General features: G+C 37.5%; 2 protein-coding genes across 2 annotated transcripts; one reads left to right on the top strand and one right to left on the bottom strand.

The window, feature by feature from the left end:
* The first annotated feature begins 5561 nt into the window (after positions 1–5561).
* On the top strand, positions 5562–8669 carry LOC149257974 (uncharacterized). Its single transcript, XM_089394061.1, has 6 exons — positions 5562–5811; positions 6251–6322; positions 7182–7240; positions 7977–8112; positions 8324–8469; positions 8622–8669. Exons 1-6 carry the CDS (start codon positions 5562–5564, stop codon positions 8667–8669), a joined length of 711 nt encoding a protein of 236 aa, XP_089250187.1.
* Positions 8670–14128: 5459 nt separating this feature from the next.
* Positions 14129–44223, bottom strand: LOC149257975 (uncharacterized). The gene is given in 10 exon segments (XM_089394123.1): positions 14129–14176; positions 14328–14473; positions 14685–14820; positions 14940–15002; positions 15241–15334; positions 39767–41307; positions 41521–41705; positions 41979–42123; positions 42226–42705; positions 42805–44223. Coding segments are annotated over 10 exon segments (4257 nt in total).
* Positions 44224–72089: the final 27866 nt, after the last annotated feature.

Consider the following 72089-nt stretch of genomic DNA (forward strand, 5'->3'; position numbering starts at 1 on the left):
TGGAAGAATGACGAAGAAGTGTGGGCACTTATTCGAAAGCTACAACAAGATTCCAGTACGTCTGATACATTTAGCTGGCAAAATGATTCGTTATGGTACAAAGATCGCTTATACCTCTGTAAGAATTCCCAGCTAAAACAAAAGATTCTTATGGAATTGCACACTTCTCCCTTAGGAGGGCACTCAGGATTTTTAAAAACTTACCACAGGGTTAAGAAGGAATTTTTTTGGGATGGCCTTAAATCAGATATTCAAAAGTTTGTGGCGGAATGTTTGGTTTGCCAACAAAATAAAGTTGAAACAATTAAGACACCGGGTCTATTACAACCTTTATCCATTCCAAGCCAACGTTGGGAGGAGGTTTCAATGGATTTTATCACAGGTTTACCCAAGTCTGAGGGAAAGAGTGTCATCATGGTGGTAGTTGACAGACTTACCAAGTATGCACACTTTTGTGCATTATCACATCCATTTAAAGCCAGTACAGTTTCTACTGCATTTATGGAAACAATTCAAAAGCTACATGGAACCCAAAGATTATTGTAAGTGACAGAGATCCCATTTTCACTGAAAATTTTTGGACAGAATTATTTTCTTGTCTTGGTACTCAGTTAGCTCATAGCTCATCTTATCATCCTCAATCTGATGGGCAAACTGAGATAGTAAACAAATGTTTGGAAGGATATCTTCGTTGCTTTGTATCTGATAAACAGACACAATGGGTCAAATGGTTGCCTCTGGCTGAATGGTGGTATAACACTTCCTTCCATACAACAACAAAAATGACCCCATTTATGGCACTTTATGGGTATCAACCACCATCCATCACATCATATTTAAGAGAAAATTCTAAGGTTCAGGCAGTGGAACATCACATCAAACATCAACAACAAGTCCTCCAACTCTTAAAGGATAACCTCGTGTTGGCACAAAATAGAATGAAACAACAGGTAGATCAACATTGCAGTGAAAGAAGTTTTGATGTAGGTGATTGGGTATTCCTACGGCTACAACCATATAAGCAAATGTCCCTAAAGCAAGCTAAGAATGATAATAAATTATCACCAAAGTATTATGGTTTGTACAAGGTGTTGCAAAAGATTGGTGCTATGGCATACAAATTGGAGTTTCCTGTAGCTTCTCGATTGCACCCAGTTTTCCATGTTTCATGTTTAAAGAAGGTTATAGGTGACAACCTCCCAGTGCAAACAATATTGCCAGAACTTGATGAGTAAGGAAAAATTATATTGGAACCGGAAGCAGTCACAGAAACAAGAACTCGATAGCTACGAAATCGATCAATTTCAGAGTATCTTATCAAGTTGAAGAACTTATCCACTGAAGATTCCACATGGGAGGATGAGAATTTTATGCAGAAGTATCCAGAACTACTCAAGCGTATAGGACAAAACTTTTTTGAAGGAGAGGGGCATGTTGGGTCCCTATAATACTATTTATTACCCAATTACTATTGTAGTTATACCCCTTATTTATATTGTTGTGCCCCTATTACCCCCATGTTGTTATTTTTGTGCCCCATAGAATCCCTCTATTGTTATTTTTGTGGCTTTATATTATTATTGTTAGGTCGGCTGGATTATATTGTGACTCCTTAGACTCCTATATATAGAAAGGAGGTTTTGTCATTTGTATCATCAAAGAATTGTTCATTTATGTAATGTAAAGGAGGTTGCCCCCTCGAAGAGGCTGAATTCTAAGGCATTGATCTATCTTTTCTATCTTTTCTTGAGCTGGTTCCATAACACCATCTTATTAATAAAATTATCCTTTGTTTTGTTACATTTGTTTTGGTTTAATTTGTGATAAAAATATTAATTGACATAATTTAATAGTTGAAACAAATATTGATTTACCCCCTTCTCATTATTTCCAACATGTTCATGACAATTGCAGTTGCTTCTTCAAAATATATGGATATTCAAACCCTCAATGAACTTTATTTATGTTGTCTGTGGACCAAATGAGCTCAACCACATGAAATATTCAATTGCTAACCTCATTGAGATTTTTGGCTCTAATACCAATATGATAGAAGGACAAAGGAGAAAACCAAAAATCAACACCCTTAAATGTGAACTACTACTCAATTAATTTCTTCTATTGCTTAAAGGTACATGATTATAAAGACTCAAAACCACTAAGAATAGCTATACTAATCTTTGGTTCATACACACATGACACACTCATGACATGCAGATCACTATGAACTAACTGACACATAGTCGACAACCAAATTAAATTTCTAAAAATAGCTTGAACTAATAACTAGCTGGACCTAACTTATCTTAACTCATACATGTGTGCATGCAGGAGTAATTATCTCCAACACAAAGTAATTTATGGAAGACAAAACAGATCATATTATACATCCTTAACAATAAGGAGAATGGGACCTAATTTGGTGACTCACAAGGAGGACATGGAAGTAGATAAAGCCTTCTCTAGGTGGAAAGAATGCCATGCTTAGATGACATTGGAACTAGTAAGAGAAAAAAATGCTCCAAGTAAGCTTGCACCCTCAATAGTTATTTACCACAAGTGATTAAGACAAACTATGTCAAGAGGTTTGTGGTGGGCCATGAAAGTAAAAGAAAAAATTTTGTTAAATGATAAATAATTTATTTTTCCATTAAAAAACGCCTAAAAATAATAATAGATTTTTTTTTTTTAAATCATTATTTAGATTTTATTAAAAATTTGTTAAAATTATTTATTTTTAATTAAATTTTATTTCCTATATCACCATTTTCAAAATTGATATCTTCTCTTTATTTTATTTTTTTGCATACCAATGTAAAACATTGTTCCTTATCTTATTTTTAAAGTAACCGTGTAAAACATATCACATGAAAGCATACTTTTTAAAATAATGTTAAATAAATTAACAATTCAAGATTTGATAATATATATGGTAATCACCATTACTGACTATTTGGAATGATTAAGTATTCAATTTCGAATTGTATTATACCTGAAACGTTGTATATTTTTTTATTTTAAAAAACCATGTAAAACTAAACTAGACTTTTTCATTCTAAGAAACCATGTAAAACACCTTCCCGGAAGGTAGAATTTTTATATTTTTGAAAAAAAAAAGTAACACCTTCCCGGAAGGTAGAATTTTTATATTTTTGAAAAAAAATCTAAAACAGATTACCTGAAACATGAAAGTCCCGAGGAACGTGGAAGGAAACACTCAACTAACCATATTATATTTTTATTTATATAAACGTTTTAGTTGTAAAGAAGGTTATTTTCTTTAAACAATTATTTTTTTTAAACAAATATTTATAAGGCACTGATTATACTAAATACAAATTTATTGTTAGAGAATTTAATTCAAGAATCTAATTCAATTATTTTTTAGGTGTCAAAACTGTCCCTCCAAGTGTTCTAGTTTAGTTTCACTCAGTCTAGTTTAAGTCTAGTTTAAGTTGAGTTTCACTCCAATCATTTATTACTAATATTTTCAATGTAATCTTATTAAATTGAAGTAGAGTTTCACTCCAATCATTTATTACTGATATTTACAATGTAGTATTTTTTAACTGATTCATAATACTGAGAAAAGCAATCCTCTGCTCCATGTTTTGTTCTCTGTTTTCTTTAATTTTTGTCATGGTACGTGAGACTTCTTCAAAGCAAGAGAAGAGAAGATAAGCTAGCTTGCACAAATTAGACATAATTTTTTTCTATATATAACTATATAAAAAGTTGATATAGACATAAATTAGTTAACGTAGATCTTCAAATAGTTTATTTAAATCTCTTATTAAAATATTGTTGAAAAATAAAATGTTTAAACATCTGATTCACACATTTTTTTATTTCTAATTACTTTACATCATATTCATTTTTTTTAATTATACCAGACATTATTTTTATATTTAGAACATACTTTTTAATTTAGGGATGGACAAATTTACGCATTCCCTGGGTTGTAGAATGAGTCTCTTGGCTCAATGAATATTTGCTTATTGTTTATTTAAATCTCTTATTAAAATATTTTTGAAAAGTATAAGTCAAATTTACACATCTCCTCATACTAGGTTGTAAAATGAGCTTATTGGTTCAATGAATATTTTTTTAGTTTATTTACATCTCTTATTAAAATATTTTTTAGAAGTATAAGGGTTAAACATCTAATTCACACATTTTTTTACTTCTAATTACTTTAGAGCATATTCATTTGCTTTTAATTATTAGGTGACATTTTTTTTCTATTTAGAAAACATTTTTAAATTTTTATTTTTATTTTAAAAAGGCATGGATAGATGGACAAACTTACACATCTCCTCGTACTAGGCTGTAAAATGAGCCTCTGCTAAACAAAAAATATTTTCTTACATCATTGATTATTAAGACAATTACACATTACTTGAATTTTTTATATTTTTAGACTCTAACTTACCAGAACTCTGACACAATCATATACGGCAGAAGGGGTTCAATGGATCATACATTACTTAGTTTTTTTATAGGAGTTGTCTACGGAGGCCGTGGAATTGCCCCGAGGACCAAAAGTGGCTGGAATCCCAGCAAAAAAAATCAAAAAGTCTTGTAGAGGCACTATTTGAATAGTGTTTTTGATGGTGGAAATAGATTCAACACCATACACCTAAATTTTAAAGTTTAACAACTAATAAATTTACAAAAAACTTTACCAAATTTTCTCTAAATATAACTACGGCCTTTCTTATATTCTTAAAAGTCTAACCAGCCAGAACTATGGCATAGTAATATGCGGCAGAAGCCGTTCGGTGGATCATGCATTACTTGAGCTTTATATATTCTTTCAACTCGAACCAACCACAACTCTGACACACTCATATGCGGCGGAAGGTGTTCGTACTGTGCAGTGGATTGACTTACAACACTGGGTGAGTATTTTTATAGTTTCTGGACTTCAATTTTTAAATTATAAAAATTTGGAGTAGTCTAACGAGGCGGAGGAATTGTCTGGTTTCAGCTGCCGCCAGGAAAAACCTCCGGCTCCGGCCACCGGACAAGTCCTCCACCCTCCGCCACCGATCTTCGCCCAGCGTCGCCATCGCGAACTCCGCACCTTCCGCATTAACTGCGTCTGACAGGAGGACCGATTTCCATCGTTGTGTGCTGCCCGTGAGTTAATTCCCATTTCAATTCGAATTTTCCGCGCGCTGCTCCTGACCAATTCGGCCTGGCACTCCGCAGCTCCCTCCCCTGCAGTTCACCAGGTCACCAAAACACTTCGAAACCTCTGTTCATTATCACTGTGCGATTATAACAGACCTTAACTCTTGAAAAAACAAAGTAAGTGGGCATGAGCAGCCCTTGTTAAAGGTAGTTGGTGTCAGTCCCTTAGACGGTATACTAACGGTCCTGGCTTTTCCCCGTCCTGCTAGATAATTTTGCTTTAACACAATGTTACAGTTGTTTAACAAAAGTTCCTAACATCTGGTCGGAACCGATTCACGTTTTCCCGTTTTTTTCTTATCAATGTGTCGCAGCTTTCCTATCATTCACTGTGTTTGTATTTGCAGAAGTGGTCTTGAGAAAGTATGGGATGTGTAATATCTACATCAAGAGATGAAGGGGGCACAAAGAAGAAACTGGGGCAAGGTGGAGAAATGTTTGTTTTTGTACCAGGTCTGCACATTCCTAAAAGTACTAAGTTTGGCAAATCACTTCAAGGTTACCTCTCAGCAAAAATGGTTGAGCACCTTTCAGCACTTCGGACACGAATAGTTGCCATGGCAGCAGCAGAGGGTCCTGCTACAATAAATAAAAGAAAGACAGCAACGCAACATGGTAACATTTCTTCATGATTTTATTACTGAGAAGCTTATTTTATATTGTCAAAGAATCTCAGTGAAAAGATGTACAAACTTTTGCAAAACACAATTATTGTTCATGTAACATTAGGTTATTTTGAATGATAGAATGCGGGATATAGTGTTCATCAAAGAGACAATGAAAAGACCAATAAAGTGGCATACATATCAATTACTTCAGTTACAATTTATGAAAACAGTTTATGTAAGGAGTTTTATAAATGATACAACATGCATGGTTCAGAGACATAAAAGGCTGCAATCTGTGTGCATGTATTATTCTAAGAAAAAATTGTGCTCTAAGAGACAATAAATTTTGTAGTACTCTAGTGCGGACAAGTTTACTTCGATGGGAATCTACAGCTTAGTTATATTATGGTAGATTAATCCTCGAAACTCTTCAATATTTTTTTCAGGTGGTTCGACACTGGCTGACCTGCTGCAGGCCCTTGATGATTATCTACCTGTTTTGCTGGGATTGACAAAAGGTAATTTTAAGAGGACCTTATTTTTCTAGATATTGACAATGTAATTGTGAGTGAATGATTTGATGACCAATACTCAGCATGGAAGATATTTAGATTGGAGGAGGAATTGATTAAATAAAAAAATGTAGGCCTTTGTGCATTGGATTAGAGATTATGGAAGACATTGGCATTCTGAGAATGAAGATCTATTTGAAAACTCGGCAGAACTTGATTAGCATTCTATTGCTTTATTTTTTATGCAGGAAGTCAACTACAAGATTTAGTGGAATTTGTTTGGATCAATCAGGAGGATGATGAACAGGGGCTTGTTCCATGGAAGAATGTTACTTCCAGTAGCATTGATGTTTCAGGTGTTTGGTCTTGTTTATTGAGGATTGAGATAGTTTCCATTTCACAGTTCATGGATATTTTTCTTTTCAGGAAACAGCAATATCAAGTGCTTGGTATGAGAGACTCTGGTGTGGACAAGTTTACTCCGATGGGAATCTACATCTTAGTTTTATTATGGTAGATTAATCCTCGAAACTCTTCAATATTTTTTTCAGGTGGTTCGACACTGGCTGACCTCCTGCAGGCCCTTGATGATTATCTACCTGTTTTTCTACGATTGACAAAAGGTAATTTTAAGATGACCTTATTTTTCTAGATATTGACAATGTAATTGTGAGTGAACGATTTCATGACCAATACTCAGCATGGACGATATTTAGGTTGCAGGAGGAATTGATTAAATAAAAAAATGTAGGCCTTTGTCCATAGGATTAGAGATTATGGAAGACATTGGCATTGTGAGAATGAAGATCTATTTGAAAACTGGGCAAAACTTGATTAGTATTCTATTGCTTTATTTTTTATGTAGGAAGTCAACTACAAGATTTAGTGGAATTTGTTTGGATCAATCAGGAGGATGATGAACAGGTGCTTGTTCCATGGAAGAATGTTACTTCCAGTAGCATTGATGTTTCATGTGTTTGGTCTTGTTTATTGAGGATTGAGATAGTTTTCATTTCACAGTTCATGGATATTTTTCTTTTCACGAAACAACAATATCAAGTGCTTGGTATGAGAGACTCTGATGCGGACAAGTTTGCTCCGATGGGAATCTACAGCTTAGTTATATTATGGTAGATTAATCCTCGAAACTCTTCAATATTTTTTTCAGGTGGTTCGACACTGGCTGACCTGCTGCAGGCCCTTGATGATTGTTTACCTATTTTGCTGGGATTGACAAAAGGTAATTTTAACAGGACCGTATTTTTCTAGATATTGACAATGTAATTGTGAGTGGACGATTTCATGACCAATACTCAGCATGGACGATATTTAGATTGGAGGAGGAATTGATTAAATAAAAAAATGTAGGCCTTTGTGCATAGGATTAGAGATTATGGAAGACATTGACATTGTGAGAATGAAGATCTATTTGAAAACTGGGCAGAACTTGATTAGTATTCTATTGCTTTATTTTTTATGTAGGAAGTCAACTACAAGATTTAGTGGAATTTGTTTGGATCAATCAGGAGGATGATGAATAGGTGCTTGTTCCATGGAAGAATGTTACTTCCAGTAGCATTGATGTTTCAGGTGTTTGGTCTTGTTTATTAAGGATTGAGATAGTTTTCATTTCACAGTTCATGGATATTTTTCTTTTCAGGAAACAGCGATGTCAAGTGCTTGGTATGAGGTGTTATCTGTTCTACATATGATGTCTATGTTGTCTTTATCACAAGCAAATTCTTTGCTGATCCCAAAATCTTCTGTTGTTGGATACCAGCCAAAGGTGACAGAAGGTTGGTTTGCCACATCTCAACTATAACTAAAATGATTTTTTCAGTACCTCATATATTTCTTTTCATGTAGAATGATTTTGCTTTACCAGGCAACTTTGTGCTTGTCTGTATTTATTCATGCATTTTAATTCCCTTTAGCTATTTAATTTCTTCAATATTTGCTGTTTTCATTAGCATTTCTGATCTGGAATTTGTTTATTCCAACTACAAGAGAACAAGAAAGCAGCAATCAACATATTTCTTAAGGCAGCGAGATATTTAGACTGTGTAGCTCGATCTGTCTTGCCTCAAATGCGAGAGGAAGTCAAGTATGCCATTTGCTTGTTCAATGTCTCATATCCTCTGTTTCTTGAATCTGTTAGCAGTTTCATAATCATGTTGACTTATTAAGATTGTATTGATTTCTTCTTATAAGTGAACCATGTTAGCTGTTTCCACAGAGAACAAATATGTTTTGATTACAATGTGCTTGTTTGTGTTTTTTTACATGAAATATGCCTATTTTACAGGGTTCTGACACATTTTCTCTCAGGTCCGAGTTAATAGAAGATAGCTAGACGCTGGATTTAGGGCTATTTTGAATGATGTTTTGGCGTGACTTCTGGGTATGAATCTCTCCTTCAGTAGGCCGCTTTCTTTCTATGGTGTCACAGGTAGGCCACAGGCTTGTTTTTCTTAGAATCACAAGCCCGAGAGGTATTTCAATGCTACATAATAGGCCACAGGCCTATATCTCTTGCTCAGGAAGGAAGATATCTAGCCAAAAGGGTAATCACCAACCTATATTGACAGCGAAGAAGAGTAGAGAGGATTAGAGGCCCAATCACAGTGATTGTGGAAATCTGAAAGAGGAGGAAAGAAGGCGTAGCAGGTTAACAGTAAACCCTAACCAGTGATCAGTATTGCAGTAGCTCCTGAAGCATGTTTTGTCAGAACTGAAGATTGATTGGACCATCTTCCTGTCTAAGGACATTGTTATTAGATCGTCAAATGGAAAGTCAATGTTATTGTACTCTATCTCTCTCTGCTAAATTTTTGATATTAATAATAAGAAGAATTGATAAAGGGTTTTCCCCATCTTGGGGTTTTCCCTGGCTTGAGCCAATTCCTGTGTTCTCTTGTCTTGGCTTGTCTTCTGCACTTATGTTCAATGTTCTTTCTTCAGATACTGTGATTACTAATGGAATTAGAATTTCTAATGGGCTTATAATCTAATGAAGTATTTGATCTAAGCAAAGAACATGTTATCTCCAAAATTTAACATGGTTTCAGAGCACAGGTGAGGACAAGCCCAAGCTAGAGTAAAAGAGAATGACAATACTGTGGAAGAGAGGATAGAAGACTTGATTCTTTCTGCAACAATCTTGGACAAAACCAATCTGGTGGAATATGATCGAAAGAGTGGATACTTCCAAGTTACTAATCTAGGACGCATATCTAATGGTACAATGGCTGCTTATAATGAACATCTGACGCTGACAATGGGTGACATTGAGCTATGACTTGGACTATCATTGAAACGGTTTTATCATTAATCATGCTTGTGGTGTTAATATTTATATTGCTTAAATCATGATGGAAGAATTTGTGTTACCCATAATGCTTATGGTTTTTGTTCACCATTAGTTTCACTTTCTCACATATAGTTTGAGAATGAACAACAAAATTAGTGTTGCCCTTGATTCTTCTTGCTTTGCTCTCTCTTAATTGTTTTCATTCCTTATTATGAGAAGAATGGTTGAAATATAAATAGAAGCTATATATGATGCACTTTCTCAATCTAGTCATGAAACTTTTGGCATCTTGTAAAACATAAGATCTGATAACTATCACATCATATCAAAATTGTTAACAATATGGACAGCATTAGAAAAATTGATTTTCAGGTTTCTAAAGATCGCAGAAAGGATTTGATTACTTTCAACAATACCTGAATTTTTTATTTTGAATGGAAAATCTAATTTGACAATAACAAAGTCAGAATTATATTTTTGAAGTTCTTTAATAAACCTTTTGCCATCTTGGTTAAACATTTACGATCTTCGAAACTACATGGCTTGGACATTTTTCGGAAAGGACCAGTTGTATCATTGAATGTAATCGGGTGCACTCTTTGGTGTTTGTGATGTGAGAGCTTATTTTATCACACAAACAAAGTGATGCTTATGAAGATGCCTCTAAGATCCTTATTGAAATTTTGAAAATTTAAGTTCTTTAAGCTCAGACATAATTTACAGCAATGTCAAAACACCAAAACTACCCTATATTTATCCACATTTTATAAAATAATGCAAAGGATCTAAACGAATTTCTATTCTCGACAGGAATAATAGTGTTATTAAGAATAAATTCCTTATAAACATATTAAAGAAACCTTTCATCACTGATCAACAACCAACGAACAAATCACATAGCATATCAATATCTCTCAAGAATTAAAGATCCGAGAAGGTGTTTGGAAGGATTAGACAACACCATAATGTATTAATGATAATCACAAAACCATGAACCAGTTACTTTTCTCAAAATACATTTGTCCATGTACATGGAATATATAACATTTGTCCATAAATTTGTCTCCCATGCAAAAAACCGTAATCATTGCATGTTGGGGAAAAATAAAACATTAACAGGTTCTTCTTTAGTGAAAGAACCATGCTATGATAGACCCCAGAAAAATGATAACAACAACCCATTCGCACAATGCGGATCTATATTGATGGTGATCAATGATTTCTGTTGCATTGGATGGTGATGCTATCTCATATTTGACATCTACATATGTGCTTAAAAATGCTCTGGACATTATATCAGTGGACATCTTTTCAATATCTGCAGAGTGATTGATGGTAAAACGTTGAAAATGAAAACTCCAATTTATTGCTTCCTTATGAAGAGGTTGTAGATTTTCCTTCCGAACCCGATAGATTCCTTTCATCTGATTACATATCAACTCTGAGTTGGTGAAAACTTCAATATCATTGACACCATGTTGTTTTGCCTCTTTTAGCCCTTCAACAAGGGCAATGTAATATGCCTCATTGTTTGTCATCATTCCAGGCACTTCTCTCTTTCCATGAAATAAATGATTTGTTGCCATATTGTAAAGGATGAATTTAATAACTTCTCGACCTGGATTTGGAAAGCAAGACACTTCAATGCATAAACGCCACTTTTGCACCATTTTTTACACTTCAAAAACCTGAAAAATAAAATAACAATAAATTCATGTTAAACAAGTATACAATTGTCTATTTCCTAATACTCAACATGTTTTTCGGTCATATATAATTCAAAAAAGCAGATAATTTGTGTTCATTAACACTGCAACACTTTCAATACTAGCAACTATTCTGCAAAAAGCGCATCTAGCAATCACCACTTTATTGGAATTGCTTGCAAACTCTAAAAATATTTATCCTTACCAACTGTCCATACACCAAAAACCACATAACCCTAGACTAACAAAGCATTGTCTAAGCAAAGCATGATTCATGTATATGCCTTATGTGTGACAGAAAAGCCATTTGTCATATAACATCACAAGAAACTTATTCAGCCACTCTACATGAATGGTTCCTTCACACTACACTTGTTAAGGGTTGAACTTCATCAACAACATTTGGAACAACTTTTCTATTACAATTGGGGGATAGGGGATCCTCATAATCTTGTCCATCTTAATACCTAAAGAAGCATGCATTTTCTTTATAAATTCAAAATTTCCTACTCTTCCTTCTCAGGCATGCCGGGAGGGGCAATTTACTTACGGTCTTTAGGCATTGAGCAAAATTGACAAAGCATCATACAAAACGCATATCTTAGATGAACAGAGACCATATAACTATAACTCGTAGATGCCCAATAGAAGTTATGCCAATACAATGAGGCCTTACAGAAAAGCGCTAATTATGATTAGACCATTCCAGTAGAGAGAGTTCATCATGTAGAAGTCCTCGAATGAGAGATTAGGAGCAGTTCTAAAACCATCTCTTCATTAATGATTTCTACAAGACTTCAACATTGCTTTAGGATATCCTCAAGGATATCAAGCTGCTTCAATAATGATGTCAAAACTCCAAGGGTGCTTTATGTCTGTTGCAGTGCAGACTTCTAGTTGGATCTACAAGGGGTGCAAGATAAAAGACATCATTGTGCTTCCAAGGTCTGCAAAACAATGCTACTCCTCTGCTTTCAACTAGGACTGTGCTTCCAAGATTTATTTATTTTTTCAAGAGTTAAGGTCTATTATAATCGCACAGTGATAATGAACAGAGGTCTGGAAGATTGAAATGATACGGATAATAATAGAGAGGTCTGCAAGTCTGCTAGGATTGAAGGGAGCTTCTATGATCCACCTACTGAAACTTGTCTCCATGGTTTTAGTTTCAAGCTTTCACACAGGATCCAAGGGCGAGACAGTGACAGTGATTTCATCCATAACAGAGGTCACAAGGATGCAATTTGTAGTCACAGGATTGCAGGAATGTTACTACAAATGCGAGAATTCTCCAGGATCGAATGTAGTATTCTTTCATAGGTCTCAAATCGCTACAGGAATATACTTCAGGTAAGAGAAATAATAGATCCAAAACTAATATGCACAGGTCCTGTAATAATTCCACAGATCCACATCCTCATAATTTGGAAGTGTTGCAGACAATCCCTCCAATCAAATAATTTCCTAAATATTCTCGATTTGCCTGCTAAATCAGCCTTGGACATGCAGACCTCACCAATAGAAAATAAAATGCTGCATCATGTGATATCTGGATCTATATAAAAAAATATATATATATTTCACCCTATTCTCATAACAGTGACATAGTAACTACCTCTGGCCAATGAAGGAGGGGGGGTGTGTGTTACAGTATGGTACCATGTCAGATGTGAGAAGAAGTCCTTCAAGCTTAAGCTGTGAAATGTATGCTTGAAGCAAAAAATTGATCTTTGCACTGGGCTCTTCCAAACTCTCCTTAACTAGAATTGGTACTCAATCAAACGGCTTTGCAAGTTCCATCCTTTCGTCTTTTCTTACTGATACATACTTAAACTCTTCAATTAAAGAAAATAATCGGCATAGCTCAATGTCACCCATTGTCATCTTCAGATGTTCATTATAAGCAGCCACTGTACCATTAGATATGCGTCCTAGATTAGTAACTTGGAAGTATCCACTCTTTCGATCATATTCCACCAAATTGGTTTTTTCCAAGATTGTTGCAGAAAGAATCAAGTCTTCTATCCTCTCTTCCACAGTATTGTCATTCTCTTTTACTCTAGCTTGGGCTTGTCCTCACCTGTGCTCTGAAACCATGTTAAATTTTGGAGATAACATGTTCTTTGCTTAGATCAAATACTTCATTAGATTATAAGCCCATTAGCAATTCTAATTCCATTAGTAATCACAGTATCTGAAGAAAGAACATTGAACATAAGTGCAGAAGACAAGCCAAGACAAGAGAACATAGGAATTGGCTCAAGCCAGGGAAAACCCAAGATGGGGAAAACCCTTTATCAATTCTTCTTATTATTAATATCAAAAATTTAGCAGAGAGAGAGATAGAGTACAATAACATTGACTTTCTAGTTGACGATCTAATAACAATGTCCTTAGACAGGAAGATGGTCCAATCAATCTTCAGTTCTGACAAAACATGCTTCAGGAGCTGCTGCAATATTGATCACTGGTTAGGGTTTACTCTTAACCTGCTACGCCTTCTTTCCTCCTCTTTCAGATTTCCACAATCACTGTGATTGGGCCTCTAATCCTCTCTGCTCTTCTTCGCTGTCAATATAGGTTGGTGATTACCCTTTTGGCTAGATATCTTCCTTCCTAGATATAAGCCTGTGGCCTATTATGTAGCACTGAAATACCTCTCGGCCTTGTGATTCTAAGAAAAACAAGCCTATGGCCTACCTGTGACACCATAGAAAGAAAGTGGCCTACTGAAGGAGAGATTCATACCCAGAAGTCACGCCAAAACATCATTCAAAATAGCCCTAAAGCCTGCGTCTAGCTGTCTTCTATTAACTCGGACCTGAGAGAAAATGTGTCAGAACCCTGTAAAACAGGCATATTTCACGTACAAAAACACAAACAAGCACATTGTAATCAAAACATATTTCTTCTTTGTCGAAACAGCTAACATGGTTCTCTTATAAGAAGAAATCAATACAATCTTAATAAGTCAACATGATTATGAAATGCTAACAGATTCAAGAAACAGAGGATATGAGACATTGAACAAGCAAATGGCATACTTGACTTCCTCTCGCATTTGAGGCAAGACAGATCGAACTGCACAGTCTAAATATCCCACTGCCTTAAGAAATATGTTGATTGTTGCTTTCTTGTTCTCTTGTAGTTGGAATAAACAAATTCCAGATCAGAAATGCTAATCAAAACAGCAAATATTGAAGAAATTAAACAGCTAAAGGGAATTAAAATGCATGAATAAATACAGACAAGCACAAAGTTGCCTGGTAAAGAAAAATCATTCTACATGAAAAGAAATATATGAGGTACTGAAAAAATCATTTTAGTTACAGTTGAGATGTGGCAAACCAACCTTCTGTCACCTTTGGCTGGTATCCATCAACAGAAGATTTTGGGATCAGCAAAGAATTTGCTTGTGATAAAGATAGCATAGACATCATATGTAGAACAGATAACACCTCATACCAAGCACTTGATATTGCTGTTTCCTGAAAAGAAAAATATCCATGAACTGTGAAATGAAAACTATCTCAATCCTCAATAAACAAGACCAAACACGTGAAACATCAATGGTACTGGAAGTAACATTCTTCCATGGAACAAGCACCTGTTCATCATCCTCCTGATTGATCAAAACAAATTCCACTAAATCTTGTAGTTGACTTCCTGCATAAAAAATAAAGCAATAGAATACTAATCATGTTCTGCCCAGTTTTCAAATAGATCTTCATTCTCACAATGCCAATGTCTTCCATAATCTCTAATCCTATGCACAAAGGCCTACATTTTTTTATTTAATCAATTCCTCCTGCAATCTAAATATCGTCCATGCTGAGTATTGGTCATGAAATCATTCACTCACAATTACATTGTCAATATCTAGAAAAATAAGGTCCTATTAAAATTACCTTTTGTCAATCCAGCAAAACAGGTAGATAATCATCAAGGGCCTGCAGCAGGTCAGCCAGTGTCAAAAAATATTGAAGAGTTTCGAGTATTAATCTACCATAATATAACTAAGCTGTAGATTCCCATCGGAGCAAACTTGTCCGCACCAGAGTACTACAAAATTTATTGTCTCTCAGAGCACAGTAATTTTCTTAGAATAATACATGCACACAGATTGCAGCCTTTTATGTCTCTGAACCATGCATGCTGTATCATTTATAAAACTCCTTACATAAACTGTTTCCATAAATTGTAACTGAAGTAATTGATATGTATGCCACTTTATTGGTCTTTTCATTGTTTCTTTGATGAACACTATATCTTGCATTCTATCATTCAAAATAACCTAATGTTACATGAACAATAATTGTGTTTTGCAAAAGTTTGTACATCTTTGCACTGAGATGCTTTGACAATATAAAATAAGTTTCTCAGTAATAAAATCATGAAGAAATGTTACCATGTTGTGTTGCTGTCTTTCTTTTATTTCTTGTAGCAGGACCCTCCGCTGCTGCCATGGCAACTATTCGTATCCGAAGTGCTGAAAGGTGCTCAACCATTTTTGCGGAGAGGTAACCTTGAAGTGATTTGCCAAAGTCAATACTTTTAGGAATGCATAGACCTCGTACAAAAACAAACATTTCTCCACCTTGCCCCGGTTTCTTCTTTGTGCCCCCTTCATCTCTTGATGTAGATATTATACATCCCATACTTTCTTAAGACCGCTTCTGCAAATACAAACACAGTGAATGATAGGAAAGCTGCGGCACATTGATAAGAAAAAAACGGGAAAACGTGAATCGGTTCCGACCAGATGTTAGGAACTTTTGTTAAACAACTGTAACATTTGTTGGGGATTTTTCTGAGAAAATCCCAAAAAAAAAAACAAAATAAACTCCACAGAGGCAATGCTCTGTTTCTTTCTCTCCAGAATCTTTTGCACAGAGAAGCCTTTTAAAAAAAATTACTGAGAACAGAGTATTACACCACCATAAAAACATTTCTATTCATTAAAACAAAATGTCTGATATAAACTTCATCCTCTTTGCTGAGAGGGATTCACCAAAAATTACATTCAGCCATCAAAAACTAAACTCTGTCTCCACCTGAGAATTTACTGTGCTGGGTAAAATTCTCATTTACATTCACTGCTGTGAAAAAATTTTACTTGCTGGTGTAAAAATCTTTTTTTTACATACTACTGTAAAAAACAAAATTTACACATGCTTACAAAACAAATACGTTCCTCTGCTTTTCTTTTATGCACTGTTGTGCAAAATTAATTCCTTGCTTCATAAAAATTTCATGCTGCTCCCTACTCTTTCGCTGTTGTGCCTGGATTTCTCCCGTGTGCAACCAATACAACAACAAAAAAAAAATACAGAGCACGTCTCTTTTTACTTGGGTCATTCTATCAAAAATGAACACACTCTCGAAAACATATACAAAAAGAATTTTTTAAAACATAGTTGACTTGCCCATACCTCCAGCATAAAAGAAACATTAAGTGCCATAAAAAAAACATAAATATCTACCTATGCATATGACAATTCATTAATAAAAGGTATGGTCAACGAAACTTAAGTTTTCACTCCACGCAACATTAACTGCAGGCTCGTATGCATCTTGGAACAATCGACGACGGAGATTGAAGGAGCAGATCGAACGGCGGACGGAGATATCGGGAGCCACTTTAATGTTGAACTTTACCTCCCGAAATGTTACGTATGGTGACGTAGAGGGAGGAACACGTGCCCAAGTTTGATTGCATCGGGCTCGAGAGTACGGAAACAACTTTCTGCTGGAAGGCGGTCCGAAATCCCTCAAGCGGTTTGTGGTTTTGCTGCGCGGTTTGGACGTTGGTACGGCTGCGTTGAAATTACATATTCAACACTCCCCTTTAATTTCAACTGCTGGACATTCAGTCATACCCAGACACTTTCTCAAAAATTCAAAGCTTTTCTGATCCAATGGCTTTGTCAAGATGTCTGCAACCTGTTCTTGAGTCCTGCAATGTTCTAGGACAATTTCTCCATTGTTCACCAATTCTCTGATGTAGTGAAACCTTGTATCAATGTGTTTCGTTCTCTTATGAAAAACTGAATTCTTTGACAATGCAATAGCTGAGCTATTGTCACAAAAAATCACTGTCGCTTTTGCCTGCTCTTGGCCTAAGCTCCTCAACATTCTTCTCATCCAAACTGCTTGACATGCTGCTGTTGTAGCTGCCACATATTCAGCCTCTGCTGTAGACAATGCTACAATGGACTGCTTCTTAGAAGCCCATGAAATGGCTCCTGAACCCATATGAAAAACATAACCAGAAGTGTTTTTCCGATCATCTACACTTCCAGCCCAATCACTATCAGTTTATCCAACCAAATATGAATGTTCTGAGACATTATATAAAATTCCAAACATTTTGGTACCTTTGACATACCTTAAAATTCTTTTTGCTGCCTGCCAATGTGCCTCATTTGGCCTCTCCATGAATCTGGAAATTAAACTAACAGCAAACATAATGTCAGGCCTAGTTGTTGTTAAATACATAAGGCTGCCAACAATACTCTTGTACAAACTAGGATCAAAATCCTTGCTATTGTCCTCTCTGCTGAGTTTTAATCCCATTACTGTGGGAGTGATTGCTGCCTTGCACTCTTGCATGTTAAATCTGCCCAATACTTGATTTACATATCTTGCTTGTGAGATAAAAATTCCTTTTTCATTTTGATCTACTTCTATGCCTAAGAAGTATCTCAACAAACCCATGTCAGTCATTTCAAATTCCTCCTTCATGATTGATTTAAAATTCTCAATGAGTTGATCATCATTACCTGTGAAAATAACATCATCAACATATAAGACAACAATTAAAATTTTACCATCTTTTTCTTTGATGTAGACGGTGGGTTCTCCCTCACACTTGTCGAATTCATTATCCAATAGATAAGAATCTATTCTGCTGTACCATGCTCTTGGCGCTTGCTTCAGCCCATAAAGAGCTTTCTTCAATTTGCACACTTTGTGCTCTTCACCTTTCTTCTCATAGCCTAGAGGCTGTTCAACATAAACCTCTTCCTTTAACACTCCATTTAGGAATTCTGACTTCACGTCCATTTGGTAGACTTTCCATTTGTTTTGAGCTGCTATGGACAACACTTCTCTCACGGTTTCCATTCTTGCAACCAGTGAGAAAGTCTCCTCATAATCTCTCCCATATTGCTGCTTGTACCCTTTGACAACCAGCCTTGCCTTGTGTCTTTCTATCTTGCCTTCAGCATTGCTCTTGGTCTTGTAAACCCATTTCACTCCAATGACTTCTTTGCCATTTGGTAGCTCAACCAAATCCCATGTTTTGTTTCTCTCTATGGCATTCATCTCCTCATCCATAGCTTCTATCCATTTCTTATCTTTAATTGCATCTTCGAAATGAATAGGATCATCAACATGACAATACAAGGCAAATAAGGAATTCATTCCTTCATCATAAATGTCACTTAGATTTCTAAACTTCTTACCTCTTTCACTTGGTGTGCAAGTGCTTGAAGACGGACTTGAATTTCCTCCTTGTGGTGTGCTTGGAGAAGCACTCTCATTTATCCTCAATGGTGTCCCTTGCTGTCCCTGTGTTGGCGCTGCTGTTTGGGGATGCATTTCAGCCTCCTCCTCATCATCTTCATCATGAGACAAACAGTTTTTAACATTCACCGTTTTCTCTATGCTTCCATCCCAAGCTTCTTCTTCAATGAATTGAACATCTCTGCTGACAAAAAACTTCTTGGTAGATGGGATATACAACCTGTAAGCTTTGGATTCCTCACTGTATCCAACTTCCTCCTTAGCTGATCTGGAATGTGTGCATAGGCCACACATCCAAAAACTCTCATGTGGGTGACTCCCTTCTTTCTCCCACTCCATGCCTCTTCCGGCACTTTGTTCAACACTGCTTTTGTAGGACACCTGTTCAAAATATACACTGCACAATTCACAGCTTCAGCCCAATAATCATTTGGAAAATTCTTTGCCTTCAACATGCTCCTCGCCATATCCATGATGGTCTTATTCTTCCTTTCAGCAACTCCATTTTGCTGTGGGGTGTACCTCGCTGTAAACTGTTTATGAATTCCATTTTCTCTACAAAAACGTAGAAACTCCTTGGAGATATACTCACCTCCTCTATCAGTTCTCAAAACTTTAATATGCAGCCCGCTTTGGTTTTCCACAAATGCCTTGAAATTTTGGAATTTCTCAAACACTTCACTTTTGTTTTTAAGGAAATATACCCAAGTTTTTCTTGAAAAATCATCAATGAATGTTAGGAAATATTGGCTGCCTGCTAATGATGGAGCTTGCATCGGTCCACATAAATCTGAGTGGATGATCTCTAAGGGTGCCTTTGCCCTTATGCTTTTACCTGATGGAAAACTTTCTCTGTGTTGTTTTCCCAATATGCAGCCTTCACAAAGGTTGTCCGGTTTCTCTATCAATGGTAATCCTCTTACCATTCCTTTTCTGCTTAACAAGTTTAGACCTCCAAAATTGAGATGTCCAAATCTCAAGTGCCACAGCCAATTTTCATCCTTTGGCACGCTTTGGAAAGCCTCTTGGGTGACTGCTGCAATTTCATTTTTGTTTTTCAAATTTGCTCTTCTTCTAAGAGGGAACATCCTGTTCCTTGCCATCTTCACTTCAGCAATGCATCTTTTGCTGGGTGCTATATCCATGATGGTGCACACATCATTCACAAAGAAAACATTGTACCCCTTTTGAACAAGTTGTCCAATACTCAAGAGGTTACATCTCATTCCGGGGACATAGTAGACATCTGCTATGGTTTTCCTTTCTCCTTGCTTTGTAAATATTTTTACCTCTCCTTTTCCCATAACAGAAATTTTGCTATCAGTTCCTAGTGTGACTTCTGATTTCATATTCTGATCTAGAGCAGAAAAGAGGGCTATGTTTCCTGTCATATGGTTGCTGCAACCTGAGTCTAAAAACCATATGTCCTCACTGTTTGTTTCAGCCATGTTACAAGCTAACAACACATTATCTTGACTGCTGTTTTCTCTAGTGACATTTGCATTTGATCTATTGTTCATATCATGCTGCTTCTTCCTACATTCACTGGCATAATGCCCATATTTTTTACAATAATAGCATTGGACATTGGATTTTTCATACCTTTGTCCTTGAGCATGATGTTGTCCTCTTTGTTGGCTGCTGCCTTGGCCTTGGTTCTGATTTGGATTGCTGCCTCTTCCTTGAGCATTTGCTGGGCTGTTCCTTCCACCTCTGTTTTGACTTCTACCTCTTCCTCTCTTGTTTCCTCTGCCTTGACCTCTTCCTCTTCCAAAGGACATCTGGGTCTTAAAGGCTTGCTCTAGAGATGAGTTCTCATTTCTATTCAACCTCTGCTCATGTGTTATCAGTAATGCATGAAGCTCATCAACTGAAAAGTTTGAGAGATCCTTTGTCTCCTCTATGGTGGTGACAATCGCGTCAAACTTTGAGGGTAAGACCCTCAATATTTTCTCCACAATCCTCCTTTCTTCAATGGTTTCTCCATGAGTCCTCATCTGTGTGACCAAACCAATCACATGTGTGAAGAATGAGTCAATATTATCTGACTCCTTCATGCTCAGATTCTCAAAATCTTTTCTCAGCAATTGTAGTTTTGTTGTCTTCACTCTCTCCATCAAGGATAATTTTAGGGGCGAATGTTCGCCCTTTGGCGAAATTAAGGGGTTTTAAATTTTTAGTGGGCGAATATTTTGTATCATAGTACATTTTTACAAATCACCTCAAATAACCCACCTGATTTTAAGGCAGAGGGTAAAAAAGGTAAATTCAGCCCTTGAAATTAGGACTTAAAACCTTCCATTCGCCCATTTTCAAGAATAGGTTTTATTTAAGTGAATCCATTCACCCATTTTCAAGAATAGGTTTTATTTAAGTGAATCCTATGGGCCAAATACCATATTTATAAAAGAGGTATGGTAAATTAATAAAAATATAAATAAATGAGAGGTATGGTAAATAAATAAAACATTTTTTATATTTACTCCATAAGTCACCTTATATACATGTAAGGGTGTAAACAAATAAAAATATAAGTAAAGTGGAGGTATGGTAAATAAATAAAACGTCTTTTTATACTTACTCAAAAGGTATGGTAAATAAATAAAAATATAAATAAACTAGACGTATCGTAAATAAATAAAACCTCTTTTTATATTTAGTCCATAACCCTCGTTCTATTTATGAAGGCTCAAGAAAGAGGTTTTATTTAAGTGAATCCTATGGGCCAAATACCATATTTGTAAAAGAGGTATGGTAAATTAATAAAAATATAAATAAACGAGAGGTATGGTAAACAATTAAAACATTTTTTTATATTTACTCCATAACTCACCTTATATTTACGAACACTCAAAAAATGAGTTATATTTAGGTGAAACCTATGGCCAAAATACTATGGGACAAATACCATGGACTAGATTGCTATTAATACCATGCAAAAAACCATTATTAACCCTAATATTAGAATTAATAAAAATAAAAATGGCACATGGTATTGACCCATGGTATTCACCAAAATGGCACATGGTATTGACCCATGGTATTCACTTGGAATGTAGCCTATTTAAATGGGGGAATTAAACCAGCATGTAGCCTATGCTAAGATTCACTAGGGCTTTACAAAGTTTTATTATTTAGTGAAAGACTCGCCAAGATCTTACAAGATTTTATAATTGAGTAAAATATTCGCCATGCCTGGTGAGAGATTCGCCAAAAAATTATATATACATATTATATTATTGATAAAATCGCCTTTCATTTTTCCTATATACCATGGAGATTCGCCCATTTATTATATTTATAAATTTAGGGGGGGTTCTTAAAATTTTCCCTGCTCTCCATGCATTGATAGGCTGTCTTGAGGGTTTGCCATGCTTCATTTACTGTCTTAGCTGCTGCTAACCTTGGAAACACACTCTGGTCTACTGCTAGATACAACAACACATGGGCTTTTGAATCCTTCTTCCTATTGCTCTTTAGCAGATCCTTCTCTGCTGGAGTTAATCTATTAAACTCATTTTCATCTGCTGGTTCTTCAAAACCATCTTCAACTATTTCCCATAAATCTTGAGAGGCAAACAGGGCTCTCATAGTTATTGCCCAATAGTCATAGTTTTTCCCATTTTACTGTGGGAGCTGGGTGTTAAACATACCCATACCAGTGCTTGTGCTGGCCATTCCTTGCATCTTTAGTTATGCTTCAATTTCTTGACTGTGTATTTTAAAAACACTGATTTTTTCTTCAGCAGTAACAAAAAAACTTTGAGAAATACCTGAATCTTTTGTTGACTGAGTCTTCACTTTGCTGGAGAAGATTTACTGCTGCAACAACTCCTTCCTTCAGCTTCTTGAACACCTTCAAAGAGCCTAAGGCTGCTCTGATACCACTGTTGGGGATTTTTCTGAGAAAATCCCAAAAACAAACAAAATAAACTCCACAGAGGCAATACTCTATTTTTTTCTCTTCAGGATCTTTTGCACAGAGAAGCCTTTTAAAAAAAATCACTGAGAAGAGAGTATTACACCACCATAAAAACATTTATATTCATTAAAACAAAATGTCTGATACAAACTTCATCCTCTTTGCTGAGAGGGATTCACCAAAAATTACATTCAGCCATCAAAAACTAAACTCTGTCTCCACCTGAGAATTTACTGTGCTGGGTAAAATTCTCATTTACATTCACTGCTGTGAAAACATTTTACTTAGTGGTGTAAAAACCTTTTTTTACATACTACTGTAAAGAACAAAATTTACACATGCTTACAAAACAAATACACTCCTCTGCTTTTTTTTATGCACTGTTGTGCAAAATTAATTCCTTGCTTCATAAAAATTTCATGATGCTCCCTACTCTTTCGCTGCTGCGCGTGGCTTTCTCCCATGTGCAACCAATACAACAACAAAAAAAATACGGAGCACGTCTCTTTTTACTTGGGTCATTCTATCAAAAATGAACACACTCTCGAAAACATATACAAAAATATTTTTTTAAAACATAGTTGACTTGCCCATACCTCCAGCATAAAAGAAACATTAAGTGCCGTAAAAAAAACATAAATATCTACCTACGCATATGACAATTCATTAATAAAAGGTATGGTCAACGAAACTTAAGTTTTCACTCCACACAACATTAACTGCAGGCTCGTATGCATCTTGGAACAATCGACGGCGGAGATCGAAGGAGCAGATCGAACGGCGGACGAAGATATCGGGAGCCACTTTAATGTTGAACTTTACCTCCCGAAATGTTACGTATGGTGACGTAGAGGGAGGAACACGTGCCCAAGTTTGATTACATCGGGCTCGAGAGTACGGAAACAACTTTCTGGGCGGTCCGAAATCCCTCAAGCGGTTTGTGGTTTTGCTGTGCGGTTTGGACGTTGGTATCGCTGCGTTGAAATTACATATTCAACAAACATTGTGTTAAAGCAAAATTCTCTTGCATGATGGGGAAAAGCCAGGATCGTTAGTATACCATCTAAGGGACTGACACCAACTGCCTTTAACAAGGGCTGCTCATGCCCACTTACTTTGTTTTTTCAAGAGTTAAGGTCTGTTATAATCGCACAGTGATAATGAATAGAGGTTTCGGAGTGTTCTGGTGACCTGGTGAACTGCAGGGAGGGAGCTGCGGAGGGCAATTCCTATTTCATAGACTATTACATATTTAATGCGCCCTGACATGTGGGGGCGATAGCGAAATATAACGCGTGGCGTTTTTTTTTTCCTCCAGTCATGACGGTGCGCGTTATATATCGCTATTGCCCCCACATGTCAGGGCGCATTAAATATGTAATAGTCCATGAAATAGGAATTAGGAATTGCCGCTGCGGAGTGCCACGGCGAATTGGTGAGGAGCAGCGCGCGGAAAATTCGAATTGAAATGGGAATTAACTCACGGCGGCAGACAGAGATGGAAATCGGTCCTCCTGTCAGACGCAGTTAATGCGGAAGGGGTGCGGAGCTCGCAGTGGTGGAGCTGGGCGGAGATCGCGTTGGGGGCGGAGGGCGGAGGAATTGTCCGGTGGCTGGAGCCGGAGGTTTTTCCGGGCAGCACCGGAAACCGGACAATTCTTGGGCCTCGTTAGAAGTGGTTAATTTTTTTTTTATAAAAAATAAAACCATTTAGGTTTGTTATAAAAAGCAAGGAACGCTCTTCATTCTTCATCAAATTCAAATTCAAATTCAGAATCAGATTCAATTCGTCTCTATTATTTTGGAATCGAAGAAACGAAAAATAGTGAGTTGCAGGCATGGAATCCTTTCCGGCGTTAGCAGTTGCAGTAGTAGTGATCTTATCAGACGCTGCAAATAGTATTGTTATTGTGCGTGCAAGTGATCCAGATACTTTACAAGACATTTGCGTTGCTGATTTGGAAATCAAAGGTAATGTATTGTATTCACGCTGTAATTACATTATTATAGGTTTTGTTTTTGTTTTTGGGAATGTCTGTAAGTTGATTGTTATAATAGTTAAGAGTATGTTTTTTTTCCAAACAAAAAAAGTATGTATGTTTGTTTAAGCATAGCAACAACTCTGCGAAAATAAATCCGTTGTTTTACTGACAAAAAAAAATTATACAATAATTTGATGTCTAATTTGGTTGTAATCTTAAAATTAAATAATATATATATATATATATATATATATATATATATATAATTTGAATTGAATTGTGCAGTTACTGTGAACGGATTTCCATGTAAAAATGCGATGACGGTTACAGCAAACGACTTCGGGTTGACGGGCCTTGATAAACCGGGAAATACGAGTAACCAGTTGGGATTCGCCATAACGCCAGCCTTTGTAACTCAGCTACCAGGCTTAAACACATTGGGAATTTCCATGGTCCGGTTTGATTACGCTGCTTCTGGTGGCCTTAACCCTCCTCACGCACATTCGCGGGCCACCGAAATCTTCCGCCCAGCCGCTCAGTATTTAGGTGGTTAAATAAAACCAAACTCCCGATCTTATTCTCTGAGTGATAGAAGAATAGGTAGACAAAATCCGATATGTATCGTCGTCCATATCTCTAATATAAATAAAAGTTTAATATTTCAAATCTCACAGTGCGTTTGATTCACGACTGACAAGAATTGGAAAGACGTATCAGTATTTATTTGGATTGTGAAATTTCTCATGTTAATCAAATCAATTTTCAACTATTGATCAGACGAAGACTGAGCAATCAATCGAACAAAGAGAAAGTCATCCTTTTATAAAAATTCACCGTCGAAACTGCGGGAAGGACTTTGATACTCTGCGTATGGCCAATTATTGCATAGGTTATAAAAATAATTTAAGTAATTACATTGATAAATGTTTATATCATATGTCCTATAGCTAACGATTTAATATGAAATAATACTTTTCTTAACTTATTTGCATTTTTTCTTAACTTAAGGAAAGAAAGTGTTACCTTTTAAGTTTTTTTATTGCGTTTATATTAGATTTAAAAAAAATATTACAAAAATATTCAGAATTTATATTATCTACACTACTAAAAACTTTTTTTTAGTAATATAATAGATTCCTAATGTTGTTTTTTTTGGATATTTATGTTGTGTGGAGATTTAAAGATGTTCAATTTTTTTTGGTGGATTTACTATTTATTTTCAAAAATTTGAAACAAATTTTGAATGATTGGAAAAGTGTGCCAAATTATTTATAAAATAGTATATAAGTGCTATTAACCAAAACCTAAAAATAAAATGTGAATGAATATCATGTGATAGTAGATGTCCCATAACCTATGACGGTGGAAGCATATGATATATCGAAAACACATCATGGTTTGGCTTGTAAATCTGCACAGAGAGAGAGAGCCCAAATTGAAGGAAGAAACTCGTATAGAGAGAAAACATATGGTAAAGTGAGATATGTATAGTATCTATCTACAAATTAGTCAAGCATGGCCATGCTCTTGAAATAAGTCAAACAAGTAGTTTATGAAACCATGGCTACTCGAAATAAGTCATCATACATCTAAAAATGAACGCTTCTTATCTCTAAAATGTGTGACGGAACAATGTCACGGGGACAAGAAACTATACCAAATAAGGTACATTAAAAAGGGAGCTTGGGAAATGTAGAAAATTAAATGGTTTTTAATTCACATAGACTTATAATGAGTTGCGGTTGTGTATAGGAAAAACCATATGGCCATTGTCCATTCGATTTCACTAAACTTTTATGTCGTGTGGAAATTAAGGTTTTTGAATGTTCTTGAAATTAGTTTCAAATGAGTCATTTTAGAATTTTTTCTATAATTCTTTTTGGGGACATTTTAAATCTTGAAATTTTGAGAAGATATTGAAATGATTCCAATGTATTTTTGGTACAAAATTTATATTCTTTTTCTCTATATGTTCAAGAATAGACTCTATATAAGTTAGTGTTTGTGAATGATCTTAAAATAATTTGTAACAAGTAATTTTGGCATTTTCACTATAAAATTTTGTCTTTTAGAAAGCTTTAAATATAAAAAAAATTGAAGATATTTAAAAAAATATTAGGGTATATCTGGTTATTGTTTTAGGGTTTGTGAATAATCGTGAAATCAGTTTCAAATGAATGATCTTGGAATTTCTCGTATATTTTTTCTTGAGACACTTATGACAATCAAATTTTCATAAATCTAAAGAGTCATACCAAAGTAATTCAAGAAAAAAATTCAAAATCATATTTCAAAAAAATTCATGTCACTCTATACAACTTAGTCCTAAGGAAGAGGTCAAAAATCAACAAGTTTTGGGAATGCCACCATAACATTCACTTAGAAAATCATATTTTGTCAAACCTGCGGGGATTGGAAAGAGAACATATTAAATACTATAGGTCAAAATTTTAGTCTTAGAAGAGTTGAAATTGGAGAGATATATAAGAAGAAAGGTGAGATAGAAGAATTGACCCTAGAATAAGGTTTTAAAAGACCGCAATTAAGAAGACAATGACACTACCTCCATTGAATGGAGATGAAGAAAGGATAAAATTGATAAAAAGGAACAAAAACATATGGTATAGGAAAATAGTATGAATCCTTCAATAAATCTTCTCAAGGCACCAACCTTGTGTTTAGGAGCACCAACTCCAAGGACACCAATCCTTCCAATTCTGAGGCACCAACCCCAAGGGCTCCGACCCTACAGTTTTGTTCATGAAGCATTGAAGTGGCAGATAAGTATTGAAAATGATACTACAAAAAACATCACTAGGGAAGTATTATTATCTTGAATTGATGGATCAAGGATACAAAAATAGAGAGCCCATGGTGGTAGGTCATTTGTCAATTGCCATGTTATGAAGTATTATGTAAACTATAAGATTAAAGTTTCAAATCCCCTATGGGTCAAGCCAACAAAAAAAAAGAATACAAAAATGGAGGATAAGCATAAAATTCAAGATGAATTAGAGAAAGTGAAATAGGAGATAAAGAAGAAAGGCGGTTAGCTATCTCAAATACAAAATATTAATAAAGAAATCATTGAGGAGATTGGACAACTAGACAAAATTAACAAGGGTAATTGGAAAAAAAAAACGAATTAAGGGAAGAATTGAAAAATAATTATGAAAAACTATATATATTAGAAATTCATAATAGAAAGCGATTAGATGATGTTAAGATATTAAAAGAAGAAATGAAACATTATCAAAGTCAAGAAGAAACAATGATCCTAGATGAAAAGACTACCAAAAGACTTGAAGAGAAAAATTGTAAAAAGACTTATGATCCATAAATTGTTGTGGATATTCTAATAGCGAGTTCCTTACAACAAAATCTGATAACTGTATTTAAAAATCTGAAATCTACACTATTAGGGTTTTATTTTTCTTTAGAATTCTAAATATGTAGATTATTATTGATTGTGTATGCATGCAAATTAAAATTATGTAGAAAATAAAGAACAATGAAATAAAAACTCACAAACCACAATTTGACACAGGATATGATGTGGGAAACCCTTTCGGGTGAAAACATAGTTGGAAGGTGAGGTTGCTATGCTCTCTTTCTATGAATATAAAATGGTTGTGAGTACAAAGAACAATGGCATGTGGCTCGTTGGCTACTACAATGGACAAATCCTCTTTGTGTGCTCTATCTCCTATCCCTCTCTTCTATTTTTTCTCATCCATGGAACAAATGCACTCAGAATAACGTAATTCACTTTCCTCCTAGTGGCCTGGTTAAAACACAACTCAATAGCTTACTAATGGTTACGTTTGACTACATCAACTCTTAACTAAAGTTACAATATGGACTCTTCTAGAGTATTCTTCATTACAATCATGTGGGTAGCCCATTTTCCCTGAATAATGGTGGTTGACGTGGTATCCTCTTGAATTATGGTGGTGAAAACAAGAAATTCAACTTTTGAGTGGCATAACTTTTGCATACAAACTCCCAATGAGAGGATTATTGCATTGTTAGAAATGTCTCTATGTCTAGAATATGGAGAAAACGTGTGGCACTAAAGATTGAAATTTACCCCCAAAAAATGTCTTTTGATGCCTCAAAATGCTCTTGGAAGGTTCCAAACCCTAATTTTCCAAATTGGGCCTTTCTAGCAAAAATGGTCCTTTGAGATAATTCTTACACATTTTTCATTCTCAAAGCATCGAGATCGATGGAAAACAATATAATTCTCTAATTTGGATCACACCTCCCCATTTTTAGAGGATTTTTGTCTCGAAAAGCTTCTACTAAATGAGACGAGGAAATCCCCCCCCCCCCCCCCCCCAATCTCTTGGGTGTACCATTTAGCTTTTCCTAGAAGTTGTCTTTTCAACCCAATATGCCTAAGGTCATCATTACCTTGTCTCATAGTTATCTAAGTCTTCTGCAAAATAATATCTTATGTCAACCTTAGATGAGCATCTGGTGTCAAATCCTCCATAAAAGGTAGGACTTGTCCCTGTTCCTAATTTAACATTTAAGGCTCATAGAATTTCAAATTCTCTACATTCACGACTAAGTAAATGCAAATGTATGGTGGTATACTAAGTCAATATGCATTATCACCCAACTTTCCAAGTATCTTGAAGGGACCATACCACAAAGCCTTTATTTTCCTACCAAGACCCTGTAGTCTCTCCTTGTTTCACTATAGCCATACTCTATCTCCCACCTTATGCGATTTACATATTTTATGCTGATAATGTCTGGACTTATATTTTTCCTACGACTTATGCAGTGTCTTTTATACTTGTATATGAGTTTTCCCACTCTTATCTAAAAAAATTTCAACCCTCAAGGTGTCCCCTATAAGATCCTCCCTCACTCCTCCTTACTACCCATATGTAATATCCAAAGGTGAGGGCATTAAATACCGAAAACAATTTTCAAATGGGGAGTTACCAGTAGAAGTGTGGAGTGATATATTATAAGAGTGTTGTATATATACTATATTTTCATCCTAGGTCTTTAGATGCTTCTAATTATAACCCGTCAAAAGCTGCACCAAAGACTTGTTGATTACTTTCGTCTTCCCATCTATCTATGGATAGAATGTTGAGGACCTCTTCAACTTGGTTTCGATCTTCTCCCACAATGTATTTTGAAATTCCCTAAGAAATCCCATGTCCCTATCTAAAACGATTCCCATGGTATACCAAAGTGCAGGTAGACCTATCAACTAAACCACATCCTGCTAAACCTATCAATTATCATGAATAGGTAGTCATGTTCCTGTTGAGAAATCTATGGCATTTAAAAGTTAACAATTTATCTTCTTGATAATTGCTTGTGATGCACTTTTACTTCTTGTCTTATAGTCTTTTCTTCGTTAGATTATTAATGTGTTCTTTCATCAAGAAAACTACCAACATGCATAATAAAAGAGACAAGTGACACAGTATGTAGGCTTCTCAACGAGGGCCAAAACCTCTCACTCTTTAAGAGGAAAACCCACACAAATTCTTCTTATAGAGATTCCAATTGACGAGTTCCAAGACCAAGACTCTTGACCTATTAACCACTCCAATACCAAGACACTAGTCTTATGTTATTCTTCTTGATTTCTCTTTTTCTTTGACCTTCTTTACTATGAGATTATCTCTTCAATGAACTGTAGATATACTAGTCTTAGTACCGACACTTGACAATGTGTTGTCCTTAAAATATGACCTCTATAGTATCACCAAAACATAGTGATACATCACTGAACAATAGTTCCTTAACTTGACATAGCTTCGTTGTTCCTTCATCACTTCTTGTTGTCCCTTGAATCATCTGAACTATCCTTCCTTTTATATGACAGATGTTTTCTATCTTTATCCAAGTTGCCTTCCTTTCTGAGATCTGACTCCAAGATTAATTGACTGTAATGACTTTGATCTGAATCCAAGTGTAATTGACTATAATTAGCTTAGAGTAATCCTAACTCTAAACTTTGTTTACTGAACTGAGACCTGAACTATTTGACTATAATGTATCCGAGCTTCTGGTCTGGGACCATCCAAAAAATGTTCTCTGTAATCTGGCTCGATTTTTGTTCACTGTAATCACCCAACGAAACTGTAGAGGATCTGAATTTTTGAACTGAACTTATGTGAAGATCCTAGTTGGGTATTTATAGTAGTTCGTCTCCATAATAAGCTGACATGAGATAGTGAATCGTTGTGTCTTCATTATATAAGCCGACATGAGTTCCTTTATGCATTTAGAGGCCGACATAAGAAGAGGATTGTGTGCTCGTCATTGGAGGGTTATTTGAAAATTCTTATGACTTAAATACATTTGACACATGCCTACGAAGGGATCTTCATACATGAAATTTACTCTTTGACCTTTAATGACAAATCCTAAGGCTCTCAATTGGATCTTTCTAAAATGAAATCACTTGCTCATGAAACCCATGAAGCAAGGCTTACAAAAATAAATTGATTTAATTTATTACATCATTTACAAAAATCATAATTACATGTCATTATGAAGACCAAACCTAGTTACATTTTACAACACTCCCTCTTAACTAGGGAGGTATTCATAATAGTAACTGGTCATTCTCAATCTGAAGAATTTATCATAGGAAGAACTCGGATTTATAACTTATTTGTATAGCATCATACCAACCATGATTTTCATATAGCCAGGCCTTGACTAACAACTCTATCTCTCCACAAGATCAGAGCACAATGCTAGCGAGACTAATGATTTATAGACATAATCATCATTGTCTCTCTCGGAACATTCCCCACCTGAGTTCTCTCATGATATGCTCCATGATGACTATTCTTATCTTGGACTCCCCATTCCTCAAAGAGTATTGGTCATCCACGATTACTCTTATTGTTGGATGCCCTATCTCATCCTCAAAGAGCATCGAATGCAAAATGATTACACAATCCTCCATTCTGTCTTCCCAGGAGAAGACCAGAATGACATGTCTATCACTCCTTTTTATACGAGGAGGTTTTATTCCATTAAAGGAATGTACTCATTCCTATCATATAAGGAATGTACCTAAGCTCCCTGCTTAGGAATTTTCCAAGTTTCTTCCAAGTAAGAAACTTATTTTCAGGCTCCCTCTTAACCATGGATCTATCATAGCTCTTCATATGGAGATCCTGAAACAACCAACTGCTTGAAGAGCTCCTTCCTTCGATGTCATGAATTTCTTCTTCATCAAGGAGTTTTCATGTCTGGGGACTTCTACATAGGGCACAAACCATCCATCACTTTTTACATGAGTTAGTGATGTCCCTAACTGATCAGAAAGTGATCCATCAAATTTTCCATCTGGCTTTGCTTCATGCCATATTTCTTGGAAGGACATTACATCATTCTATATAGTATGCATGGAAGTCATTCACAAATCTTCCCTTTGACATCCCTACGCGATCCCAAGCAGATGTTAGTTCAAAAATAATCACTAAACACTTCAAGTCATATTTACTTTTGTTGTGATATTTCACCATGACATCTTCATGTAAGGATCAACATCCTGCATGCAGATTGACACATCTCCCACAGATGTTCAGTGTCAAGGGTCTCTATCTTTTTCTGACTTCTATCAGAGTCTTTACATCCTTTCGGGAGATCTTCTATTCAAATATTCTTGGACTTTAGATGTTGAATGTATTATACCTTCGTTGCATATTATCACGATCTCTTCCTATATTTTCACACATTTCATTTCTAGGGGCTTCAAAGTTATTCAATCATAGTCAACCACCTCATACTTCATATGAGGACATATTATGTTGATTTCATCTAGTTTGACTCATGCCTTCCGACATTCTTTCATAAGAGGATATTCCTTTCCTTTGATCATGCTTCTCAAAATAGAAATTGTGGTCCTTGTTATCTACAACCATACACCATGACTTTATAATCTTAAATACAAGAATACACACACACATTTGATGCAAGATATTCTTTGGAAAACCTTTCCTGGAGAAAACCGAGCTGGAAGGTGAAGTTGCTTCTCTCTCTCTGAATGGAAGTATGGTTGCGAGTACAAAGTAGTATGGTTTGTGGCTCGTGGGATGATACAATGCCAAAATCGTCTTGTATGTTATGTCCCTTATCCCTCTTGACGATTTTTTCTCAGCTATTGAACAAATGCACTTGGAAGAATGGAATCCCTTTTCCTCCTAGTGGCCCGATTATAACACAACCCAATAGCCTATTAGTGGTTAGGTTTGACTACCTTGAATCTTAACCAGAGTTACAATATTGACACTTCTAGAGTCTTCTACATCATAATAAAATGGATAGCCCCTTTTTCATGAATAATGGAGGCTAACGTGGCATCCTCTCAAATTATGGCAGTGAAAACAGGAAGGTCAACTTCCGAGTGGCATAACTTTCACATAAAAACTTCAACTGACATACTTCCTATGTTGTTGGAAAGGTCTCTATGTATAGAAAAACATGAAAAGGCTCAGGGCTAAAGAGAAAAAGTTTTACCACAGAAAAAACATCATTTGATGCCTTAAAATTCTTCTGGAAGGTTTGAGACCCTGTTTTCCCAAACTGGGTCCTTCCTATAAAAATGGTTCCATGAGCTGATTCCTCCACCTTTTCCACTCTAAAAGGATTGATATGGATGAAAAACAATATAATTATCTAAAACAGATCACCCTACCTTAAGAAGCATTTAAATATCTTCATCAAAGATGGGGGTCATCTCTCTTGCATTCCATTAGAGAATCCCTTTGTTATTGATGTCAAACGGGGAGGATATGACAGGGGGAGTAGCATGATGACATGGGGAGAAACATAATGATAGTGGGAGTGTTAGGTTACTATAATACTAGTGTATTCCCCTTATTTTTATTGTTAGTGTAGCCCCCTATTGTTATTGGTGTGCCCATGTATCCCCCATGTTGTTATTGTTCTACCCCATAGAAGTCCACTATTGTTATTGTTGTTCTCTTATATTATTATTGTTATGTAGACATTGATTATATTGTGACCCCTTAGACTCTTATATGTACCAAGGAGGTCTTATCATTTGTATCATCCGATAATTATTCATTTATGTAATGTAAAGAAGGTTTCCCCTCGCAGAGGCTAATTTTTAAATCGTTGATCTATCTTTTCTTCTATTTTATGAGTTGGTTTCATAACATTTGGTATTAGATCCTTGGATTCTAGGGTTTCACTTCGTCAAATAGGTCATCTTGGAATTCTTGTTATATCATTTTTATATGAGGTTTTAGAAGCTGAAATTGCAACCACACGAAGCCGAAGTATTGGTGAAATTTGTGTAAACATTTTAGAGCTTGGTTTGCTATATTTTCATATATATGATCCAAGGAACTTAGGATTTTTACAAGCTCCATAATTCCATCTCAAGCAGGTGACCTAGGAAAAATTGTCATAACTTTCTCTCCAAGCATCGGATTTGAATATCTTAAAATGTGGCTGAAAGTAAATAAACTTTACATTTTCATGTATCATTTCCAGGTTTCAAGGTCGAAACAATGACACATGGCACTTTGTACAAGTTTTCTCTATAGAACTAGTCGATAATCAGGTCATTGTGGGAGATTGGGAATAACTCTCTCTTGAAGAATCCAATCTCATTATAAGTTATGGGGTTAGAAATAATACTCCGAGGGCTATCAAAAGATGAAATTTCATACCTTGGAGATCCAAAATTACATAGATACAAGAGTTTCAATATCAAGCTCCTAAAAAACAAGAAAAAGGTGAGTTATTTTTTTTAATTTTGCACAACCTTTACTTGAAAAAATAGTTTGAATTAATTCAAAGGCCATAGAGAAGCATAGATATCATTATTTGATTTCCAAAATGTCTTCAAAAAAAAATGGACACACCTAGTAAGAAACCAAAAATCTCTTGTATGACGCATGAAGAAGAGGAAGAAATGCAACATGATATATAAAAAATTACAAGACCAAGTGCAACAAATTTCACTCTCACAAAGAGTAACCAAAAATGAATTGGAAGCAATGATGAATGTTAAGATAGATTGTTTAAGAGGGAACATCGATGGTTTAGAATAAAAAATTAAAATGGATATGGAAGGTTTGAAGGATGGTTTAGAAACAAAAATAGAAACTTTAAAGGAAGGTTTAACAAAGTTGCTCCAAGAAATGCTTCCTAATGGAAAAAAGGTATTCCATGAAACTCATGATGAGAACAAAAGGAATATTAATAATTATTTAGAGACTCTAACTTTGGGTTGAATTCCTACCACATTCTAAAGATCTATATGAGGAAGTTTGATGACAAGGATACAGTAACATGGTAGAGAACATTGGGATGAGGTGTCAATGGATTTCATCATAGGTTTACCCAAGTATGAAGGAAAGATTGTCACCATGGTGGTAGTTGATAGACTTACCAAATATGCAAAATTTTGTGCATTATATCATCCTTTCAAATCTAATCCAATTGCTACTTCACTTATGAAAAGAATTCAAAACCTACATGGAAACCCAAATATTATTGTAAGTGATAGGGATCCCATTTTCATTTGAAATGTTTGGACGAAACTATGTTATTGTCTTGGTACTCAATAAAAATTTGTAAATAAATCACTTAAAATAATTAGTTGGTAACCATGCTCAAGACCTTCTAATAATGGTTGCATCGGCCAAGGCTGTTGGATGTTTGAGCACATCAATCACGATCACTCATTCCTTGACTTGTGTAGGACTCGTCGAATGAGATGTTGTGCATCTCTCCTTCCTGCTGATCACCAAGGATCTCAGTGCCTCCTTGGTCACTTGAGACATGCTCATCATCTAGATGTGGTGAAGCGGGTAAGTCGAGCTCTTGGTGGTGAGGCATGAGGTTAGTGTCCTGTTCCAACTCCTACTGCTCCTTGTCTACATTCAACTGTTGAAGTGCTTGTTCTATCTCATGAGCGAAGTCTTTCTCCTACGATGGTTCATTCTGTCTGCCTGATGCCAGCTGTTCTGATGAATCCACTACTTGTACTAGCATTGTTTCATCTATTTACACATGTTGAGCCCCCTGTTGTACCTGTTGTTGCTACGCTTCCCTCTCTTGTTTGTGCAGCTCTTGTTCCTTCCAGAGTTTCTCCCTCAGCTCATGCAACTCCTTCTCTACTTCTTCCATTCTTCTCTTATCCCTCTGCCTTTGCAAGATTTTCATGTCGCATTGTTGCCTCTTTTCCTCTATAGCCATAGCTGCTTTCTCTACTAATGGATCTTCTCGGAACTTGTATCTTTTCTCCTCCTTCATGCGATCGAAAATCTTCCTATTTCACTTGTCACGCACTGGTATGCTTGCCTCTGCTGTTACTACTGGTCCTGGTGTTGGTGCTCTCCAGGATGTTGCTTCATGTAACGTCACTAACCACTCCACAGCGAAGCTGACCTATTGATTGGGTCTGGAGAAACTGTAGCAATGTCTCCATGGGTCTTCCTTAGCCCAATGAAATGCCTCGTGGATCCAGTTGAACTGAACTCTTGTGGAGTGATCCTTCACAATGCAATGTGGGTCATGCAGATTGTAACTTCGGAGGTCGAATGGATACTTCTTCATCTAATCTACTTCGACATCCACTTTCTTGATACTCCAGATATCATATAGCCCAATTCGCAGTGGAAGAGTGGGCCAAGGTGCCTTCCTCTTCCGGTGAAGTCTAGCTGTCAATCCTGCCGAGATGTGATATGATACCTCCTGCATGAGAAGTATGTCCAATGAAAAATTTGGTAGAACATGCGGAGGCTTCTCTGTGTTGAAAATTCGGATGAAGGTGTCAGACGGTGAGGGATACCAATCAACAATGTCTATCAGTGCCTCCATTTCTTCCTTTGACATCCAGGGTGGATCCTACTCGAATATCATCTTGTAAACTGGGGTGACAAAATGATCGAACAACCGTGTGATTACTCCTCTGAAGCTGCATCCAGACAACAACTTGAAATATGTGTTCACAATAGTCTCTGTCGATGACCATGCCCACTCCAAGCTCGGGAACTCTTGTCAGGCACATATTGCATCTAATATGTAGACAGGCATGTAAATCTTTGCATGCATACCTCCAGGTGACTGCCGATCTTTCGTTACTTGTTCCTTCAGCTCATGATCCAATATGTTGGACCAATTACAAGGTTTTCCCTCTCTAACCAATTGGTCCAGTGTGATCACCCAACTCTATGGGAAGGTTTCAGTGCTTTCTTGGCCATACATTCAAAATGCAAATATGACCAAGTATTGATATGCCTTCCGTAGTATCTTCGTCTTGTAGATATAGTTGGGTGTTAACCTGAATCGAGCTGGCTCCTTTACCCAGTTCTTCAGAATGTCTCTAGAGTTAGCACTGTTGTTGGGTAAGCTGAAGGGAGTCTTCATGATAGTCGTGGGCTCTGACATTTGATACATCTCATCATAATCTTGTGCCCAGAAGGTTGCAAGCTTCGTCCCACTAACACTACTCAAGGTCATCATCTCGGGATCAATGTGAGAGATGATCCAGTGTATCATGTTCACGCATGGGAACGTGGGGTATCTGCATGCAATCTGGTACAAGCCAGACTTGTGAATGTTCACATACACCTGACGGTCTTTGAGGTCTTCCTCAAAAGTGCTTGCAAATGCTTCATTGACCTCTTGCCACTTTAGTTTGATGTCCTTGTCTAGAAACAGTTTGGTATCTTCATAGATCGGTAGAGTAGAGGACACTAACTCAACTATTGCTCCAGCTGCATTTCCTTCAGTGTCCTGTGATCCTCCTATCTTGGAGACCATTGATCCTATATTGTTAAGAGGCGAATGAACAACTGAAATATCTGGAGACAAAGTAACATGCATGAAAAGAAATATGTCAGTGAAAACCAAAGCAAATTCATGGAATGAAATAGCACATACCTAGGGAACTGATAGGAAAGATGGAGTAATTTCTTCTGGGAGGCTGGGTGACTGGCTGCCAGATGTTGGGTTGTGTTATATTCTTTCCACGACTAGCCCACGTAGTTAACCGGGGGGTTATAAGGGGGGTGGAAGCACCCCTTCTTTGCACTAATTGCGTAGCGGGGGGGCGGGGGGTCATAGGGGGTTTGAGGGGTGCAAGTAACCCCACTCTATATTAGGTTGGGCGAACCTACCTATGGTTTTGTGCATGATTTTTCGCACATGTTTTTGGAAGTGATGGTTTTTGGTCCATGGTTTTGGGCGCGATGGTTTTCGGTCCATGGTATTGGATGCTTCGGCATGTATAAATATGTATTGTAACATTGAAAGGAACATGATGGCCGCCCGCCGATTATAAAATATCGCCTGTTGACAAGACCTGCGTCCTGGATAACTTTATGGGTGACTTAATTATGCTGGCACGTTCATCGATATTTGTTTTAGGGTTCCGACTGGTTCCTTCGGTCACCAACCTCCACCCGCCGGTTTCCTCCTATACGACCCCTGGCCTTTTGTCAACCTTGATTCTGTTCATTTGTCACTTTTACCCTTTTCATCATTTCGAGCTGCCCTCTGCTCTGTGGGGGTTTCGTTCCTCCGTGTTTGCTCTGTTCATTTAACTATTGAACTTGCTCATGACAAGTTCTCCTCCAGGCCAGCATGCTTCGACTCGTCGTCAAGGTAACTACAGGTTCTCTGCTAAACTGTTTGGTCTCTTATTTCTCCGACCCTAACGCACTTTGTCACTGGTCTTCAGGGTTTAGTGGTTGTTCGTCTTCTCAACTCTGCCTTCTCGGCTCCAGGTGAAACTCTACACCTTAACCCACATCTATTGTTTGTTTTTAATGGTTGTGTGTGCCTGTAACTCGTACTAATCCATTCCCCTTTGTCTGCAGGTGGTTCGATACAGTCGGTATATGTGGCTCAATGCCTTTCAACTGTCTCGGAAGTCAGTTTCATTCTCCGGTTCTTCCCTACGGGTAGGGTCCTTCCACATTTGCATGGTACTATTCTGTTAATTTGCGAAATGGGTATTCGCTGTTTTGAAACCCTCATCCTGTGCCTTGCTGTGTAATGGATTGGAACGCCTGTTCACATTGTCTCTACTCGGCGCTTCGTTGCCGTGACCATTTCTTTACGCTCTGTCTATGTGTATCATTTACCTGTGCAAGTTCGACTTCGAGGTTCTGGTATTTAAGTTCTGGTTTTTTTTAATAGTGTTCTTATTGTGGAATGTACTGGACTGTATATGCTTATTCACGACAGTTTAATGAAATGATACAAGAATATATATATATATTACTTTCTGTCACTTGCTCTGCTCATAAATGGTTGGAGGGTTTTTACGAATTACCTGTGGGTTTTTGTCTGCCTGTACAATCTTCTGTATTCTTTGTCAGGAAATAGTATGACTACGCGTCTGCTCCTTTTGTAAATTCTGTCAGTCTTGTATTTCAAACGTAATTTTTGTTACACAGAAACAATAATATGATGCATGAAATCAATTCGTACAGTGATGATTGAATAGCGAAATTAAAGATAAAATATCTATTTTGAAATGACTGTGTCTCTTGTTTCTTCGCCTGAGGAATCCCTTACAATATTTATCTTTTCTCTTTTAAACCCCTGAAACACCACAGTTCTGTTCAGGTAGAACTATCCACCAATTCCTAACTGTTCCTAACTAACACAATTTGTAAAGAGACTAGTTAACTAATAAAAGGAACTAATTAACTGACAACCTATTTTGTTGTTAATAATTTCTATTTGAAAATAAAACAAATAAAATAAGGCAAAATAACTGACAAGTCTAACACCTGTCCAGCTATGTGTGTACGATCATGTGTTCTTGTCTCTCCATGAGACCGTCAACCAACTTCTGTCTCCTCGGAGCTGGATGCTCCTGCATCAGGCTCCCGGGGTGGCAAAAAGTCATGGCTCCGTTCCATGAGGTCGTCGACAGAATAGCCTGCTTTCTGTATCTGCGTCGCGTTAAGCCACGAACTGTCCTCTATTGGACAGTTCTTCCATTTTACCAAGTACCGCAAATATTCTTTCCTGCGTGTACGCTTAGCTACCTGTGTGTCTAGAATCCCTTCGATCTCAACGGGTGGTGCCATCGGCATCTGTCTCATCCACGAATCTCCTTCACAATTGGTGTCCCGCGGTGGCTCTGCTGCTGCATTATCTGCTGAACCTGTGACATAAGGAAACAGATCTTCCACGTTAAAAATAGGGGAAATACCAATCCCTGGTGGCAACTGTAATTCATAGGCGTTCGCAGAAAATTTGTGAATGATCTTGCAGGGCCTGATTTTCTTGAATTTGAGCTTGCTGTACTCTCGCTTTGGAAATCGTTCCTTACGTAAGTACGCAAGGACTTCGTCCCCTACGTTGAACTGAACTTCCCGACGCTTTGTATCAGCTCGCTGCTTATACCTCTGACTGCTGTCCTGTAATTTCAGTTTAACCTGTTCATGAAAATTGCTCATAGCTTGGGCGAAATCCTCCCCGTCAGCGCTCCGTTTCTCAAGCTTCCCCAAATCTCGTAACTCATGCACTCCTCTCGGATGCATGCCGTACAGAATCTGGAACGGACTGTATCCTGTGCTGCGGTTAGGGGAATCGTTGTATGCAAATTCCGCCTGCGCAAGTACACGGTCCCAAGTCCGCGAATTTTCACCTGTTAAACTTCGAAGTAAATTTCCCAGGCTTCGGTTTACTACTTCCGTCTGACCATCCGTCTGTGGATGATAAGCGGAGCTGAACTGTAACTGGGTATTTAACTTTTTCCACAGAGTTCTCCAAAAATGACCAGTGAACTTTACATCTCTGTCAGAGATAATGGATCTTGGAAGTCCATGCAACCGCACAATCTCAGTGAAAAAAAGATGCGCTATGTACGTAGCATCGCTGGTTTTCCTGCATGGTACAAAGTGTGCCATCTTCGAAAATCGGTCTACCACAACCATTACTGAATCAAAGCCTCGTTGTGTCTTCGGCAAACCCAGTACAAAATCCATACTAACTGAATCCCATGGCCGACTAGGAATGGGTAATGGCATATAGAGTCCAGTGTTCTGACTGTGACCTTTTGCCAATTGACAAATTTTACACCTAGTCACATACCTCTGCACATCCCGCCGCAACTTTGGCCAAAAATAAAAGTGCTGTACCTGAGCAATCGTTTTGTCAATTCCAAAATGTCCCGCCAGGCCTCCACTGTGTTTTTCCTGTATAATGTTCTCCCGCATAGAACAGTTGGGAATACACAACTGCCCTCCTTTAAACAGCAATCCTTCCTGTAGATTATAGTCTAGCCACTTGCTGTCATTTCGTAACAGTGGGTTTTGGCAAGCCTCATAGGCCTCCATAAACTCAGTGTCGGTCGGATACAGCTCTTTTAGGTGTTCAAATCCCAAAATCTGCATCGTGCTTTCCTGTAGAAGCAACGTTCTCCTACTAAGTGCATCTGCTACGTTATTTGATTGTCCACTAATGTGTTTTAGTACAAATGTGAAACTTTGCAAGTACTCAACCCAAGCTGCATGTTTATGGTTCAATTTATGCTGCTGCATAATGTACTATAACGCAGAATTGTCAGAGAATAAGACAAACTCGTTACCTAACAGTTAATGTCGCCAATGTTTCAAAGCTTGCACAATGGCGTAAAAATCCTTGTCGTAGGCTGAGTATTTCTGTCTGCTCTCATTTAGCTTTTCACTGAAATAAGAAACCGGTCTGTCCTCCTGGCTAAGGACTGCCCCAATGGCCGTACCACTGGCATCGCAACGAACCTGAAAAAGTTTGTTGAAATCCGGCAGTCTTAACACTGGTCTTTCAGTAATCTTCTTTTTCAAGATCTGAAAACTATGTTCTGCTGCTTCAGTCCAGTGAAATGGCTGATTTATTTTCTTGATCGTATCCAACATTGGTGCGCAAATCTCGCTGAAATTTCTGATAAACTTCCTGTAAAAATTGGCTAGTCCATGGAAACTTCGAACTTCAAATAAACTTTTCGGAGAAGGCCAGCTAACTATAGCTGTCACCTTTTCTGGGTCCATTTTTAATTCATTTTCTGTGATGACAAAGCCCAGATACACTAATTCTCGCTGAAAAAAAGTACACTTCTTCAGATTGATTAACAACTTGTTCTGCTGTAACTTCCTCAACACGCTCTGCAAATGTCTGAAATGTTCCTCCTTAGTCTTACTAAAAATCAGAATATCATCCAAGTAAACTATTACAAACTTACCATTAAATTCCTTCAGCACTTCATTCATCAGGCGCATGAATGTGCTGGGAGCATTGGTCAAACCAAATGGCATCACCAGCCACTCATATAAGCCTTCGTTTGTCTTGAAAGCGGTCTTCCATTCATCTCCTTCCCGAATCCGGATCTGGTGATATCCACTTTTCAAGTCAATCTTCGAAAAATAAGCCGCTCCACTCAAACAATCCATCATATCGTCCATCCTAGGTAAGGGAAACCTGTACCTAACAGTAATTTTGTTAATAGCCCTGGAATCTGTACACATTCTCCACTCTCCTCCTTTCTTTGGAGCCAAAACAGTTGGTACTGCGCATGGGCTCATGCTCTCTCGAATCAAACCTTTGTCCAACAACTCCTGGACCTGTTTCCTGATTTCTTCATGGTCCTTGGGACTCATGCGGTAAGCTGCTTTATTTGGCAGGCTTGCTCCTGGTATAAAGTCAATACAGTGACTAATACCTCTCCTTGGTGGCAATTCATCTGGAAGATCATCTACCACAATGTCCCCAAATTCTTGCAGCAACTTCTGAACTTGTTCAGGCAATTCTGATATCTGCGTATGTAATACCACTGTCTTTGGTCTCCTTATGACAGCAAAATTGATTTCGCTCTCCTCAATCTGTTTCACAAACTCCTTTCCACCCAACAGCAGCGCCTTCACTCCACTGGCTTCTGCTGTATTTTTCTCCTTGATGGGTACAAGCGTGTGCTTGATCCCATCTTTAACAAACTTATAGCAATTCGTTTTCCCGTCATGAACTACACTTCTATCAAACTGCCAAGGTCGTCCCAACAGTAGGTGACAGACATCCATTGGCATGACATCACAAAGGATCTTATCCTTGTACTTACCAATCTGAAACTCCACCTCACACTGTTCGTCAACTAACAGTTGATGCCCTTTCTGCAGCCACGACACTTTGTAGGGAGTAGGATGTTTTAACTTCTTTAATCCCAGCTTTTCTACCATCTCCACAGCTACCAAATTGTCAGTACTCCCACTGTCAATGATTAGTTTACAGCACTTACCTCGTGACTTGCAAACAGTGCGAAACAAAGCCTTTCGCTGATCCGGTTCTGCAACTTCTTTTGCTGGTTTTAACAGCACTTTATTTAACACCAAAGCTTCGCCTGTCTCCGGTGTATTCTCGGCTTCTTGAGGTGTTTCCTCAACCTCCTCTGGCTGAGCAACATAGGTTCCTCTCCCACCTGCTGGTTCACCTTCAGGACATTCATACGACTTGTGTCCCCATTTGTGATAGCGATAGCACTGGATAGCTCCCCTGCCCTGACCATATCCTCGCCCCTGCTGAGGTGGTCGTCCTCCTCTAGTGCTATTGTCTTTTTCTGCTGCTTCAACAGATTTAGAGCTGCTGCTTTCTTCACCTGAACCTGCACCTCGGCCTCTTCCAAACATCTTACCTTTCCCCCTGCCAGTTCCACCTCCTCTTCTGGCATTTTGCTTCCGGTTAATTTTTTCTTCTGCCTTCAGCGCAAACTGATAGGCTTCATCCAATTTCCGGGGTGAAAGGATACCAATTTCATCCAAGATTTCCCCCCTTAAGCCATTCAGAAATCTGGCTGTTCTCTCCGGGGTGTCTTCCACATATCCTGCTCGTAAATTCAACTTATAAAATTCCTCTGTAAATTCTTTAACAGTCATTCCCCTTTGCTTCAAGTTTTGTACCTGTCTGTACAACATGATCTGGTAATCTTTTGGCAGGAACTTCTCCTTCAGTTTTGCTTCCATTCTGGCCCACTTCTTTATAGGCTGTTTGTGTAGCCTTTTCCTTTCCGCCTGAACGCTGTCCCACCACAAGGACGCATGTCCTTTCAGCTTGGTGGCGGCGAACTTCACTTGTTTGTCCTCACTGGTTTCCTCAAACTCAAAAAATTTATTTACTTCACTCAGCCAATCTAATAACACATCTGCATACAAACTTCCGTCATAAGTAGGCAACTCATGCCTTGGCTTATGACTGGATAGCAAAACTGACTTCAACAATCTAAGTTCCGGTGTCACTCCTTCAAACTCGTCCTCTGGTTCAACTACTTCTTCATCACTGTCATCTGCTGGGTCTCTCCTTCCCCCAGCCTCCACCACTGCCAATCTTTCACGCAAAACTCGAATCTCCTCTCGAAGCCCCTCATCCACTACTCTACGGACTACTCGTCCTCTTCCTCTTCCTCTTCCTCTTCCTCTTACTTCAGCTTCCACCTGTTCCATTTATTCTAATTCAAGAAACTAGCTCCGATACCACTTATGATGGCCTCCCGCCGATTATAAAATATCGCCTGTTGACAAGACCTGCGTCCTGGATAACTTTATGGGTGACTTAATTATGCTGGCACGTTCATCGATATTTGTTTTAGGGTTCCGACTGGTTCCTTCGGTCACCAACCTCCACCTGCCGGTTTCCTCCTATACGACCCCTGGCCTTTTGTCAACCTTGATTCTGTTCATTTGTCACTTTTACCCTTTTCATCATTTCGAGCTGCGCTCTGCTCTGTGGGGGTTTCGTTCCTCTGTGTTTGCTCTGTTCATTTAACTATTGAACTTGCTCATGACAGGTTCTCCTCCAGGCCAGCGTGCTTCGACTCGCCGTCAAGGTAACTACAGGTTCTCTGCTAAACTGTTTGGTCTCTTATTTCTCCGACCCTAACGCACTTTGTCACTGGTCTTCAGGGTTTAGTGGTTGTTCGTCTTCTCAACTCTGCCTTCTCGGCTCCAGGTGAAACTCTACACCTTAACCCACATCTGTTGTTTGTTTTTAATGGTTGTGTGTGCCTGTAACTCGTACTAATCCGTTCCCCTTTGTCTGCAGGTGGTTCGATACAGTCGGTATATGTGGCTCAATGCCTTTCAACTGTCTCGGAAGTCAGTTGCATTCTCCGGTTCTTCCCTACGGGTAGGGTCCTTCCACATTTGCATGGTACTATTCTGTTAATTTGCGAAATGGGTATTCGCTGTTTTGAAACCCTCGTCCTGTGCCTTGCTGTGTAATGGATTGGAATGCCTGTTCACACTGTCTCTACTCGGCGCTTCGTTGCCGTGACCATTTCTTTACGCTCTGTCTATGTGTATCATTTACCTGTGCAAGTTCGACTTCGAGGTTCTGGTATTTAAGTTCTGGTTTTTTTTAATAGTGTTCTTATTGTGGAATGTACTGGACTGTATATGCTTATTCACGACAGTTTAATGAAATGATACAAGAATATATATATATTACTTTCTGTCACTTGCTCTGCTCATAAATGGTTGGAGGGTTTTTACGAATTACCTGTGGGTTTTTGTCTGCCTGTACAATCTTCTGTATTCTTTGTCAGGAAATAGTATGACTACGCGTCTGCTCCTTTTGTAAATTCTGTCAGTCTTGTATTTCAAACGTAATTTTTGTTACACAGAAACAATAATATGATGCATGAAATCAATTCGTACAGTGATGATTGAATAGCGAAATTAAAGATAAAATATCTATTTTGAAATGACTGTGTCTCTTGTTTCTTCGCCTGAGGAATCCCTTACAATGTTTATCTTTTCTCTTTTAAACCCCTGAAACACCAAAGTTTTGTTCAGGTAGAACTGTCCAACAGAATTGGGTAACTGTCCACCAATTCCTAACTGTTCCTAACTAACACAATTTGTAAAGAGACTAGTTAACTAATAAAAGGAACTAATTAACTGACAACCTATTTTGCTGTTAATAATTTCTATTTGAAAATAAAACAAATAAAATAAGGCAAAATAACTGACAAGTCTAACACCTGTCCAGCTATGTGTGTACGATCATGTGTTCTTGTCTCTCCATGAGACCGTCAACCAACTTCTGTCTCCTCGGAGCTGGATGCTCCTGCATCAGAACATAATGAAAAGTCAAGCTGGTAGTCCCAGTTTTGGGATCCAGGGGGAATCTCTGTGTATATGTGTTTTATGTGTTATGCTCTCACATTGTTTATTTTTTTGTGTTTTAGAATTTGTATGCAGGTAATTTTTGTATGGGGTTAAATCCTACATTTGGTATCAAAGTTGTTTTGGCTTTAATGGGACGCCTTTGTTACTAAGGGGTTTCGCTTGGGCTTGTGGTAGACCCTGTTCAGTGGAAGATCTGTGGGATCGATTCTGGTGGTGAAAGAGGATGGCGAGCAGTGGAAAGATAGAGATCGAGGAATTTAATGGTTAGAGTTTTGAGTTATGGAAACTCAAGATGGAGGATCTGTTGGTGGATAAATATCAGTGGGTCGCGGTAGATCCAAGTACTAAACCAATGGGAGTGTCCGATGAAGAATAGAAGAAGTTGGATTGGAAGGCTAAGAGCACAATATGATTGTGTGTCTCAGATTCAGTATTTCTGAATGTATCAAGGGAAGCTATGGCGAAGGCTTTGTGGGAAAAGTTACGAACTTTGTACCAATCTAAGTCTCTGGTGAATAAACTGTTCCTACGAAAAACGTTGTATAACCTGAGGATGAAAGATGGAGACTCAGTGACAGAACATCTGAACGCATTTAATACTATGGTAAGTCAGTTATTATCTGTTGATATTAAAATTTCAGATGAAGATAAGTGCATTAGTTTGTTGTGTTCTCTACCAGATTCGTGGGATAGTCTGGTTATTGCAATAGGAAGCAATGCAACTACCTTACAGTTTGATGAAATAGTCTCATCCTTGCGGACGGAGGAGATGAGATGGAAAAATATGGAGTGCCAGAATGGTGATGCCTTGTCTATATGAGGACGGTCCTAGAACAGAAACAAAAATACGTCATCGAGTGGGAGATCTAAATCTAGAGGGAGATCTAAGTCTCCAGGAAAACCTGTAAAGGTGGTGTGCTGGAAATGCGGAAAGGAAGGGCACTGCAAAAGGGATTGTAAATCTAAAGCTCCTCACAAAGGAAAGGGATCTGATGATGCTCCTTTTGCAGAGGCAAAAACCACCTCAGATGAAGGTGGGTATGTGTACTTGGCTTCTTCAAGTACACATGTAGATCATAAGGCATGGTTGATTAACTCAGGTGCATCCTTTCACTTCACTCCCCATAGAGTGTGGTTCTGGGAGTATGAGAAATATGATGGTGGTGATGTCTTCTTGGGGGATGACAAGAAGGCTAGAATCGTTGGTCGTGGAAAAGTAAAGTTGAAGTTGCAAAGTGGAAGGGTTAGAACACTTTCGGGTGTTTTGCATATTCCTGCACTAGCCAGAAATCTGATTTCCATAAGCAAGCAGGATGATGCAGGTGTAAAAATAGTGTTCAAGAAGGATACCTGAAAAATGGTTCGCGGAGCACTGGTAGTGGTGTGAAGAATTCTGATTGGAACTCTGTACAAGATGAAAGGTAGCACTGTTATTGATGGGTGCAACAGTTCTGTGTTTCCTGAAAGTGGAGCAGAAAATCTAGTGGTCTCTGGAGAGAAGACCATGCTGTGGCATCAAAGGCTTGGACATATTGGAGAGAAGGGCCTTCGAATACTTCATGGTAAAGGTATGGTAGAAGGTATGAGTAATATCTCTCTGGATTTTGATTTCTGTAAAAATTTTGTATATGGGAAGCAGAATCGGGTGAGTTTCCCCTCTGGTGGTAAGAGGGAAAAACATATATTAGAGCTTGTGCACAGTGACGTGTTTGGACCTGTGAAGGTTCTATCACTGGGTAAATATGTGTATTATGTATCATTTATAGATTACTTCTCAAGGAATACATGGATATATTTCCTTAAGAAGAAATCTAAAGTCTTTCACAGGTTTGAAGAATTTAAGTCTCTGGTGGAAAACCAGACAGAGAAGAAGATAAAGGTGCCAAGGATAGATAATGGTGGAGAGTTTTGCAGTAAGGAATTTGAAGAATTTTGTAAGAAGTGTGGTATAGCATGGCAGAAGTCTACTCCATATACACCTCAGCAAAATGGAGTTGCAGAAAGAATGAACAAGACGTTGATGGAAAGGGCAAGAAGCATGGTTAGTGGTGCCAAGTTAGGACAAGAATTCTAGGCAGAGGTGGTGGAGACTGCATGTTACCTGATCAACAGATCACCTTCATCAACATTGGAATATAAGACTCCACGAGAGGTATGGACTGGTAAGAAACCTTATCTTTCACATCTGAGGGTATTTGGATGTGATGCATATGTACATGTTCCAAAGGAGAAAAGAACCAAGTTGGATAGTAAATCTGAAAAGTGCATTTTTATTGGGTATAAGGATGGTTTAAAGGGTTATAAGCTTTGGAACCCAATAATAAGGAAGGTTGTGTACAACCGAGATGTGGTGTTCAGAGAGGTGAAAGATGTTATTAAACATGAAGTCCAACCAAAGGAACCTGAGAAGATAGAGTTTGAGCTAAAGGAGGAAAAATCAGACTCTACAGCAGAGGAGGAATCAGAAGATGAAGACCCACAAACTCCTGGTGTAAGAAGATCAGTTCGAGAAAGAAGGTAGCCAGAAAGGTATAGTCCATCTCCTTTCTATTCAAATTTTTCTTTATCTATTACTGATGATGATACTAGAACTGTGAAGGAAGTAGTAGATTCAGAGGATGGAAAACTCTGGAAAGAGGCCATGGTTGATGAAATGTCATCTTTGCACAAAAATGAGGCTTGGGATCTAGTGGATTTGCTGGTTAGAAGGAAACCCATTGGCAGCAAATGGGTGTTCAAGAAGAAGACAAATGCATAAGGAAAGGTGGAGAAATACAAAGCTCGATTGGTAGCAAAAGGTTATTCCCAGGTGCCGGGAATTGATTTTGGTGATATTTTTTCTCCTGTTTCCAAGGTAACTTATATTAGATTACTTTTATCTGTTGCTACTGCTTTTGATTTTGAGGTAGAATAGATGGATGTGAAGACATCATTTCTTCATGGGGATCGGGAAGAGGAGATCTACATGAAGCAACCTGAAGGTTTTGCAGTGAAGGGTAAAAAGAACTGGTATGCAAGTTAAAGAAGTCTATGTATGGGTTAAAACAGTCACTAAGGATGTGGTATCAGAAATTTGATACATTTATATGGGGACTTGGCTTCACCAAAAGCAAAGCAGATCATTGTGTGTATTTTAAATTAGTTGATGACCATGTTATTTATCTGGTCTTGTATGTGGATGATATGTTGCTGGTTGGAAATGACAAAGAAATTATCCAGGATTTGAAGACCCATTTTGTCCTCCAAATTTGACATGAAAGATCTTGGTGCTGCAAACTATATTTTGGGCATGGAAATTAAAAGAGATTGGACAAAGAGGAAGCTTTGGTTAAACCAGAGGAAGTATGTCGAGACGATATTACAGAGGTTTAATATGCAAGACCGTAAACTGGTGAAGGTTCCTATTCCTGTAGGTGTAAAGTTATCTGCTGAACAGTGTCCCGAGACACAGGAAGAGGAAGAGGACATGTCCCATGTTCCATATGCAAGTGCAGTCGGTAGCCTGATGTATGCGATGGTTTGTACTAAACCAGACATTACACATGTAGTGGGAGTATTGAGCAGGTTTATGTGAAAACCAGGGAAGGAGCACTAGACAGTAGTGAAGCGAGTTTTCAAGTATTTGCATGGCACTAGTGATTATGGTTTGTGCTACCAAGGAAGACCAGGATTGAATAGAGTGTTTGATATTCATGGCTTTGTTGATGCAGACTAGGCTGGAGATCTGGATCAAAGAACATCTACAAGTGGGTATGTGTTTAACCTATTTGGAGGTGCAGTCAGTTGGATGAGTAAGAAACAATATGTAGTGGCACTATCAACTATAGAGGCAGAATACATGGTAGACACTCATGCAAGAAAGGAAGCAGTTTGGTTGCAGAGATTATGTTCAAGTATGGGGTTAGTACAGGGAGCTACAAGGATAGACTCTGACAGCCAAAGTGCCATTTTCTTCGCAAAGAACCTTGCATATCATTCAAAGACAAAGCACATTGATGTTTAGTATCACTTTGTGAGGGATATGATAGAAGACAAAAAGGTGTTGCTGGTAAAGGTGGACACTTTGAAGAATGTTGCAGATGCATTGACAAAATCTGTGAGCTCTAAGAAGTTCTCTTGGTGTAGAGAAACAATGGGTGTTGCAGCACTGGATAAATGACTAAGCTCTCTTGTGGCCCCCTATGGAAAGAAAACAACAAGTGGGAGAATGTTGGGTTGTGTTATATTCGTTCCACGACTAGTCCACGTAGTTAACTGGGGGGTTAGAAGGGGGGCATAACACCCCCTTTGTTGCGCTGATTGCATAGCAGGGCGGGGGGGCGGGGATGGGGGGCGGTTCATAGGGGGTTTGAGGGGTGCAGGTAACCCTATATTAGGTTGGGCGGACCTACCTATGGTTTTGTGCATGATTATTCGCACTTGGTTTTGGACACGATGGCTTTCGGTCCATGGTTTTGGATGCGATGGTTTTCAGTCCATGGTATTGGATGCCTCGGCATGTATAAATATGTATTGTAACATTGAAAGGAACATAATGAAAAATCAAGCTGGTAGTCCCGCTTTTTGGATCCAGGGGAAAATATCTATGTATATGTGTTTTATGTGTTATGCTCTCACATTGTTTATTTTTTTGTGTTTTAGAATTCGTATGTAGGTAATTTCTGTATGGGGTTAAAACCTACACCAGAACTGCGCAAAAGATAGTTTGGGTTGTCTAGGAGGCAAGACTATCTGCTGGACTTGCGCAATGCGCAATCCGGACTGGTTGCTAGTTGTTGGGATTGTGCAATGTGCAATTACAATTGGGAGTGACTGTAGGCTCAGGGACTGCATTGCACAATTTTCTGGGCCAGCAGTCACTATCCCTCATAAATGAACAAAACAGTCCTAGAGGATAGTGCCTGTGCAGAAATGCACATTTCTAGAGAGGGAGACAAAGCCTTCCTTCCCCAGATTGCGCAATGCTGTCTAGGTGAAGGCAGAGTCCGGGACAAGGTTGGCCAGACTCACCGACGGACAACTGAAAGAAAATATGAAAGTGAATGCATGGCAACACTAAGTGAAAGTAGAAGTGATTGATAGTGCATGCAAACATGAATGAAAGATTTAGTAAATATATCAACATGCATGTGGGTGAAGCGAGTTGCCAAATCGGTGACTGTTCGTAAAAAATAGTTTCATGCATGCCACAATAGTGAGATAGCAACGAAAGCTGAAATAGTGTTAGGACAAGCTAGTATGCATGTAAACGACAACAAGAGCTCAAAGAAATCAATCAAACAACACTTGCACAAGCGAAAACACAAAAAGCGATAGAAACACTGAAAAATACAAGTTGAGGCCATTTACCCGTGAATAGTTGAGTCGGATATGTCGAAGAGTCCTGGATGTGATGTGGGATGTCAGAGCTCCAAGATTGATGTGAAAGAATGAGCTCTGATGTGTCGAATAAATAAGTTTTGAGCTTATGACGCACATGCCACAAATCGAGGAAAAAGCGACACTTGGAGGAAAGTTCCTAAACGAGCTTTGCATGTAACCTCCAACTGCTAAAAATAGCTCCCTGAATCATGGGATTCCTTTTGCATGTTTCCCTTTCCTATTCTAGGAAAAAGAAAGCCTTGCATGCAAGTCAAGTTTTCTTGGTCCCGGGTGGAACTGGCCAACCCAACTGCTCATGCATGAAGCTACTCAACTGCTGGAAGGAAATGCACATTTCTGGCTAGGAGCTGGGCTACTTGCCTAAGATATTTGCACAATATTTGGGAAAATCAGCTAACTGCTGCACAGATTTGTGCAAATCCTAGGCTGAGCATCCTTGCTGGGGAAAATTGAATAATTTTCACTGTGAATTTTGACTGGCAGAATTGCACAATTCTGGAGCCCAACAGGCTATCAGACAGGATTACACGATTTCTAGAGGGAAGGCTAGTTGCCCTCTAGAATTATGCAATTTATTGGGGGAGTTGCTCAGCCTACAGCTGGACCAAGTCCGGATGAGCAGCCTATGAGGGGAATGCATCAATATGTGATTGAGAGGCTGCCTTTATGCAAGAAAAACACTGAAGCTTGTGTACTTCAAAGCAAGACAAGGAGCTGTGAAAAGTTGGTAGGGAGGCTCCAAAACAAATCTAAGGCAAAATTTTGGAGGGTTATTGTAGCTGCTACAACAAGTTGTAAAGGAGGTTACTTTCTTTAAACGAGTATCTATGAGTTACTGATTACTACACACAAATTTATTGTTGGAGAATCTAATTCAACCATCTGTTAGGTGTTAAAATCATCCCTCCAAGTGCCTAATTTAGTTTCACTAAGTCTAGTTTAAGTTGAGTTTCACTCCAATCATTTATTACTGATATTTCCAATGTAATCTTATTTAACTGAAGTCGAGTTTCACTCCAATCATTTATTAATGATATTTCCAATGTAGTCTTATTTAACTGATTCATAATACCAAGAAGAGCAATCCTTTGCTCCACGTTTTGTTCTATGTTCTCTTTAATTTTTGTCATGTTACGTGAGACTTCTTGAGAGAAACATAAGAGAAGATACGCTAGCTTGCACAACGTGAGCGATGTAAAAGCAATTGTCTGCTGCACTCTTCAATTTTTGTCATCTACCATCATAGATTCATTTTAAGTACTGATCTAACATGAGTAGAGAAGGATCAAATTTATGTAGGTGCAAATGCTTTTAGAGTGCAAAATACAATCTGTTAATTTTCATTGTTTAAATTGTATTTTTGAATGCTAAATAGACTATATATAGAACCAAATAAAAATTTTAACCACAAAAACTTATTTTTTTCTATATATAACTATATATAAATTTGATATAGACAAATTAGTTAACATGGATCTTCAAAAAGTTTATTAAATATCCGATTCACACATTTTTTTACTTCTAATTACTTTGCATCATATTCATTTTTTTTAATTATACCAGACATTATTTTTATATTTAGAACATACTCTTTAATTTACAGACGGACGGACAAATTTACACATTCTCTCATACTGGGTTGTAGAATGAGTTTGTTGGCTTAATGAATATTTGCTTATAGTTTATTTAAATCTCTTATTAAAATATTTTTGAAAAGTATAAGGTCAAACTTACACATCTCCTCATACTAGGTTGTAAAATGAGCTTATTAGCTCAATGAATATTTTCTTAGTTTATTTAAATCTCTTATTAAAATATTTTTCAGAAGTATAATGTTTAAACATCTAATTCACACATTTCTTACTTTTAATTAATTTACAGTATAAAATGAATATATGACTAAATTAGTCATTTATAATAATTATTAATGAATGTAAATGAAATGAATATAAACTACTAAATTAGGCGTTTATATAATGAATACAAAACTACAAAAAAAATATACATGAATGTTGCAAATGATAAATTTGTGATTACAATTGAAGACTAAATTTTGCATATATACAATTATTGGTAGTTAATTTACAATATCTTATAACATGACGAAAAATTAGTCTATTTCGTTGGTCAATAATTGGTTTCAAACGATGACTAAAATTTGCATATATATGACTATTAGTAGTTAATTTACAGTATCTTATAACATGAACAACATTTTGGTCATATTTCTTTTGGCATTAATTGGTTTTCTCGGATGATCATATAGTAATATATTTTGTTTTATATTTGGTCATTAATTATGACAACTAATGACTAAATTAATGACATAATTTATGAATAAATATACTACTAAATGATAAATCTGAAACAACCAATTAATGAATAACTTACAAATGACTAAAAGTTGGTCGCGTTATAAGATACTGTAAATTAGCTACTACTTATGTGCAAATTTTAGTCATTTTTTTAGTAACTAATAAGCCTTTTTGTACTAGTGCTATAAAACTAAAACTACTTGGTGTCATATCCATTTAAACAACATCCAAAACTTGAAGATAATATTAGTATTACAATTCTTTTGTGTTAAAATATTTTCATATTCAAAGTTTATAGATATAAAAGATAAAAACAAATGTCAATGTCTTTGTTTGATTGTTACTTGACTTTGGTGTGGGCAGGTTAAAAGAAATGTGATTGGAAAAAGGATGGGGAGACAATGCAGAGCATGACTTGGATATGATTCATTTGCTGTTGGAGATCATTTAGGCACTCGAGCCATCGACTTTGGAAATTTTTCTAGTAGGGATTCCTATGGTTTTTAATGTTGTGATTCTTTGACCTCATTGGTTATTTTGTGCAAGTAAATGTTTTAGGAATGCCAAACAATACATCGGTGGACAGGTAAACAATTTTTTTATAATTGCAATGTCCATTCCATGATATCCTCTCTTTATTGTTTGATTGTATTTTGAACATTTCTTTTGATTTTGTTTTTTCTTTTAACTATGAAATTGAAAATACTTTGTATCATGTCCATTTAAACAACAACCAAATCTTGAAGATGAAATTAGTATTACACAATATTGATTGAAATCCTTTTAGCTATTTTGTGTTAAAATATTTTCATGACTATTAGAAAAGTTTACTTTCATGTTGTTATTTGAGCACATGTTGTTTATATACTTATCCAAGTTCATGCATTAGAGAATGAAATGTTGTTGCGATTAAAACGACAAGGATTAGACATCACACCTCATATTAGTTTGTTTCACAAGTTATCTACGACTTGAGATTTTTAGCCTGTACCTTAGTTGCCATGATTATACCTTAAGCTTTCCCTAAAGGTGAAAACTAAGTTACTAAGGTGTTCTTTTCTATAGTGATGTTTTATTTGCTTTGTTTATACAGGTCATTTGGCCACATAATGGCCACTATCACCCAACTGAAGAAAAATTGTTTGGGTTTCTTTCTTTTATGGGGAAAAATGGCTTTGACAATTCTGATGTTGAGGTATATGTCGTATAAATATTTTATAGTCTACTTTAGTTTATATTCTTATGTTCATTGTCTTTCATGTCTTACACTCTACACTGTATCTTATTTTGTTTTCAGAAAAGGAACTCAGAACTCAATATTGATGGTAAGAAGCAAGAATTGATGAAAGATGAGAACAATAACATTAGATTGACAAACGCAAAAAAAGAGAGAGACGAGAACTGGTCTAGTGATACCCTTAGAGCCAATATCCTGCATAAGGCACACACATAGAGAATGATGGTAAAGTCTTCGTAGTTGGTGACTTCACCTGCAATGCCTTGGAAACATAATGATAATGTTTTCAAGTGATGAAACAACATTTCATGTGTAAATTGTAGTCCAACCAATATTAACTTGGAAACTCATATTGTAATATTTGACATTTTATATAATATAATTTATGTGATTGAAATTATTTATAGTTGCACTTGATATGGTTTAGTATTTTAATTAAGATATCTAACTTTGTGTTTTTATATTAGATGAACATGTACAATGTATGTTTTTTTTTTTAATTTAGTCACAAAATCATAGTAATTAATTTATTTTGATTAATAATGAACACATAAAATTAATCTAAAACTACTAAATTAGTAGTTTATAGTGATTAATGATGAACACAAATAAAATAAATATACGACTAAATTAGTTGTTTACAATGATTATTAATGAAAGTAAATGAAATGAATATAAACTACTAAATTAGTTGTTTATATAATGAATATAAAACTATAAAAAAAAATTATTGCAAATGATAAATTTGTTATTACAAACGACAACTAAATTTTGCATATATTTGACTATTAGTAGTTAATTTACAATATCTTATCACACGACAAAAATTTAGCCATATTTGTTTGGTCATTAATTGGTTTGAAACAATGACTAAAATTTGCATATATATGGCTATTAGTAGCTAATTTACAGTATCTTATAACACAATTGACATTTTGGTCATATTTCTTTGGTCATTAATTGGTTTTCTCGGGGGACCATATAGTAATATATCTTGTTGTATATTTGGCCATTAATTGTGGCAATTAATGACTAAATCAATGACCAAAAATATGACCAAATTTATGACTAAACATACTACAAGGCGATGAAATTGAAACAACCAATTAATGACTAAGCTAAAAATGACTAAAATTTTGGCATGTTATAAGATACTGTAAATTAGTTACTACTAGTCACTGACTGAAAAATGGTTGTTTGTATGCAAATTTTAGTCATTTTTTAGTAACTAATTAGCCATTTTGTACTAGTGAAATGACAGTTCCCCTATTCAATTGGATATGGATTAGTAGGGATAGGTGCACTTACGTGAGGGCCTAGAGGGTACCTAGAGAACCCTAAGGTTGGTAGGAACTCTTGGAAGCCACGGGGTTTGGTACACCCATGGCCGACCAATTTGGTTATCTTGGAGGTAGTGGTGCCACCCAGTGGACTGTGAGTGAAAAGAAGGTGGTGCATTAATTGAGTGTGGGGCTAGTGGGGGATGTGAGCCTATTGGTTTAAGGTTGCAAGGGTTTGGTACCTTGGCCCTATTTGTATCTGGTTGTGGATATGTACCTGGATAGAGAAGGTGTTTCCATCATGGAGTCACGTCCCTAACTCGAGGGTGATTGAAAGCTAAGAGAGTTGGAGCAACATGGTTTATGGCTAGATGGTATGTCTGAGTCTTGCAGATAGCCAACTGAGTTCATATATAAGTGCTTCAAACTTGATATATACATGCTTTATGGATTATCGAGCATGTTATTTTACTATTTTGTCATTCTATATGTTTTATATTACGATTATGATATCAAAGTCAGAAGCGGTGGCATCGCCCTAATTGGGCTAATAGGGGGTATTACACAAGGAATTATTCTTATTATATGTCATTGATAAATCAATATAGATATATCTATTTTCTTCCTGCCCCTTCCACCACCATGCCCTGTAGCTCCCAAAACCACTCCACTCCCGTTTTCGGGAAAACTAGTGTCCATTCAGAGCTGCTAGTCCCACTAAGACGGGTAGCTATCTTAGAAAAAAAGAATTTAAAGTAACTTTTGTTTTCCTTTATGAGAGATAGATGAGAGAGAAGCAGAGAGTACAAACCTCAGTCTTTCGCTTGGCTCATTGCTTGTTTCCTCTCCCCTTTGATAGAGCTTTGCCGCTCCTTTCTCACTTGTCCTGCTTCAAAGAACACCTGTAGAGTCAAAGAACAAAAATACCATCAAAGCATATAGATCTATAACCATAAATAATGTAGGATCAGATATACATTAACCATACAAATGCATACGCAAATACAAGATTCAGAAATATACAAGTATATGGAGGAAAACTCAGATAGCTTTATTGATAGAAGTAGTAGAAGAGAGGATTACAACCCAATTGTCTGATCCAGCATCACCCTCCTAGCATGAAAGCCCTCTTCACCTCATGAAAAGCTAGATCACCCAACAATAAAATGTCTCAAAGACAAACCAGCAACACTTCCTTACAAATTACAAAATTCTAGCCTTCGGATCTCTAGGATGAGGGATCCATATATAGATGTTTGCAGGGGAGTGATTCAGCTTGTGGGATTTTGATTAGTGTCATTTCACTAATATTTCTTGGTTCCACTTGGATATTTCATGGTCTCTTACTCATCCCTGGGCGAATTTAGAGAGGCAAGTGTCATATGAGCAGTTTCTAGAAGATTCTCTGGGTTTCCACCTAGCAAACTGCCTTTGCCATTTGTCTGCTCTTGCTCATCGCACCCTACAGAAGTGCTTTTCAGTATGCATCGCACCCTTTGTGTGTAGCAGGTGAGATGCATCTCACCCTCAGCATGGAGCATTCTATATGGTCTAGTTTTGACCAGTTCTGAGCAATTTTTCAGGGAGACCATCTGGGAAATGATGTAATCAGTTGACCTTGATCCTTTATGGTATGAAACAACACTTTTAGGGTTTTTAGAGCCCTTGGTTTACTGACATATGTTATTGGGGTTGCAGTGCCCAATTATGTCTATAATAGTTGCCCCCTAAAGCATGAGGTCGTAAATCTTCTGATGTCGGGTGAAATGCTTTATCATGAGGATCCGAGGTTCGAATTGGAAGGTGACCTGTAATAAGATACAATACAATACATTATCTTCATAATATTTTCATGATCTAGCTGAGGCGGGCATTCCCATGCTCAGCTTTATAAATTCATTTTCATGTACATAGGACAGACAATCGTCTGTGTGGTAGATTGATGATTCTGGTAGAGCCATCATCCTTTAGCCTGGATGATTATCTGTGCAGCTATGGTCTACATTTGATGTCTTTATTTTCCTGAATATATCACAACCCGGATGGATGAAACTAGATCCGAGGTCTTCAAACTTGTTCAATCTTCGCTCGATGTATAAGTTGATCCATGTGAAAAGATGTTTTGGTGTCGAACATGGAAAGACATCGCCTGATTACAAGCCAATGATGTAAGTTGTTAACAGGCGCCAGAGGAATCACCAACAGTGATAATGACCCTCAAGGTATTGCAGTACAATTCTCATGGTGTGAATACATGAGTCGATGTCGAACACCACGCAAAATCTTTCGGTCGAAGGCCATTGATGTAAACCTGTCGCCGGAAGTGAGAAACTTGCCATTGAGGCATGCAAGCTTCAAAGTACTGAAAGGGTTGTTCCTAAGTCGACTTCTTGGATAATGAGCTGATGTCGACAAGAAGCGACCCGTCGTAGGAGGGCCTTAATGAATCCCACATCTACGACACGGAACGGAGAAATCTATTTTGTGGAGGTGAAAATGATCTGATGATACAAGGTTTAGGGTAGCGGTCATGAAAGAATGGAGCGTGAAGGTATTGCAGCGGATGATGCATTAGCTGGGTTGGTGAATTCTCTAAGCGACTTCTCTTGAATATATCAGTGACACTGAAATGGATTGGTAGCGTTAACCCCAAAATGGATGGTACGGTGGACCAATGGTGATATGACCGGTGAACGGAATAACCCAACCCGATTCAATCATGATGATGGAGTGAAAGTGTCATGTTCAAGAGTGACCTGCTACCAATGAAGTTCTTCAAGTTTTATTCCCTTTTTCCCAAGTCATTGTTGACCTGTACCTCTTTATTTTTGTCAAGCTTGAGGAGGATAACATATTCTTGTCCTATAATTTGCCCTTTGGGCAAACCTGTCACTATGTTTCAGTGAGCTTAGCAACAGTGAAACTAGCTCTTGTCCGTTTGGAAAAGTTTGTTGCTATTGTTTTAACGAGTTTAACGACAAAGATAACTCGGTCCTTTTCAGTTTTAGAGAGTCTGAAAAGAGACGGAAAGGAAACTCCAATAGTCCTTTTTCGTAGTATAATCCCTTAAGTCCAAAAAAGTATAAAATAATACGAAAGGGATGACTTTTCCGATCACTTTAGCAAGCTAAAAAAGTGCTTGATCTTTTTGTGTAATGATCCCTCAAGTCCAAAAGGATTAAAATATAGAGGAGGGATGCCACTTCCAATCACTTTAACGAGTTGGAGAGGCAAATTGCTCGGAAATCTTTTCATATTTTACGAGTCTAAAAGGAGCTTAAAGGAGACTCGTTTTTTAGGAACGAGTGATGTTTTCGGATAGCAATTGGTTCCAGGTAAGGTTTGGAACTTTTCAATCATGACAGTGTAAAGAAGGTGGCTAATAGAATCACTTATTGCAGTTGTTCCTCAAAAGGGTAAACAATCAAGTGGAAGCATATGAACGGCTAAAAAATAGTGGAGGTGATGGTAAGAACACAACCAAGGCTCAAAAGCTGATAGCTATGCATTCACAAAGTTTATTTACCGAAGGTGGGTTCATTTTTTAATGAACTTGAACTTTGGGGAAACATATGCTCATTGCTAGGTTTATTTTTTAACGAGCTTGAACTTTGTGGAAACGTGCTCATTCCAGTCATATAATAAGGATGTCTCTCATTAGTAGGTTCATTTTTTAGGGAGCTTGCCCCATGCGAAACTTTGCTCCGAGCCTTTTGTATGCAAGCTAGGAACGACCAACTACTGTCCTAAGGGTTAAAGAACTACTGAGGTTAGGTAGGATAGTTTTCGTAGAAAACATTTCCTTTACTTTGCCAGTGCTATTGGCCCTTGCAAAGGTGAATGGTTGACCAGACCAATCACCTAACTTAAGTAGTTGAAGTTAGTAAAACTACAGGGTTAGAGTTACGCTAGTCACTTTTCACTTGCGTAAAAAAGGTTTGCATGCCCCCAGGTATAAAGAGAAGTAGAGTTTCCAGGTTACCATATGGAAGTTCTTGCATTAAATCAAGGTTGTTTCGTCCACGTAGCAGCCAAAACACTTCCTTGGCTTTGTCCATCGAAATAGACAAAGGTGAATGGTGGGAGCTTCCAATCACATAACCTTCGACGAGGAAATATTTTTCCAGACTGATCCCATTTTCCTAAACGGATGGGTGTGTCAAATTGGTCATATATCCTACGAGGAAACCTACCTTATATCTGGGGTTTTCCTGCCGAAGCAAACCAGGGCGCATGCCCCCTGGGTTTAGTCACATTCACCGAATCACTCGCGATCATCAGGTGGACGGACTGGAGGTTGATGAGACATTCCTTGTGCAAAAGACCATTTAGGGATGGCATTTGACTAGTAGCCATGTTTGAACCGGGGAATGAAAGCTGGTCAACGAGTTGGACCATTCTACCTTCATAGGGAAAGACATCACCCGAAAGAGTGAGGAAACAATAGCTCCCATGTTTTAAATGTAGTCACGCCCAAGGAGTAGATTGTAATCCAGAGGCCCTTGGACTACCATCACGTTCAGATGAACATTTTTCCTTCTCAAAGTTATAGGCAAATTTGGAAGGATCCCTAACGGTTGACTGGTTCCTTTATTCAAAACCTGACAGATTTCAAATCTCAGGCAGAAGTTATGGCGAACCAAGCATTTTCCAAGCAGTTGAGGAAAGGATACTCACAGAAGCCCCTTCATCTATGATAGCACCAGCCATGATCATTCTGTAAGCTTGTACTATGATTTGGAATGGTACATTAGATGGTAGGCGGGGTCTCGCTAGTAGATTCCAATCAAAGGAAATTGATAGATTGCTTGGAGGAGGGACCAAATAGACGGCTGGATGAATCTCTTAAACTGAGGAACTTCCCTCCTGCGATAGAGGAACGGGTAGATTGCCCCCCTGTTCATCGGATTCTGTGTTAACAAAAATAATTTGAATGGTGTCGTTCTCACTCTCTGGAGACTGTATCATCTGAAGGTGGGATTTCTGAAGACAAAACTGGGTCGACTGCCATCTCGACCTATTGACTTTGGTCTGGTGTGGACTCAGAAGGTTTATCTTCGATGATAGGCATTTTGACCGACAACAGAGGTGTGTCAGTCGAATTTTCAACTAGCGATGGACTTGGCAAGAGTTTCTTGTATCCAGGAGGAAGTCACTGCGGTGAAGCAGGATAGTTATCCAAGACTCTTTTAGCTTCATCTAGGAAAGGGCAACGGTGGAGGGCATGATCGCCTTCACACAACCTACAAGGAAACTTAAATCTTCCTTTTTGCCCATTGACTTCATTTTCACTAGTTGACGGTGTACTCTCAACATGATCAACAAAGGTTGAAGACACCAGATTGTGCAAGCGGGGAGACCAGTCTCTCAAGATCCGCGGGATGCAGGGACAATCTCGATGATAGTGGTCTCATTTGCAAATGACACACAAATATTTGGGTTTGGATGGTGCAATGTGTGGATTTTCGCCAGACGATGCATGGTTGCCCCCTTTCGTCGTTGGCTTCTTCTTCTTCTTCTCAGTTACTTGGTTTTTAGTGTTACTAGTTTCACCAAGTGAAGAAGAAGAAGGAGAGGGAGAAACAAATGAAGTGGAAGGTGGGGGAGCAACTTCAGTATCATCTGGTTGCTGATTTGATTGCTGAGGATTTATGGTGTTTTGAACGACAGAGGTCAAGAATAGCCATACTGGCAGGCCAATTGTGAGTCCTAGAAGGGATAATGTAGCCATGTGTGGAGCACCAACATCTCCCCAAGAGGAGAAAGGACTAGGATTCCCCCCAAGGGGAAATCCTTGATTGGTGGACTCCATTTCCTCAACCTAAGACCAACGAGGGAATAGTGATGTTATTCCAAATAAAATAAATTTTATGATGCTTTGGCACAACTTTCTTTTTCAATTTTTAAGAGTCAAGAAAAAGCTAAAGATGACTCTAGTCACCTTTGATTTTTAATGAGCCTGAAGTGACAAGTGCTCAGATGGACCTTTTTTTTTAAGGAAGCTGAAAAGGAATGAAAGTGACTACTCTGGAAATCTAGACAAAGGGATTACCAAATCAATCGCAAAAATGCAATATATACCTCAGTGGTAAATTATAGAGAAATTACCGAGGACTTTACGTACGACAGTCAATATTCCCAAATTTTGTGTTCAGTGCATTGCGATTGATAGGGTGGTAGACATGGCTTCCTAAGGATAAAGGATATCAGCCTATTGTGGTCTCCCAATATATACTCGACGGTACGTGGGAGCACAAGTCCATACTGGCACTTGTCGTATCAAAGAGGAGGAATCACCCAACCTACGATGAAAATGATAGTTACCAGGCTTTACGACGCCAGAATACGTCTCTAGCCTAGACTTCTAGATGTTGTGCGTTAGGTTCCAAAGCATTTTTATGTTCATTGAGGTTTATTTTATAGTTGATCTTTCTTAAGAAGTTTTCCTTTCAAGGTTCACCGCATGATGTAGATGTACAACTCCTAAATATGCAATCTAAAATGATAAACAATTGTTTATTTTCTTTTAGCAATGAAAATCCTAGCTACTAAGGAAAGAGAAATATGATTCTTTCAACATAGAGCAGAAAGCACACACTAAATGCACTTTTCCTAAATCAATTTCTGCATGCAGTCTAAATGCAAATGCACATGCATGTATTTGTTTTTCAGTTCCCTTAATGTGAGAATGACAAAAGGAAAACAAAGTACAAATCTGAACTACTTTTCTTCAAAGCAACACTTTAACAATTTCTTTTCAAAAAACGAAAGGAAGACTAAGACGACACTTTCTCTTTCGAATGGAAAGTTGTTTTCGAAACTTCAAAGGATTGATAATTCAAATCAAATACTATGGCAAAATTGTAATCAACTATCTAAAAGAGGAAGACTTTACGACACTCTTTTTCTTGACTGAAAACGACAGTTGCGACCCTTTCGAATCAAAAGACGACAATTCGATTAAGTTATTGTTTGCGAGGGAGGACTGTAAATGATGAAAATACATAAAAAAAACATTCACAATTCCTTATCAATGGATGCTTAATAATATGAAGGAAGAAGGTTTCAACAGTGATATACTGATCATAGACAGCAAAACTACTAAATAGAGATGAGAACAATGAAGAAAAAACCAAAATCTGGAGGCAGAAACAGTCTCATTAAATCATCGCACCTGTCCTTAAGGAAAACAGGGATGCATCTCACCTGCAACACACGGTAGGTGTGATGCATCCAGACTACCAATGAGAGACAGTGCGATGGTCCAGGGGCGAGACTGAGCTTGGTTTTCACCCACAGTTTGCAGCTAAGTTCAGGGATTTAGGCTGAGCTAATGATAGACAATAAACACAAAGTATAGGGGCTTATCTAATGAGGTTATTGAGCTACCACCAGGGCACTTAGGATGTTTGCAAGTCAGATGTTTACTTCATAAAACAACCCGCAGATTGACTGAAGTGGCGTTGATCTACTTTGCAGTTGCATAGCCAAAACAAATCGAAGGCTATCTGGCTTAACTTCAGACTCCGTCTGTAGTTTATAAAGCAAACAACAGTAAAAAATAAACAAACTATTCGCTCCCCAGTGGAGTCGCCATTTTGTTTCCGGGAAAACTAGTGTCCATTCAGAGCTTCTAGCCCCACTAAGACGGGTAGCTATCTTAGAAACAAACAATTTAAAGTAACTTGTGTTTTCCTTTATGAGATATAGATGAGAGAGAAGTAGAGAGTACCAACCTTATTCTTTCGCTTGGCTCCTTGCTTGTTTCCTCTGTCCTTTGATATAGCTTCGCCACTCCTTTCTCACTTGTCCCGCTTCAAAGAACACCTGTAGAGTCAAATCAACAAAATATCATCAAAGCATAGAGATATATAGCCATAAACAATGTGGAATTAGATATACATTAACCATACAAATGCATACACAAATACAAGATTCAGAAATATACAAGTATATGGAGGAAAACTCAAATAGCGTTATTGATAGAAGTAGTAGAAGAGAGGATTACAACCCAACTATCTGATCCAGCATCATCCTCCCAGCATGAAAGCCCTCTTCACCTCATGAAAAACTAGATCACCCAACAATACAATGTCCCAAAGACAAACCAACAACACTTCCTTACAAATTACAAAATTGCAGCCTTCGGATCTCTAGGATGAGGGATACATATATAGATGTTTGCAAGGGAGTGAGTCAGCTTCTAGGATTTTGATTAGTGTCATTTTGCTGATAGTTCTTGGTTCCACTTGGATATTTGATGATCTCTTACTCATCCCTGGGAAAATTCAAAGAGGCAAGTGTCCTATGAGCAGTTTCTAGAAGATTCTCTGTGTTTCCACCAAGAAAACTACCTTTTCCATTTGTCTCCTCTTGCTCATCGCACCCTACAGAAGGGCTTTTCAGTATGCATCACACCCTTGTGTGTAGCAGGAGAGATGCATCGCACCCTCAGCATGGAGCAGTCTGTATGGTCCAGTTTTGACCAGTTCTGAGCAATTTTTAAGGGAGAATTTCTGGGAAATGATGTAATCAGTTGACCTTGATCCTTTAGGGTATTGTTGAAGCCCCAAAAATCGGGTTGCCAACAAGGGGGATACTCGCCCGGTCCGGACCTTGGTTGACAGCTCCTTATCCGTTTGGTATAGCGGGTCCGACTGGGGATAATGGGACCAGTTTCCCAATCTATGAGTGTGTGTGTGTAGAAATTGATGTTGCTGATCTAACAGTTCCTGTCTAAGATACTCTAATTCAAACTTTAATCTAATTCTATGCTATTGTAATCTAATAAACAACACATCTAAATCTATACTAACCCGGGATGCAATTCTTCTATTATGCGATCTAAAGAGATTTCAAATAACAACTGGTAATAAAGATCATTCAACGATTATAAGAAAGGAAATCAATCAAGATGAACCACTTCGCATAAAAAGTTAGACGAAACAGTTGTGAACAACATATCACATAATGAGCTATTCATACATTAGGCATAAATAAATAGCTATCACCGTACAAAAGTGCCAAATGATAACTCAAGCATTCATGCAATAATACATAAACAACTAAAAATTGTATATCACTTTAACATATAAGCAGAAATGGTCAAGAGATAAAAGTACCATTTATGACCAGTCCTACTCATAAGCTTCAAGCAACAATGATTTATCTCTCCTTGCTCTAATATCCACTAAGAGTACAGAAGTGCAACATCAGTAGCAGATATCAAATGCAAACATCAACAAATCTTGATCCATTCATTCACCAAAACCTCCTCTGAGGGTGCAAAAGTGCATGTTATGAGGACAAGTTTTTGATAAATTTCTGGACCCTTCTCTAAATGCATGAGAAGGGTTTAAATACTACTAACTAAATAACTTAATTACACAGATTCAGGATACGGTTTAAATGACCGCCCTTTTTCTAAGCAAAACTATTTCTGCATTTGCTCCTTAATGTTGCGAGCATTCAATATTTGCCTGGGTAGAGTCGGCTTACTGTCTTCCGCTTTTGGTTGAGCTAAGAAAACAGAAATGGTAAGAGCTGGCACCATCGTTTCAGCAAAATCAATGATATACTCGAGAGTCATCCTTTGGCTATGTGGATTTACTGTGTATGCCCAGTAATAATCCAAGTTCCACTTGGTTAATCCTCGAATTGCTTCTGCCTCTTCTTTCAGCTTTATGTTTCCAGTTTGTTCTTTACCATTGATTTCTTGCATTTTCCGGGCTTACAAGTGACTGAGCAGTTAGAGGTTTTGCTATTTGAGCAATTTTCTCAGTGATGCAATTTTCTAGGTGCTAATCGCCTTTAGCGCCTTTTCCTTCACCGAGTATAAGCTTCAAAATTTGTAAACATACTGCTTTCGTGAGCTTCTGACCTTGAGCGTTAAACCACCTGTTGATATCAGCATTGTTCAACTACTCATTCAACCATGGCTGTGAATGAAAGATCTGTAATGGATAGCTCAGCAGCGCTCTGTGAATCTGCGGCTCTATTGCATGCGTATTTGTTTATGATGACATCTTTTCTCTGCCTCTGAGCATTGGAGCTTTACCCTTTTCCCTCATGGCTTCCTGCACATTGCTTTGTGTTGTTTCTGCTTTTCGTTCCTACAGTACACACATGAGGAGAGAGTAATGATAATAAAAATTGACAAGAAAGATTTAAGCTCTACGGATGTACAAAAGCATGCCACCTGACGTGAACTGACTCTTCGAAAAACACAAAACTGTCTTTCATTAACAACTGGCGTGTCATTCATTAATTATCATTAAAGCGCGTATCCAGTTCTTGGCTTATGGAAAGCTTTTCTTGAATGTTGAGCCGGGGAAAATCTGGGATGGAACGTTTCTGCGATTCGCATCGCAGCATCACATATCACATTATCGCATTACCGCAAATTTCATTAAGATGTGCTATCGCAGGGTTGCTCGATCGCGCTATCACAAGATCGCGGATCGCAGTATCATGCTATCGCAAGATCGCGGATCGTAGTATCACGCTATCACAAGATCGCAGATCGTTACAATCGTTAAATGGTTATGTTTTTTTCATGCGACATTGCGAAATGTGATATTGCATATCAGATATCGGCGATTTTTTAAGGTTTTCCAATGTGAGCGTTTCTTAATGCATGCGATGTAATGGAATTTGCGTCGCACTTTCACAGTTTATCATTTTTACTCATAAGGAAATGTGCTATCATTCTTTGCGCGATGCGATGTTTTCCTAAGGAGTAAAATGCATGAGCCTTAATTGAATTTTTTGAATTTTTACTAAGGGTCCCCACTTATCTAGTGTTATTGCTAATACTAAATAAGGAGGGGGGTTATTGGTGGCCACAACAATTGGCGATTCACTTGGAAGAACCAGTTATCTCTGCTTTTCTACTGAATTTTTTTAAACATCCAAAAAAAAAAAAATCAGAAAATTAAACTTTATTATGGAAAGATAAAGTACATTACGCTCTAAACCGTCAATGATAATTTGTTTCAACCATTTTCTACTTTGACTATTTGCTTCCTCAGGCTAGTCCTTGTATTTACATCAGCCATTACTTGGTCTTGTAAAGATAAAACAAAGTCTCTTCTGTAAACCAGTTTTAAATATGCTCATTTGTCGCAGGTAGAGCCTCTGCTGCCAGCAGGCATTTATAGCCTCGATAGGGTTACCTTTTACCCAGCAATGATCCTGTATCCTACTTAAGGTGACCTACAACTTTCAAACAAAAATCCATATCCACATTTATTGCTTTGATTTTCTTTTTATTCTTAAAGAACAATGTCTTGGTTTGGTAGCCAAATTATGACACACTCATTCACTTGATTTATAACTTTGCTGAACAAGCTCGCTCATGATGAGACCCCTTGTCTTTTGATTGCAACAATCTTGAGTCATTGCCCAGTTGTGGTGTACAGTATTGGCAAAGTCAGCAAGTTATAATATATGTGATAATGATAAGCCGAATCGTGATGAGACCTCTTATTCTTCAAGATAAAGTGTATCCTTGGGTTATTCCTCTGAAAGTTGCGATTTTCCTTAGCAGGGAGGAAGTCATTGTTTCCTTAAGATAGCTCTGGATGACAATAATAGAGTTTTTGGAAATAGCTGTTCTACAGAGAATCTTTATTTTGTTATTGATACATTTCATTGTACTGAGATAAAACAATTTCTTCACTAAAGGTTGCTTTCATCAAATTTTTTGAAGTTGAAACTAGTATCATATCTAAGCTAAAGTTTTTTAACTGTATCTATCAATAATAAAGATCAGTTTTCCAAAAGATTTTCTATTTATACAAGCGAAAAGTTCAAAATCTGAAAGAGAATTGGTGTCTTTTTTGTAAATGCTTAATGTAACCACTCACAACTGGTTTTATTATGAAAAAGAAAAACAACTATTCTAAAAAAATAGAAGAATAATCTTCTATGGAAAATATTTCTTGAGAATTTTTCCATTAACAGGCAAAGGATCCCTCTTACCTGCTAAATCCTGTAACGCAAACGTTGATGGACCTATGACTTCTACAATCTGAAAAGGGCCAAGCCACATCCTTTGAAATTTTGTATGTTTGCCCTTTTCTTCATGAGCCTTGTCCCACTTTAAAACTAAATCTCCCATCTGAAAATCTTTTCTGGTCATTATGTTTGAATCAAAAGAGGATTTTACTAGTGCTTGATGATGAGCATGCGTTTTCCTAGCTTGTTCTCGTTGTTCTTCTAATTTAATTATTTCCATTTGTCTTAGCTGTAAGGAGGAAGTGGGTACTTCATCAATGTATTGTACTAAAGACAAAGAGGGAATTGCTAAGTGAGTCAGAAGAACCACTTCTTTCCCATAAACTAAATTAAAGGGAGAAGTGCCGATAGAAGCTTTTTGCGTTATCCGATCTGCCCATAAAGCATATATCAAAGCCTTGTGTCAATTTTTATGATTTTGATCAATTTTTCTTTTAATATTCCTGATTAGGTTTTTATTTGTTGACTCAGCTAACCCATTACCTTGTGGGTAGTAATTGACTGAATATTTAAGTTTGAATCCTCCTTTAAGTGCAAATTCAGTCATTGCATTTCCAAAAAAGTATGATGCATTATCAAGCATTAAAGCGGATGGAAATACAAGCCTGGTGATTATAAATTGACCTTTGAACTCAATGATATTTTTAGAATTAGCCATCTTGAGTGGAACTGCTTCTACCCACTTTGTAAAATAATCAGTTGCTGTGAGGATGTATCTATGCTGCTTAGAAGAGTGAGGAACGATCTCACCTATTATGTCCAAGCCCCACTGACTGAAAGGTTGCTCGATGTTTACCGGCTGTAGTAGTAGGGACAGCTTCTTTTGTCTTCCAGTAGTAGTTTGGTAGACTTGACATCTTTTCACGTAACTATGCGAGTCTTTAAATAGCGTGGGCCAATAATATCTTGCGCGTAATATTTTATGTGCAGTATCATCTCCAGCATAGTGTCCGCTTGCCGGCCCATCGTGGAGTTCCTGCAAAACTTTTTCAGCTTCAACTTTCTCGAGACACCTAAGAAGAACAAAATCATAATTTTTGCTAAAAAGAATATCATTTATGAGTTGATATTGTTCAGCTTTCGGCCTTAGAGCTCTTTTCTTAGTATGATCAAGGTGTGAAGGAGCATACCCGTTCTTAAGATAATAAATTATATCAGCATATAATGATTATTCATCGTTTAGGCTTACCTCACACATTTGTACCTCTTCAGATGGAATTTCAGAAATTTGCGATGCTCTAGCCAGCATTTTGCAGAAGCCTTGACCTCTTACAATGTTTGTTGGTTTGATCTCAATATCATATTCCTGTAAGGCAGTAACCCAATTGGCCCTTTTCTCACCCACATCCTTCTGTACTAGAAGATTCCTTACCGCTGGAAACAGTACTATGATCTTAGTATGGGTTTTAAGTAAGAAAGATCTGAAGTATTTGACCGCTTTGAAAACAGCATAAGCCTGTTTCTCTACGGCTGAATAATTTAGTTCAACACCCTGTAAATTTGAGCTAAAAAACGCAATTGGAGCTTCCGATTTTTCTTGATTTGCTTGAGTTAGAATCACAACATATGACTTATCTGAGGCAAATGTGTATAAAATAAAAGGCTCTGAAAAATTCAGAGTTGCTAAAGATGGAGCATTAATAATAGCTTGTTTGATTAGGTTGAATGCTTCATGTTCATCTTGACCCCATTTAAAATTTGAATTCTTTTTAATCATGGTTTGCAAAGGAGACACGATTCGTGAAAAATCTGGAACGAATCTCTTTACAAAATTGATCTGACCAAGGAAAGATTGCATGGATTTTTTGTTATGAGGTAGGGATATTTCAGAAATTTCTTTGATTCTGTCGGGATCAATGTGAATACTGGATTTTGACACTATGAATCCTAGAAGTTTCCCTTCACTTAGTGCGAAAAAATATTTCTTTGGGTTAAGTGAAATTCCATACCTTAAACACCGTTGAAAGATTTGTTTCAGGTCTTTGAGATGGTCGTTTTGCTTCTTCGAGTACACTGTTATATCATCCAAATAAATTACTACAGATTTATTAACTAAAGCTTTGAATGTGATGTCCATGGCTCTCTAAAATGTGGCACCAGCATTAATCAAACCAAATGGCATCTTTCGATATGCGTATGTGCCCCATTTAGTTCTGAATGTGGTTTTCAACTGATCATCAGGATGTACCAACACTTGATTGTATCCTGAAAATCCATCCAAGAAAGACATTAATTCTGAGCCCACCACTGCCTGCAGTATCTGTTCCATAGGTGGTAGAGGAAAATTATCTTTTTGACAGGCTTTGTTAAGGTTCCGAAAGTCAATGCAAATCCTAATATCTCCGTTTTTCTTTCTAACAGGTACCATATTGGAGACCCATTTGGAATGTCTGATGGGAAAGATTATCCTGGCTTTCAATAACTTATTGAGCTCAGTTTTTATCTAATTTTCTAAATTGGGGTGGATCTTTCTCAGCTTTTGTTGGACAGGTTTTTCATTATCGATCATGGGAATAGTATGCTGGATGATGGAAGTGTCGTATGTTTTCAGCTCATCATAATTCCAGGCAAAAACATTTTTATATTGTCTCAAAAGATGAATATACACTAGTTTCTCTTTAGGGGCTAGGCCGAGGCCTAGATTAATGTTTTGTGGTTTAGCATCGGTCCCTAGGTTTACTAATTCGTAGTTCAAGGTTGAACTTTGGAGTTTTGAATTGGTGGACCTCTTAAACCGGTCTTTCAAATCGTACAAGTCTTCTAACTTGACCACTGACTTAGGTATAGCATTATTAGTGCTATTTTGTTGCAATTGTCGATCGTGCTGGTCTTCGTCAATTATTTGATTGGAGTAGGATCCTTCAGACGTGAGGAAATTTAAAATATCAGGATCGTCATTAAATACTCTCCAATTCGTGATGTTGTCAGGAATGGACGGTCTAAAGATTAATTCTATTTAGAATCTATCTAGACTAAAATCTTCAGACGGAATAAGCTTAGAAGCTACGTTAGCCAAAAGGTCTGCACTTCCGTTTTGGAGCCTGGGGATTGAAGAAATATTAAACGCTATGAAATGCTCAGTCAAATCTTGTACTAAGGATTGATAGTGTTTTAAATGACCTGATAAGTAATGTATAGTGTTACGTACCCATTTAACCACAATCTCAGAGTCTCCAAAAACTTGAAGATACTTGATGTCTAACCTGATTGCTTTATATAGGCCTTGAACCAAGGTCTTGTATTCTGCTGTATTATTTGTGCAATCGAATTCGAGTCTGCATCTGAGCATGATTTTATCTCCTTCTAGACTAATCAGAATGCATCCTACTCCTGCTCCTTCGTTAGATCTAGAACCATCAAAAAATAATTTCTAAAACAAAGATTTATTTACAGGTTTATCTAAAAAATTGATACATTTCAAACTATCAGTTCTTACTATGTACTTCTGGTGTAGCTCTCTTTCAACTTTTATTTGATTCGGTTTACCGTTGTAGGGCAGCCACATGTGCGACCAGTCGGTTGCGAAGTATCCATGGAGTTTTTCTGACCAATCCCTGCTAAGAATTAAGCCATAGAATTCTGGGATATCGGCAACTAGAATGTCAATAACCTGGCATACCTTCGGGTTGGATGACAACCTTATGGTTACTTGATTTAGTTCGCCAATCACTTCGACTTGAGACTGATCTAGGTGAACTATGCGCACTGCGGATTTCTGTGGTTGAACATTTAACTTGGCACATATAGATTTGGGTAAAATATTCGATGAAGCACCGGAACCTACCAAACAATTGTGCACATTTTTATTTAAGATTTCATAAGTAAGGGGAAACGGGGGAGTGTGAGATCTTGATCTTCCTCCAATTAGGGCGATGTCATTTGGATCAATCTTATTGATCGCGTTAGTTGGAGGTCTTCCCATGTTATGGGAAGCTTGAGAAAGTACAG

The sequence above is a fragment of the Pinus tabuliformis genome, chromosome 6 (assembly GCF_031772625.1).
Source record: "Pinus tabuliformis cultivar Carrire ecotype Pingquan chromosome 6, CPIR1, whole genome shotgun sequence".
In the NCBI taxonomy this organism is placed as follows: Eukaryota; Viridiplantae; Streptophyta; class Pinopsida; order Pinales; family Pinaceae; genus Pinus; species Pinus tabuliformis.

Excerpts from the sequence above, each read along its gene's own strand:
- LOC149257974 (XM_089394061.1), top strand. The coding sequence starts at position 5,562 with ATGGGATGTGTAATATCTACATCAAGAGATGAAGGGGGCACAAAGAAG. Across the intron at positions 6,323-7,181 it reads TTTGCTGGGATTGACAAAAG|GAAGTCAACTACAAGATTTA; the intron begins GTAATTTTAAGA and ends TTTTTTATGTAG. Across the intron at positions 8,470-8,621 it reads ATCCTCTGTTTCTTGAATCT|GGTTCTGACACATTTTCTCT; the intron begins GTTAGCAGTTTC and ends CCTATTTTACAG.